Source organism: Strongylocentrotus purpuratus, unplaced genomic scaffold, assembly GCF_000002235.5.
Source record: "Strongylocentrotus purpuratus isolate Spur 01 unplaced genomic scaffold, Spur_5.0 spur5_scaffold_6, whole genome shotgun sequence".
NCBI lineage: Eukaryota > Metazoa > Echinodermata > Echinoidea > Camarodonta > Strongylocentrotidae > Strongylocentrotus > Strongylocentrotus purpuratus.
Genome location: NW_022145612.1, coordinates 29,394,919 through 29,455,866, shown reverse-complemented (window position 1 = coordinate 29,455,866; position 60,948 = coordinate 29,394,919). Strand labels below are relative to the sequence as shown.

General features: G+C 37.5%; 3 protein-coding genes and 1 non-coding gene across 8 annotated transcripts; 3 read left to right on the top strand and 1 right to left on the bottom strand.

The window, feature by feature from the left end:
• Positions 1-6,024: 6,024 nt before the first annotated feature.
• LOC100891837 (delta-like protein A) lies at positions 6,025-22,430 on the top strand. Its single transcript, XM_031000441.1, has 11 exons — positions 6,025-6,248; positions 11,971-12,122; positions 12,696-12,834; positions 13,718-13,875; positions 14,607-14,775; positions 15,869-15,965; positions 16,156-17,152; positions 17,760-17,932; positions 18,615-18,640; positions 19,140-19,234; positions 19,669-22,430. The coding sequence occupies exons 1-11, from the start codon at positions 6,192-6,194 to the stop codon at positions 20,549-20,551; spliced, it is 2,946 nt and encodes a 981-aa protein (XP_030856301.1). The 5' UTR covers positions 6,025-6,191; the 3' UTR covers positions 20,552-22,430.
• Positions 22,431-24,198: 1,768 nt separating this feature from the next.
• On the bottom strand, positions 24,199-24,282 carry TRNAL-CAG. Its single transcript has one exon. It is a non-coding gene; the product is annotated as a tRNA-Leu (tRNA).
• Positions 24,283-24,361: 79 nt separating this feature from the next.
• Positions 24,362-37,288, top strand: LOC583591 (arylsulfatase A). 3 transcript variants are annotated; one of them, XM_783495.5, is made up of 6 exons: positions 24,362-24,707; positions 26,216-26,433; positions 28,745-29,153; positions 31,176-31,428; positions 34,663-34,810; positions 35,441-37,288. In XM_783495.5, the coding sequence occupies exons 1-6, from the start codon at positions 24,445-24,447 to the stop codon at positions 35,758-35,760; spliced, it is 1,611 nt and encodes a 536-aa protein (XP_788588.3). In that variant the 5' UTR covers positions 24,362-24,444; the 3' UTR covers positions 35,761-37,288. The 3 variants fall into 3 exon arrangements, with proteins under 3 accessions (XP_788588.3, XP_011663831.2, XP_030827841.1); XM_011665529.2 differs by having other exon boundaries at positions 24,621-24,727; XM_030971981.1 differs by having other exon boundaries at positions 24,633-24,732.
• A 5,225-nt stretch (positions 37,289-42,513) lies between these two features.
• LOC583611 (arylsulfatase A) lies at positions 42,514-56,193 on the top strand. 3 transcript variants are annotated; one of them, XM_011665530.2, is made up of 7 exons: positions 42,515-42,951; positions 44,765-44,982; positions 47,159-47,567; positions 49,447-49,699; positions 51,811-51,958; positions 52,627-52,668; positions 55,013-55,124. In XM_011665530.2, exons 2-6 carry the CDS (start codon positions 44,793-44,795, stop codon positions 52,665-52,667), a joined length of 1,041 nt encoding a protein of 346 aa, XP_011663832.2. In that variant the 5' UTR covers positions 42,515-42,951; positions 44,765-44,792; the 3' UTR covers position 52,668; positions 55,013-55,124. The 3 variants fall into 3 exon arrangements, with proteins under 3 accessions (XP_030827876.1, XP_011663832.2, XP_788607.3); XM_783514.5 differs by lacking the exon at positions 52,627-52,668 and having other exon boundaries at positions 42,518-42,951; positions 55,013-56,193; XM_030972016.1 differs by lacking the exons at positions 51,811-51,958; positions 52,627-52,668 and having other exon boundaries at positions 42,514-42,951; positions 55,013-55,238.
• Positions 56,194-60,948: the final 4,755 nt, after the last annotated feature.

The window sequence follows — 60,948 nt, the reverse complement described above, 5'->3', positions numbered from 1 at the left end:
ACTGGCTTCACCGAGTATGAGCTACCCTTAGGTTAATTATACTACATCTACATTGAACATCTTCTCTTGAATTAATAATTAGTCTTTCAAAAGTGATTGACAATGTTGCATTGCACCATTTTTAGGCTTTATAGAAAAACAATAACAATGAAGTCCATATATTGTACGCATGCTTATTAGCTCATTAATACTCATTGTGCTATTTCAGACAATTGCATTACTTGGAATCAAAAACTGGTGTCATAAATGAATTCCTCGTCATAGAAAACCCGTGAAAAGGCGTATTATCCATGTTTTCAGGCTGCCTGGATTGAGAGTAGCAACATTATTACATATTGCACATATGCTAATTAGATGATTATGCTAATATGGCTATTAAAAAAGTTGCCCAAGGTTGCCAAGCTGGCAACCAAGCTGAATTTACTTCAATACCCATCTAGAACACAATCAACAAAAAAACCTTGTACTTAACAACTTTTCCGGGTCTGAAAACTTCTACAGGACTACATACATTTACGAGAACAGGTAGGGTATTCTCCCTTGTAATTCCCATCACAGTATCGAAAGTAAAGCACTGCCCTGTTCTGTGAGCCTCAAATTTAGGCCCGACAAAACAAAGTTGGTAGGGTTGAATAGAAAGATGAGGAGGAGACAAAATGTAGATTCAAAAGCATTGTGTATTATGATGACCTTTGTAACAATTGTGTGTTGTTACGGTGATATCATTGATTGTCTGTTTATGAAACTCTAGTTGCCTTCAGGTTGAGATTACAATACGCGAAATGTGAGACGTTAAAAGCATAATTTGTACCAGGGGCAATCGGAGCGTCTTCCTAAGTGTGTGTGTGTGTGGGGGGGGGGGGGGGTCAACAAAAAGGGCAATTTCTGGAAGAAGAAAAAAGAGGCACCTACAAAGGGAAACCTCAAAGTGAACATACACCATTTTAGACATTGGTATATTCCCCTACATCATCACGAGTCTGATTTCACTACCTGGAATGACGTCAATTATTTGTTTCTCTCTTTACGCGGTACAAGATAGTGCAAAAGCATCATATTTTGCACTTAGATGTGGTGTCTGAATAATAATTTTCGAGCGAGCGAAACGATCAAATATTTTAAGATTTGTAAGGTCGCAGTGTAAAAAATTTGATTTTATATATGGTTCAATTATAACAATTCTAAGTGTGGGCAAGCTCTAGGGAAAATTGAAGAAAAATGGGCTCTAAGTCGACTTGAATTGGGGGTACATGTTACATGGTACATGCAGTAAATTCAAGCATCAACATGATTTGGGCATTGACAATAAGAAAGGATTGTTATTATCAATGAACAAAAATGTTGTGAATGGTTTTCATATTTATGCATATAAGACACTATCTTCATGACTACAAATATTGCTTTTTTGGTCAAATATATTCTTTCTCAAGCGTATGTGAGTAGGTAAAATCTAATGTTTGCATACATACTATACGGTCACTGTAGAAGTTGTAAAATTGGTGACAAACTAGAGCATAAAGTCATTATGTTTGAATTGCTTTATTCAAATCAATAAGATGTTTTGTCGAAAACTAGTCACAGTACATTATGTTTCAAAGTACCAACTTATGATTGTATTGCATCAATAGACGGTGGGGAATTTTTCCCCTTGAGCACCTATTCGGATCGCGTAAAAGGTTCATTACCTATTATTACTGATTTGTTTTGACTAACAACAAAACTGAATGTCATAATAATCCGATGCTATTTTGAAGTTGTGGGATTCTAACAAGGATAATGTTCGACAACCTCTGAATCTCTGAAAAATCATTTTCATCATTCACAGTTCATGCTCTCCTCCCTCTTTGCCATTATCTCCCCCCCCCTCTCTCTCTCTCTCTCTCTCTCTCTCTCTCTCTTTGTTTTTCTCTCTATGTCTCTTTCTCTCCCTTTCTCTCTCTCTCTCATGTTCCTCTATCTTTCTCTATCTATATTTCGTTTTCTTTCCACCTACTATACTCAATTTCTTTTGCTTCCTCTGCTAATGGCTTGTCTGAAAAAGACAATTTCAACCAATCGATCTAAAAAGAATTTGTTTATCTTCTATCTGAGAAGAACTTGTTAATGTTATACAGGGGTTTATATTGGTCTCTGCTCATGTTTATTCCGCATGAATCTATCTATCTCTATGGACATTTTTAATTCAACTCATAGCTGTAATGAAGAAAAACAATGGAGACATAAAACTTGGGTGCATGTCGCAGCAAGTGCTTTTTCTAGAATATTCTTGTAATTTAATGACGTGCCTTGAATCTAATTATTGAGTGAAATACACGTAAATAACATGTTTAAAGCTTTGAGCCACTAGATTGATCAATAATATTGAAGAATTGAATCCTCCCCCAAAAAAAATTGAATCCTTGAGAGAAAAAAAAATATTTAGGGATTACCCTCGGCCGAGCTGTCTACATATCGGTTATCATTCGCTTATTTCTTTCTTGCATATCACCTTTTATAAGGATCATCAATATCGTCACCTCGCTGATAAGAGGACATTAAACCTGTGACAGTATAAAGTGATAGTGTCCTTTTGGTAGAAAGCCGACTATTGTGTGTGGGGAAACTCAACTGATAGCAGAAGAAGGGTATCAGGCTCCATATGAGTTTCAGCATTGGAATTGCAAATATACACAGAAAAGTTGTCCCACCTTTCGCACACATTTAACCATTACACATCATTTTGTGTTTTCCATTTGTATGATGTTACGAACGATATTCCGAAAAACATTGTACATATGACACCACCAATAACAATCACCATGGCTTACAATTCGTTCTGGAAAAATTGTTTTCAAATAAAGTAGTGTGTACATGGTTTTAGGTGATCGAGTTTATTGTCAACTTATTCCACCCACGCAACTTTTAGTGATTGTAGCTGTATAATATTCATCATGATTTCTTCTATCGACACTGAGAAAGAAAAAATTATATTATGATACAGGCGTGATTCTTTTCAATACTGTACATCAGTAAACAAAAAAAGCCATAATGGAGAGAGAGAGAGAATGGGACTGTCTTTTATTGTTCTTTTAAAAGGCGCAGGCCACAACATATTACACAATCACCATGATCACCTTTCATAAAAGTATGTTTCAAGTGTGCTAGTAAAATGATCTTATCGCAATGTTATGAAAAATAAGTTGGTATTTCCAGATTCGCTTCGGTCAGAGCACTTTTCCGGATTGATATGATTCTCATCTCTTATCTCTTCATTTCAGGTCGACTTGAATTGTGCGTTTCTCATTGTTTTATCACTCAGAGGTTTCAGTATATTACGCTGTAAAAAGATATACATGTGTGTTACCAAAACCTTTTAATCTTTCTTTTCATCAACCTTGTCCTCCCATAATCACACTTACGATCTCATTAATTTCGAACTTTACAATAAGAACATTTTCTTCTTTATATCTATTGTACATATTCGTAATATCTATAATTTTATACCTGTCTGCTCATATTGCATCTAGAGTGTCATATTAAAAAAAATATTTTAAGGGCAACTCTATTTTGCAGGAGCCTCTTTATTTCACAACCATATATCTGTGACTGCAATGATTTGAGACTAGCCTCATTACTCGAGGATGAGAATGCCTTTCTTGCCATCGATCAGTTTATTTCATCATTTTACGCAGAAAATCCTCTCGAATTTAATTGATATTCTATCTATGGTTTATTTGGCATAACTTGCAATTTGTTTATCAGTTGTGTTAAAGTGTGTCCCTTCAACTAGCCCCTTTTCCCTTCAGTGTTTTTTTCTCTTGCAATATCAATGATTTGAGATATCATTATGGCATCCAAGTTCAAAAATTATAATTCTATTTTGATGATTCGGTTTATGAGATACTATAAATGGTATCTTCGTGACATCCACTGTACTTGTCCATATTCTATTTTCCCACATATTCGCTCACAAGCTGTCGCGATCTACCAAACAACAGGAGACGCGCAGGAATGTATGTCCTTTCAGAAACCTTCAACCATGTATAAACTCATTTTTATGATATTATTTTGGTGCCATTGTGACGTCAGTATTCGTCACCAGCTAAAGTTGTTTAGTGGACCTCGGCAATATAACAATACAACTTCGCTAACAATGACTGCCATGTACGCCCCTTCTATCACAAGCAGAAAGATGATGTAAATAATCTGTTCAGTTTAAAGTACTAAAATAGTATTGTACACGCATTCCATCTATCAAACATTGAACATGTAGATATGGATTACAGAAAATAAATTCATCCAGTTGGGTTTGTATAATGACAATTTGTCCATGATGCTAATGACAAAGAAAAGCTTCGTAGTGTTAGGATGAAACAAAATCAGATTTTTAAAAATGTTTTTTTTTTTAGACATAATTATGTTAGACTGGAAACAACGATATTGAGTAAATTTTAGATATGTAAAATACTATGAATATTAACATGAATTACTTTTGCAACCATGTAACATAATATCAAAATTGGTGTAGAAAATTTTTTGTTATCATGATAATACTGCGTTACTACGAAGTCTACGATCATCACAGTGGAATAGAAAGATTCTAAGATCGAGAAAGGAAAAAAAAAGTTATAAGATAGAGGGAAAAGGGATAGGGTGTGTTTGTTTGTTTTTGTTTTTAAAATATAAAGTGTTCAAGAGATAAATGGGAAAAGTGAGGGTGTGTGTGTTCGTTTGTGACAAGGAAAACTCAATAGTTTTATAGAAGAAATCAAATGACGGATGAGAGAGGAAGAGAAAGGGTGCGACTACGAGAAATACATAGAGGTGGAGGGGAGACTCAGAGAAAGAGGGGTAAAAACGGAACGGTGGAAACAAAATTTGAAGGAGGTTATGACGGAGATTTATGGGCGGTTGCTCGCTATACGACATTCTACGTATGTGACGTCATTGGAATGTTACGCAACAAGTGATCGATAAATGGTAAGCTGATCAAGAGGTGGGGGGCATTGTATCATGGACCTACTAGGTCCATGATTGTATCGTCTTCAAAGTCCAGCGTTCGATGAGTCACATCGCCTACTCACTACAGTGTACTACAATATCAAAATAGCACTAGGCACAATGAAAAGCTGTATTGTCATGGCGATGACAGGGGCAATAACAATAAAAATATCTCGATCTCTATAACCTTTGTTCAGAATATATATTTTGACTGAAAGAAAAGTTCATGTAAATGGTTGCAAATCTTTTCGGTCAAATAAATTTGAATGAAAAGACCGAAATGAATAACAGCTAGGCCATAGAGCTGAACGAAACATCAGTTAACCGCGTTTGGAATAAATTAAACTAAATATAAATTATATAAGTACATGAATACAGTTAGGTGCATGTACGTCGTACCTTTTTTTCCCAGTCTACTCCAAAATTGAAAACAATAACATTTAAGGTTGGTTTTTGTTGTTTTCAATTTCACACTGATTACCAGGCACCATGTCAAATCAAATATTTATCATGATAACCGTAACAAAGAAAAACCACAGCCTTCCACTACATCACAATATACAAACAGAGTTATTTGTAATATATATTTGGTTATAGCAATATTACTACGCTAGTAGACCATGTATGGGCTCGGCATTGGTATCGTGACCTTGATTGTACTTCAAAAGCAACTTTATGCCAGTCATACAATGAGTGTTGTACTACCTCAGTAGGGGCCAGTTTCTCAAAACCGTCATTAACCATTTGCCTACTGGAACCGGATGGCTCCTGTATTAAGCCTATGAGAACGCGAGAATCCAGTTGTCAACTTGAGTTCGCAGACATCCCATAGAAACGCGTGTTAATTCTATAACACACGTTTCAATTTGATATCGAAGAAGTTGGATTTATGACTGTTTCGAGAAACGGCTACCAGTGCCTTTACAGGGTAGACTATCCATGTGTGGAAACGCAAACTAGTGGGCTAATGGCCATTGTTAGGTGTGCACTGATCCAAGTCGATTTCTCTTTTCTTCATGTTTGCGTACCAGTATTCTCTCACCGTTCAGTCCGCTCGTAGAAACACACCCAGCAACTTTTGCCGTATTACTTCATTGCAAGGGAGAGCTTGAGTCGATTAGGTACTTTTACACATACTCTCTCTCTCTCTCTCTCTCTCTCGTGAGATCATAACCTCCAAATGTTACCACACCTGTCTAATTTGCCCTAACATGATGTGGATTTACGCACTAATCAAGAGCGTTATACTTGCTGGATTTGTACTACAGGTAAGAATATTATGTATGCTACTCTCATTTATTTATATCAGTTTGACAAGTTTGAAAGTGGTAATTCGTACAATGTAATAAGAATATATACACATAATACAGTGTTTTCATTCATAAAGATCTACATGTATGAATCCGACAAGTATCTTCAGTTACGCAAAACTTGCCTAATTCAGATAATTGAATTTGCTTCGATTCCAAATTTAACTTTCGACAATGATATCGTCCCCAAAATGTGTTGTGAAATGTTTGTATTATATTTATAGGCCTATATTTATATAGAATTGTCATCTCGTTGTGTTCGTTCGGCGTTTTTGCTTCTCTATTCACTAGTAGTGACTTACAAAATATACATACGATAATATTAACTACAATACTATTCCATCCTCCCCATTCCCCCCTCTCTCTCTCTCTCTCTCTCTCTGTTTTGGTGATTTATTCATCCTGATGTCCGACAAGTTGTGACCTCATCGTGAACTTTTGATTACCATCCTTTACTTGAAATTGCATACGTTCAGAATATGTAATTTGGAATTGTCTTCAACAATTGCCTACACGAAAACGTTAATCAAACTGGTTATTTTTTCTAAGAAGTATGATATAGGAAATATGAGTATTATGATTATGACTATTATTCATGTGATGACAATGCCGTAAATCTAAACTGTTGCGTTCCCAGTTCCTGCATCTACATGTAGTCTTAGCAAAACTATAGGCCTATGTCCTTCGCTATTTAAATCCTGCGATTTCTCACTTCTTGTCGTGACCATGTTGAAAGAGCTAAGCTAAGCTTACAGTTCAAGGTGAAACTATTATGGTAGTTCTTGGCCTGAACAAAATGACATTCCTAACCTGCCCCCGAATATGGTTACAGTTGATTGAATAGTTTCTAATCTTGCATTTCTATCATGTATTATGGCTTGCGTTGAAAGACGGTTTAGAGGTAGTATGTCTAAGCACTATGGTAAAGGTACCCTACTATTCCTACCGCTTACATGTAGGTCTGCGGCTTTCATACAAAAACAGCTCTCGTTCAATACAAGATTACAAGGTTTGAGTTACATCACAGTAAAAAAGAAGGAAGAAAAACAAGACAGAAGGAGATTTAACGGGATTAAAAAAGGGAAAAGAGGAGGAAAATGATGATGATAATAATAATAACAATGATAATTATTAGTATTATTAGTTTTATAGTCAACACCAAAATAATAATAATGATATAATTAGAAGTAATAAAGAATTAAAGAAATAATAAACATGATAACAATAAACATGTAATTACAATATTAATATTAATAATAATAACACTTATTATAACAATAAGACGTGTAAAAAAGATGATAATGATATTAATAATAATATCACCTAAAACAACAACAATATATTCATTGATCAGCTGGGCACGCTTCTCTCTCCCTATCTCTTTCTATATTGCTTTATATCCGTGAGTCCACGGAGGGCATTCAGACATTTTAACGGGTATTTCCAACGCATTGTGTCGCAATTCAACATAATACCAAAGAGCACATTCTGTTGCAAGCCCATAAACATAAAGTGATCAAATACCATTCATACATTTTGTTCATTCGCATGTTATACTCCCGGTGGGGCTAGCCGCTAGCACATTTTAAAGATGTGGGTCGAGGGGAGGGGGTCCCTTCTGACAAATTACTGACCATGACTTTTTTCTATGTTCGATTTTTTAAAAGATAATTTTCATAGAAAACACAAATTCTCATTTCTTTTTACCAGTAGGCGTATACTGTTATCGTTATTGGGAAATGTGAATATGTTCTAACTTCTAGGAATGAAAATGATTTATTATTTGATTTTTTTTTTCACAGATCAAAATGATAGAAGTATGAACGAACAAGAAATTATGACGAATTTACCGATATTCTCCACTTTTTTGTCAAAAAATAGAGTTAATCAAATTCATAACGTGACCTAATAGAGAGTGAATTTCTCGTGTAATTGTTCAAGCCTGTCAACCCGACTCAACCCTTGTGTTTGAATCATGGATTTTTTTCTTTACAGATGAAGACATATTTATCTTGTACTATTTGATGTAGTACTAGTTTATTTGCACACCTTAAATTTGGTTGCCATGTTTTGTCTTTTTTAGTCTTGGCGAATGGTATGATTCTCCAATTACATTTTGCTGCATACTTAGGTTATGGCCGAATGTTTTTTTTTAAAATGTGTAGAGAAAAGACAAGCTGCCACACCTTAAATTTGTGATTATATTTCCAATTTTCCATAATTCCATTGCAATGATAATGGTGGTGAAGTGATGCTGATGGTGGAGAGGAGAAGGAGGAGGAGGAGGAGGAGTTTTTTCTATAAGGCATATCGCCGGTATCTGCCTCTGCTGGGCGCTCATGGCATTAATCTTTGCTTAATAAAAGTTTTTCCAGATTTGTATTTATCAACAAAGCTCTAAGCCAATCTTAAGTTGTTTTTTAGTTCGCTTTTAAAAGCTGTGAATGTGCTTTAAGCATGCTTTGCAGATATGAATATTTACCATTAGACCTAGATGATTATTTTGTCTTAATTATAACTTCCATTACCACTGCCTTGATATTCATGCTCACCGTTTCAAGTATACACCGCAAAGTAAACAATAATTCGCAAATTTTGTTGATCTTTAATATTATGTTTACATTATGTTTACATAATATATGTCACACATCAACAAAGCAAGAAAGAAAATTATCCGGCCCGGTACACTTAGTTTAAAAGTAGCCTTTGACAGTAGGTACATGTAAGTTGTCTATATAGGTAGGTCACCTGGAAGTTGCTAGTGAGGTCAAAACCATCGAATGCCGTGCTAGTTGAGCCAACGTTACTTTCTTCTTATTATGGTATTCGTCGTTGCGGCAGTCGTGAGGTACATGTAGTCCCTTATTGACCAAACTGGACTTTGTTCAGTATCAGCACTGTTCGTCTCTTTTATATGATTTTTAAAATCTTAACAAATATTTGAGTTAGGCCTATTTGGATTCGGTTGATGTGTGTAGTTGGCTGCAACTTCAGGCTAGCCAATGTGTCTGTCAATCTTTCTCAATTTCTTGATGGAAACCTGCTTCAGTTATTATGCAAACATTTGTAAACAGAAAAAAAAGATCAAGGAACTTACTGTGTTACCAGGGAGTTGGAATGAATGTTACCTACTACCATCATTCTTCTCACATCATACCAGTTCTCAGCAAACAAAATTACCCGGTTTGCTCGTCACCATATACCAAGTTGTCATACTGTACTATGAGCTGTACTATTTGGGTGTAATTTTGACTAAAAAGTTATTTATATGTTGATATGAGGTTCGATTTTTACAAAACACTGCATTTGCTTTCCAAGAATTTCCTCACATTGTTGTGTTCTATTCAATAATTTAGATTGTATTCTAAGATGACGAAGGGAATAATAATCTCAATTATAATTTATTCCATTGTTCATCAAACCTGTGCCCCAATATATCCGGTTTTTTTACACCACAGAGTTTACAACATGTATTTCTTTTCATATCCGTAACGTTTTATTTATGACAATAGGACCTACCTGTCAGTGTTCGTCCTGGATTATTGTGAACTTGTTTGGGCATTATGTGCAAATGAGTAACAAGAGAAAGATACGTATAAACAGTGGAGATAACTAATGGATTCTAAACCCCTTTTAAAAGTCTGTATAGCCTTCATAATTATATGGTATTATTGCATGCCTTGTGTGACTTTGTTGGGAGTATGTAATACTTAACAATTCCAAATCGTCCTTAAATAAACAAGGAAGTATACGTGTATAATATATTCGTGTCAATTCATGTTCTCATGAAATGTTATCATGATCCAAACTTCGTTTATAGGCGGACTATGTACGAAGGGGTGTGGGGTTGGATTATTGCTCTTTTAAGTTACTACTCCCATTGAAAAATATTGGATCTGCCTCTGCTTCGTAGGTGTATCCTGTGAACCCCTTAACAAGCTTCTGTCATTAATGAAGAAGGTTTTAATATTTCTAATTAAACTTAAAACCTATATCAACCGTTGAAGTTTGTGGGAGTGGTTTCCCGTAAGCCTGGAAATATATTTCCATATATGGGAATGACTTTATCAACAACGATGGCAGCCAATAGACTCAATAGAGCCTTTTCTATACTTCTATTGTAGAGTTGCAGCGATTCCCACGAATAATTTATTTTGTGGTGCTTGTTTGATTTGTGACATCATCTGCCTGAACGTGATCAGTGAAGCATGGATTCACCCCGGTTTTCAGCAGCAGCATTGCAGTTCTGATTTGCTTTATTCAAAGATTTTCGATAATTTATATTGCTGTTGCTGTTTTTTGTTGGGGGATGGGCATTTAGCGAGACAGAAAAATGTATACATAGCTTTTTCCGTGTTTAGTGATTTTAGTACATGAGCTAATCAATTGCTTTCTTAACTATATATTACTTGATATAATGATGAGTTATGTTCCAATCTTGCGATTGTCAGTAAGGAGTTCATGATAATCGTCTTAGTTGCACGTTGTCTCTGTGTTTTTTTTAGATAAGCAGAAAAGGTAATATAATTCAGTAGCAACATGATCGCAAACTGTTACAGGTCTTTGATACTCGTACTTTTTGTTTGCGTTCTGATTTAAATTACCAGCTGATTTGTGTCATCAAAATTCGATACGCAGGTATTCTATCATTGAATTTGTCGCACAATATCTTTTTTTCATCGAAAAACAGTTGGGAAAATTCAAAAATGGTTGAGAGAAAACTATTAATATCTTTTTGGTTAAATAATTTTTTCGGGAATTTTTGCCTGTTAAAGGGTTGATCCAGTAAAAGGAATATAATAAGTAACATTTCATACAAAAATTACGCAGTTTTTTCATCAACCTTCAACAATATTAACGAGTCACTTTAACAGGCTCGAGTCGACAGAAATGGGAAGAAAGAAAGTAACAACAAAGGAAATGACTTATTGTGTTACAAGAACCACTGCCACACGGTTGTATGTTTTCTTGAGCGAGATATAAGTTCATCAAAAGAAACTTTGATAACCGGATTTAGGGTCATGCAAGAATCAAGTGTTTCGATCCCTGCTTCCAAAGTCTCTTCCGATTTTTCCCGTCGATAATGATTCACTAGTTGCGAGCAGACGATGATAAATAATTCATTGTTGTTCATAGCACTTGGCCTCATATTCTCCAACTGCTTTATACACGTAATTCCTAATTTTTAAACATTTTCCTTAAATGAACAAAATGTTTAGACATTCAGAGGCTGTCGGGCCTGCAAAACCATACAGGCATACTTTTGTCATCGGTGCTGTCGTCTCTTGCCAGAATATTCACTTGTTTTTAAAATTTGCGTGCGAGGAGCAAAAAGGGAATAAGGTGGCTATTTCCCCAAAACGATTCTCGAATATTAATTTGTTTTAATATTTTTAATCGCATTGTTGAAAGGGGCTGCAGCCTCTCTAGGCTTACATGTATATCCCTCGCTAGCCCTCACTCTCGCCTCGTACACACCTATACAAAATAACTCTAAAAGGAAACAATTTTGTCTCCAAAATAGAAAATGAGCAACACGAGCCTGCATGATGAAGCTCGATGAGAGTTGAACGTGTAATGTTATTAACAATTTAGAATTATGTATTGATTCTTTTTTATGTATACAACCGAAGATTTTCACGTGTACAATTGTGTCTTTATCTTTTCTTTCACATCACAGATCCATGGCAGAGTCAAAGTGTCATTCGAACTTGTAGACTTCGAAAACACCGGTCACATAGAACTTGACGGGGGATGTTGCGACGCCACCATTTTCGGATGTGGTAGTAGTTGCGACAACAGATTCAATCTCTGCTTCGATGTCTACAGAGGGTAATAAGATCCATGATGGCATTTGTTTCTGTCTTACAGCTGTCACCACATTTTTCCATTTTCATTGATACACGCTTTTTAATCGAAAGACAATTTTATGTTCATACATATCAAAAAGAAGATATTTTAAAGTGCATCAACATAAACATGAACAGTACCAAACTTCACTTGAAGCAGCCAAGAAACCTTGTTTTTAGCCGATAACTTTTGTTCTTGGTTATATGATAATGATGATGATGATATTGATGAGCGATTAAATTATTATCTCTAATACTCATAAGGCATAAGTTTGAATAGAAGACCCTTTTTTAAGATAGTTTAATTTAAGAATTAAGATATTAATTTGCTTTAGCCAAAAGTCATTCTAATGTCGTCATTTAATAACTGTAATTCAGCTTCTACATTTGAATATGTACATGTATGTACGTTTAACCACTTTATCATGTTCATCGACGAACCCGTATTACAGCTTAAAATGCCATTGCTCTAATTGTATTGATCAAATTGTACCATCTCACTGCATTTTCCTCATATGTTTAGCCTTCATTCCGTTTAATATCTTCCTGTATTCAGGAATAACGATATGACCGATTGTGCTTATGGCAACTTTCGAACGGACCGCCTCTTTGAAAACAACGATGATTTTGACTTCCCGAAATCTCTAGCCAGCAATCTAGTCAACCCAATTGTATTGACAATCAGTTCATGGTCGGTAAGTACATCTTTTTTAAAATTAAAAATAGTAATAAATAATAATAATAATGATAATAATCTGGATTTATAAAGCGCCTAATACGAAATACCGTCTCTAAGCGTTTTACAGATATTATTACCCTGGTCATCGGATTCATTCACGCACAATGTGCACCATCTCCCCTCGCTGGGAAGTATTCCTACCATATGGTCACCATGAGGCCATATGGCAATTACTAACACAAGGGCTTTCATTTTCCTACCAGGTCCCCATTTCTCTTCTGGGTATGGAGTGGTAACTGTAGATTAATGCCTTGCCAAAGGACATTAGTGCCGTTTCAAGGGATCGAACCCTTGATCTTCGCATTTCAAGCCAAGTGCTTAACCATTTGAATAAGACACCTGTCTCTTTTTTTATTTCTTTTTTTTTCCTTCTCTCTCTCTCTCTCTCTCTCTCTCACTTATCTTACCATTTTTTACATCGCTCTTTCTGGATTAGTCTTAGTTTGAAAATTGACACGAAAGTCTACATGTGCATTTATGATAATCTATACAATTTGCACGTATCATTGTGTAGAGGCATTGGCTCACGGGCCATTTTCGCCACGGGAGCTAACCCGAATATATGCTTTCAAGCTTCTAAATTTCGCGAGCGCGCGAAGGCGTGGGTGGAAAGAAAAAGTAATAAACTTTGTTTATATGTTGAGAAAGAGTTAGCCATCTCATGCAATAGATTTGAAATACAAATTACATAGTCAGCCAATCTCGTTGCCCTACTATTCGTGAGGTGGGTACTGCTATTTTTAAAAATAATTTTCGGGGGGGGGGGGAGTCAGGCAGCCGTGTCTGCTTATACATAGTTCTTGTCCATCTTCAATCTATTACTTTTGTATCTTCCATAGTCTGGATTCAGGTCCAAGATTGAAGTTTGGGATTATGATCCATCTAATGCAGACGACAAGATAGATTATTACGGCTACAATTACCCATATAGTCCCGATCGAACATCAGCTTTGGCAACAGAACACACCGTGACACAGAATGGAGCAGGAACATCTCTGTAAGTAAATTCAACTTGTAGTGTCCATCTTCAAATACACTAACTGTATTCGTCTTTAAAATTGTTTGTGGTACTAGGCAATGTTATTGCGCCATTTTCTAGAACTTTCTATTGGAGGCACACAAGGGGAAATATATAAGAGTCTGAATGAGTGCCATATTCTCATGTGGAGCAGTGCTGTAAAAGAAGGTAGGATTTCAACTTGGATTCGGAACTCTCTAATGCTATTATAGTTCTCAACTGCAAAGGTAACTGGGTTCTTGGAATCTGAAGAAAAAGCTGATATGCTGATTTGTTTTTCTACGAAGAGGCGTGCATTGATAGATCGTGAAAATAATAGTATTAATGGTATATTTTGTGGATCACATTAACATATCATAGGTGAAGTCTACAGACTAAGTGCCATTCATCTGCCCATGATCAAATTTGTGTACTAGAAACATCCAAACAGGACTAACGATTAGTTACACATCATCAGTAAAAGTTGTATAAACTTTACGTTTGAGAAAAGGTATATTGGTTATTAGGATAATTCAAAATCCACTCTCTGATAATACGTGATTTGATTTATGATTGTGTTAACGGTATTTGTAATCAGTTTGATCATCTACTATCTCTAGATAATTATATAGAACAAGGCATGCTTCTTCGGAACTGATATTCACAAAAGTAACAGCATTTCCATATAGGAGAATTATAAATATGTGTTCTTTTTTTATTCTGTTTGTTAGAACGAGGGTTGCCGTGAAGGTTTACTGCGATGTGCATTACTACGGAACGTCTTCAGGCTGCAGCACATATTGTTTAGCGAGAGACAATAGTGAAGGCCACTATGATTGTAATGATATTACAGGAGCTAGGGTTTGTCACTCAGGATGGAAAGGATCTTACTGCAGTATAGTAAGCCATGATTTTGAAAATATTCATTTGGATTAGGGTTTGAATGGTTGATGGTGTACGTGTGTAGAGCTAACGCTTTGTCTAGCTGTATCTAGTGTGTACTCACCCTTAACGATACATTCCTCCACACAGCGCCGCATTGGCGACCTGACATGTTTTTGTCTCCTTTTACCAGGGATAAACAATTATCTCATTTCAATTTCAGTTTCGATTTCGATTTTTGTTTAAAGGCCCACTGTACTACTTGTTCCCTCTATATAGAAAACAATGCCTAATCGGTGACCATTGGTCCTCCATGATCCTCTTTTTTTTAAATGTTAATTGGGGGCTGAGTTGATAGGACCTGTCAGTGACCTTGCTGTGTGGTCTAACCCCTCCTAGCCAAACTAGTACAGATGGCCCATTGCCGTTAGAAAAGATTTAGTGACGACAGTATTGACGGTGACTTAAAGAATAAGGCATTAACAACAATACAAACAAAAAGTATGTATGGCTATAGAAAAGATTTAGTGACGACAGTATTGACGGTGACTTAAAGAATAAGGCATTAACAACAATACAAACAAAAATTATGTATGGCTATAGATAATAATATCATAGTAAATACTTGTGTTCTATATTAGGCCCTATATCCCAAGTTGTTCTTCGAGTTCTTTTCCGAGCTAGCTAGGTGTCGAACTCGGCGTTCAAATCAGTCGAATTAAGTGACGTTGCTTTTGATTATCTGGAATGTTTAGTAGTCTGGCCTAATATTCAATCATTTGCCTTTTTCCGCTAGAGAATCTCCGCTCAAGATTTATACATAATATTGATATTTTCTCGACACAATGGTCAGTGGTGGGCAGAAAGTACGTCCTGTAGAATATTACTGTACTTAGCATTTAATCATTCACTCGTTTACATTGACCTGTGCAAATTTGTAAAAGTGTGTGTGTGTGTGGGGGGGGGGGGAGGGTAGTGCTGAAGATGGTGTCATAGCCCCCCCCCCTCTTTCGTCGCCTGTTAGTGTTTACTGAATTTGTATTATGTTTGGTACCAACTACCAAGAAATATTAATCAATTAATTCAATCTTCTTCTTTATTTCATTAACAGGAGATCAACGAATGTGATTCAGATCCTTGTCAGTTCAACGCAGCCTGTACAGATCTCTTGGCTGATTATAGCTGTAACTGCCCAGCTGGTACACAAGGTAACAGCAAATACATCTACAGTTGATCATTTATACACTTTCAGTTAGGGCTTACGTGATTTTTAATTTTAGAATCTTGAGATTTGCAACAAAAAAAGGAGAAGAAAAACAAAACGAAACTATGTAGAGAAAATAATATCAGGTACGATATTCTAACATACTCAAAAAGCTTTCAACATTTATTTTGCAGGTAAGAACTGCAACGACAAAGACGAGTGTTCTTCAGACCCCTGTGAACACGGAGGCACGTGCGAGAATAAACTCAACCAGTACCAATGTAATTGTCCAAGAGAGTATAGCGGTGCCAACTGTGAATTCGAGATCGATTTCTGTGACTCTGACCCCTGTCAAAATGGTGCAACATGCCTGGGTGAAAATGACAATCACGTCCTGGAGTGTATCTGTGATCCAGGTTACTCCGGTGTTTTCTGTGATGTAGATATCGATGAATGTATCGGAGTGGACTGTCTGAATAATGGCACCTGTCAAGATGGCGTTAATGAATTTACCTGTAATTGCACAGAGGGGTATGGAGGAACATACTGTGAGTTAGATATTCGAGATGAGTGTGCATCCAAACCATGTCAGAACAACGCGTCATGCGTAGATATGGTTGGTGGATATGTTTGTGTATGTCGAGCTGGCTTTCAAAGTGAGAACTGTGAGGAGGATGTCAATGAGTGCGATCCCGACCCTTGTTCTTATGGTAACTGCACAGATCAAGTCGGACGATACACCTGCGACTGTTGGCCTGGCTACTCTGGAGAGAACTGTACAGTGAACATAGACGAATGTGTGGATAACACGTGCGAGAATAATTCAACTTGTCAAGACGGTGTGAATAACTACACCTGTAGTTGCATGTCAGGGTATACCGGTGTCTACTGTGACACTGAGATTGATGAGTGCTCAAGCTCTCCATGTCAGAATGGCGGAAGGTGCGAGGACAGTCTTGACAGTTTCACGTGCCAATGTGCGTCGACCGGATACCAAAGTCTACTATGTGAAATCGACATTGATGAATGCCAGGATGAACAAGCGTGTCCATCCAACAAGATCTGTGCCAATGTAAATGGGAGTTACGATTGCAACACCAAACCTCCGGAACCGACTCCCATTCCAGGACTGTGTCGTACCAGTGTGTGCTATAATGAAGGAACGTGTCTGCTCATCAATGGTAGCTACCAGTAAGTCGCTTGGGTCGAGTTAGTGCATAGTGGTAAAGACTGCTGGGGATAAATGTTAATTTACTCTCATTTGCTATTGTAATATCTTTAAAACTACGTCAACCTACCCTCCATGTTTGTTAGCTCTGAAACGCCAAAAGTTAACTTTAACTTGGTGAATTATTCTCCGATTCACTTACCTCATAAAAGATTTCTTTTACAGCTATAAGGGTAATCTAAACAAAGGTAAAGGCAAAAATGGTGTCTCAGAATCAATATTCTGAGACAGTTTATCTAATGACTATGTTCAAGGTGACACAACTAGTTTCTGGTGATCATTTAAGCTATTTTTTCCTCGGTGGTAAAGTCAGATGTTAGGGACTTTTAGATTCGCACGAAGACAATGGGGATTGCTACGATCGACGTCCTTTTAATGCACTGCCTTGAATGGACGTCACACGTATCAGTCCAAGCAAATCTAAAAGTCCCTATTGTCTTCTCTATTTGGTTCGTGGAGCTTTTGTTTTCGTATCCTGATAATGTATGAAGACTGTTTGGACATACATTTTTGCCATCATAATATTGTGATAATATTCCATGTACCATTTATGCGTTGTCTTCTTTCCAGGTGTGTATGTACAGATGACTTTTCAGGCGAGCTTTGTGAGACTCCCACAGAGCTATGTTTTTCTAGCCCATGCCAGAACGATGGAAGATGCCAGGTCTTAACTGAGGTGAATGGTTCCGTCTATTACAATTGCCAATGCCAAGAAAATTATGCAGGAATCAACTGTGAACTATGTGAGTATGGTTAATTGAATTGATCTTCTAATGCTATTGTGGATTAAGACGCAGAGCTTTATACGGCGATAAAATAATCTAAATAATAAGAAAGGTAGAAAATCATTTAATTGAAATGGGGAATGATAGAGGATTGTGGATATGTTATTCCTTGTTTTATTTAATTTAAATCGGCTGTTCATTTACCATCTATATTACACAAAATTAAATTACCCAAAGTTATACCAATGTATGGGACAATAAAAAAAATCAACAACAGATGACCGAGTACATTATGTTTATACCTAAAGGGCAGTCCAACCGATTTCAACTATATTCAATTCAATTTATTCAGCCAATCTTTAAAGACAATTTACAATGATACTGGGACTGGAACAATTATAACATGATGACAGGCTATGGACCCCTGTTCATGTCTAAGAAAGCAGAAAAATAGATAAACAGAATGGCGAAAGTTCGAAAGATTTGGCCACCGTACAATAACAGCAAAGTTATGAATGTTTGAAATATCAGATCACTAAGTCTATGCCAATCCAAAATTGGAAGTAAGTGTAATGTTAGGTTATATGTGAAGTACATCAATCAGATCAGATTATCACTCTTAATTCGGTAGTTTTTTAGATGATAAACATCTTTAAAAAAATGACCTTAAGCAAATTCTTTTTCTAACTTTTTATTGCAGTTTTAGCGGCTCGGACGGGAGATCAGGTAAGATCACGAATTTTCTTATTTCAAACATGTGTATTTTCCTTCTTTTGTTATATCACTCCTATTTAAATCTAATTCGATTCTTTCTTTTTTCTTCTATTTTTTAAATTTCATTCATACTTTATTACAAGAGGTAACTGATTTGCATAGTGTATACAAATGGCATGCATTTACTGCGTTTTGTTACTTGACGATGGCAAGTAGTTGAGATTGAAAATCTTGAATATGTTTAATCACGTTGATGTGCACCGGTATATGTATGACCATTTTTGTTGTTGTCATAATGCAATTAACCCCATTCTTTAAGAAGAAAACCAAATCCAAAAGAAGAAAATTGGCAAAGGGATATGCAATGACGATAACACATTTTCACATAATATTATGATTACTTCTACAAATTATTTTTAGCGTCATCTTTTATTTATGCTTAATGATGTATTGTACTAATGTTATTGTCGCTGGTCAATTTAAGTCAATTGATTATTCAATTTTCTTTCAGGGAGGAGGCTTCGCTTACTGGTACTTTGTGCTGATCGGAATAATTATCATCATAGTTATCTTGTCAGCAGGCATGTGTTTCTACAAAGTTCGTAGGTATGTTCAATTCATAATCCATATATATCCAAGTATATTTGCGTAGTTTGTGATTATGTCATACCTTTGTTGAAATGCCTGAATTATGTGACCACAAAAAAAAAAAAATTTGGAAGTGTGTTTTTTCTTAATTTTTCTTAATCCCGGTGCCGTGCAAACATGGCACTGGAGTAATTCATTCCATAATTCAAGCCGTGTCATGTTAAACTATATTGATCACCGTTTCCGACTATGTGCAGTGTTTAAATCATGGGCGGTGAATACATAAACAGAAGAGATGAAGATCTTTTTTGTTGGGGGGGGGGGATGGAAGACGATCCATTTTTAGGAGACACTGCCTTCACCTGTTGATTTGTGGACATCTGATTTACTTTATTTTACTCGGAAATTATGTGAATAAACCAGTTTGTAATGTTTTGTGTGATTGTTTTTAGGGATAGGAGAGAGAAATTTGAGGATTATGAACCGACAGTGTTCGCCAATCCACACACGGATAGTATCAGCATACCGACGACACTCGGTGCTACAGCAGGCCCACCCCTTCCACCAAAGGGTAAGTTAGACGATCCCAACATGTCCATGACCTTCACAAACAACATTTACTCTGACATCGATGGAACTGAGGTTCGTGGTGCCTGTGCGATATCCCCTAATCCTAAAGACACGAAGGATGACTTCGAGAAGGAGAACCCTTACGCTACAGGAGGCTATCTTCATAATAATGGTCAAGTAGCGCAACACGAGAACCCCTATGAATTCGCGAGAGATCCTGATGTAACGGATGCCCGTCCTGTAAAGGAAAACGACTACTCTTCGGACCCAACGAGTGTTAAAAGTGCTCGGAATCCATTAAATTTAGATAGCTCTTACTCAACTGCAATCTTTCCGGACAAGGAGCCGCCTCGCCCAATATCGACCAGCATCCCACCACCACTTCCACATCGAGATAACTCAACGAGGGCTGTCCCATCCGAGTACGATGTACCAGTCCCTCAAGGGGATGATTCGACGAGGAAGGTCCCGTCTGAATATGATGTACCTCGTACGACGTCCTCAACGGTTAGTCCTAGTCCAACTGGTGCTGAGCCACCATATTCCTTTAACATATATACTCAGGATGAAGACGTGTCGACTCCTAACGAAGCATCATCACCAACCAATTCCAAGAATCCTTTCTCTCAGTCTGCTGTAGCAACATCTAACGGAGGAGAGGAACAACATCCTATACCCACCAGCGGACCACCCACACCATCTAGTCCTAATAATCCATACTCGACTTCTATTTTTAATGAAGGAAGCTCTCAATCCAATGCATGAGATAATTTTTTCAATTATGACCATAAGAAGGAATGTCATGCGTGATTTTTATCCTGTCGGTGACACAAAATACTTAAGAATTATAACCGAAAAGCTAAATGATTTTTTATTTAATTTCAAATTCGTCGCTGGCGATGGACCAAAAGAATTAATGGTAATAAATTTGACCTTAGATATGTGGTAATGTGGAGGATAGATATTGCAATTATAAAACTTGGGTTGAGTGAAAGACGTTAAATTTGAAGGCATATGCATATACAGTAGTTCTTAACCAAGGTAATTGCACACGTTTTCCTGTCGACTGTCAATGATGCATTTTGTAAATATGACATGCATTTTGATGGAAATAGTTCTTAGAGCGCTTACAATCACCTGATTCTGTGATATAAAAACTTTTATGCTTGCTTGTATTAGAGAATTATGTTTACGAATTGGATTTTGGTTCAGAATCTGATCTTGGGAGTCTAGGGGAGGCCAAAATATATTTGTATAGATATCAATATTGTAATGGTAAACTATGTACAGTACTATATATATATATATATATATATTTTTTAATCGTAAACAATATTTTTTTAATGCAATTTTTTAGGTGGAGTCCAGTTTGACACGCCCTTTTTTCATAAGGGGTCAGAATAAAAATGTACATGAATTACAAATTCAAACTCAGTCTGTAGATTGATAACAAATTACCAGCGTCATGCAATCAGGCCTAAAAAAAAATGTTGTATTGCCCGTTAGGTGCCAAAACATGGGTCGGTCGGTCAAAAAAAAAAATTTTGTTTAAATACTTTTTTTTCTTTCTTTTTCTCTCCCTTTTCGGGCTGATATTTCTCAGTTTTGATTGCGGTCTCTAAAAGACGGTCGCAAAGGGCAATAAAACTTTTTTTTTTAAGGCCTCATCCTTATCATAGTCCCTGTACATGGTGATCGTAACGTTTTTGTCATTCCAACATGCAACTGTAACAATTAAATAACTGGAATCATTCTATGTATTATAATGCCACTATTTAAAGGCATCAAAGAACATACTTTAATACAGCTTGCTTACATAACATGGCTATTAATCCTCGATTATGAAAATGTCTTTTTTTTTTTCTTGCTTGCATGGTTTGCAGAATATTTCTCATTATATACAAATGTTACTTTCATTTTTCTTTGTCTCAAATCGAAACATTCTTCATTTACAGGTACCCTGTAATTTTAAGTTCTGGTAATGATGAAGTTAAAACGTTAAAGAATTAATTATCTTGGGTTCTATTTTTCGTAATGTTAGAAATTTCGATATAAATGCTCTTAGCCGATGTTATAGAATATGAATTCAGCATGCGTATTAAAAAGAAGATTAAGTCTTTTATGTGGTATATATCGCAATATGAATACTATTACCTTAGTTGCACTATTTTGGCCCTTAGGGCCTTTGTGAGAAAGATAGATGAACTTTAAGCAATCACGAAAAATGATGTCATCAATCTTTAACTAATAAAACATAGTTTAAAACAGAAGGAAGGTTAGTATCATCTCCTTTGGCAATACAGTTTGTATTGTAACAGCAAACGCCAAACAAACTTTATTTCGAGGGATGTCTTTGATTATATATACGAGAACACAATTTTTTAATACTTTGTATAGTATATTTCCTTAGTAAATATTGCAGACACAGTTGGAAAATACAGTAATCTTTGTTCACGAACTGAACGATATAAGTTCATAAATAAAAGTTTTAGATTTTTAACAACAGCAATGAAGACCGATTGTTGAATTTTTGACTTGTTATTAAAACAACTAAAATGTGTTTGGGGAATGCAAACGTTTTGAGAAATTCAGATTTTATAGAATGTATATCTAATAAATATTGTATAGAAATTATTGTCCAGCATTACAACTTCTAACAAGTCAGACTTGTGCTGTATCATTTTTAAGACGTCCAGTCTTATTATAGTAAGCATAGTAAGAGAGAGATAGGGGGCTGAGCGAGTTAAAGGAAAAAGACTCTTAGACAGAGAGAGAGAGAGAGAAAGGTAGATTGGTAGATATATAGAAACAGAGAGAGAGCGGGAGGGAGAAGCGAGGAGGGGGATCCATACATGTATATTAGAGATCAGGTGGAGTAGGAAATATTGCCAATTCATATGGAATTCGATATGTATTCAATTTTTTAATTGTGGTAATGGATGACACAAAAAAGCTGACCTTACCCCCCCCCCCCCCCCCCCCCCAACGAAACAAAATATCGATCGGCCAAATTTTCAAATTTTGGGACACAAAAGAAAAATGAAAAAATGTGCTCTTATATGTGCAGAAGGGGTGTGCATGGAAGAAGAGGCCAGATTTCCATACTACTACTACATGTGGTGGTGGTTGTTTAACTGCTAAGAAAGCATATATGATTATAAGTAAGCAACCAGACGGGCGACGGCTTTAGGTCCTCTCCGAATGACCTGGTAATGAGGATAGGGGCATTTATAAGAAGTAGAAAGGGGCATTTATGAAAAGGAGATAGGTAACTAATTAAAAAAGGAAATGGGGCACGTATCATTGTTAGAAGGGAAATTTCCAGAGGTGGAAAGGGGTACTTATCGCACCTGAAAAGGGGCACTTAAAATGTGCATTAGTGGAAAGTAAAGGGGCACCGATCAGATTTTAATAGGGGCAGTTATCAGAGGAGTTATCTGAATTGAAAAGGAGCAACTTCTCGTAACTGAAAAAGAGGCATTTATAAGCAGGGGAAGGGGCTCTTTTTTAATGGGGGCACTTATCATTTGGAAAATGGGCACTTATTAGAAAGGAAAAATGGCACATGTGAAAAAGTAAGGTGCGCTTATCCGATGTAAAAGGGGGGTAGTTATCAAAACAGGAAGGGGCGCTTCTCACAAAGAAAATTGGGCACTTGTAAAAGTAAAAGGAGCATCTTTCATATTTGAATAGGGCAATTATCAGAGGTTAAAGGGACATTTATCAAAAGTAAAAAAGGGCAATACTCGTACCTAAAACACATAACGCCACGTCACCGGGACGACAGCACCACGATTACAGAATATTATTCACACACACGTACACACACTTAACAAATTACAGTATGTTACAGATAAATAAATCAATCAATTTAATCTTACTAATGCTAAAGATGACTTATTTCATATTAATTGATAGTAGTATGACGTCTATTTATTTATTTATTTTGACATGTTTATAGAAAACAGATTTTCATAATATGGATTTGAACAAATTGGCATTTATAACATAACTCCGAAAGTGTGTAGAGCATTTTGGATGGAGGGCATATACGGGCATCTTTTAAAAGACTATTAGCTGGTATATAGGCGGGGCGTGGACTAAAATCACGATGGCTAGATTTCTAAAGAGAGGTATATAATTATTTTTAATGTCAATATTATTACTTTTTAGAAATTATCATCATTTTTTTCATGAATGTCCCTAATTGGCATTCTCTTTACCTACGTGAATTAAATGCGTACAGACAGAAATTCCTTGAACTTGTCCCCCACGTTTGTTATTATTTAGATATGCTGTAAATTCAATTTTATTATAAAAACAAAGTTGGAGCAATATGATTTTATGTGCAAAATGGTAAAGATTACAAAATCTAAAATATATAAAACGCACACGAAAAAAATAAAAACTTTTGTCAGAAGTGGGATTCGAACCCACGCCTACAAATGTAGACTGCGACCTGAACGCAGCGCCTTAGACCGCTCGGCCATCCTGACTTGATGGCTAATGTATGCTCTATAATATATAAATTCCTCATACCGCGTACCGCCTACGTACATATTGCAGCTAGCTATGTAGCTAGCTAGCTACATGTGCAATCTCAGAATGGTGTCCAGAATCGCTTAGTCCTTAGAGTTAGAAGCACTAGCTAGCTACTCATGATCATGCAGTGTTTTCAATGGAGTATTTTGATGCTTGTACTATCTAGCTTCTTGTTTGTGTCGTTGATAATAAACTGCTTTACAACGGGGCGAGCAAAACGTCCTAATATCATAATATTTTATGCCGATGATTTGGGCTATGGCGATCTGGAGCCGTACGGACACCCCACTTCTTCCACGCCAAACCTTGGGCGGCTAGCAGCAGGTGGAATAGTGCTAACACAATTTTACTCCTCCTCACCAGTGTGCAGCCCTTCAAGGTAGTCTGAGCAAGAAGTTGGTAAAGTTGGTATTCTGAACTAGTTTGGTACGCTTTTAATTGTGCTTATTAGTAATAAAATGGTGCTTAATCCTCATTTGCATATGCGCACGAGAGATAGACAAGATAATTGGTATTCTGAAAATTGTTGAATCTTTTAATCTATCTAGTCTATCTCATCTTGATGTTGATCTTGCATGGTATTTACAACAATATTTACAACAGCTTGACAGGTAGGGGTTGTATCTTTCGTGGTGATATAATGGCGGGAATATTTCTTGCCCAGAACCAACTTCGTGCCTTAGAAGGATATGACGATTTTAATGCTCTCATCTTAACCAATAATAAATATAGTGAAAGCGTGATTTGTCTTCATCATGATCCACATGCCACAGCGCATATGATAGACTCGCGTAATAAGTGCTCAAATAACTAATTACGCCCAAGATTAGTATGCGCTAGGCGCATCTTCAGATATGGCATAAAGTATTCCTATTGGTTGACCTACTTATCATGCTTAGACCTATATAAAACAGATTTTGATTGGTAGGTTCCATACAAATGGGCGTGCCAACAGTGGTCAAAGATAATAATAATAATAATAATAATGAACGTTATTTGTATAGCGCATATGACTCACATAAAGAAAGTCGCTATGCGCTTAGAAAAGAAGGAAAAGGGCGGAATAGAAATGAACATTTATACCTGATACACGAAAATAATTGATTGAAAACAAAAATAATGATACACAATTCCTACATAGCTTACATGTAATACATTGTAAATTCAGGTAATACAAAGTTAAACATGAAAAAACATGAAAATTAAATGAAAAATAAATTAAATATTAAATATGTACATGATACTATAACCAAAGAAATCACTAAACAGCTGGAACAAAATTAACAATTTACAAAAAGATGGGTCTTCAAAAGAGTTTTAAATGATTCTGTTGTGCTTGCCTGTTTGACAGTATCAGGCAAGCTGTTCCACAATTCGGCCGAAGAATTTCAAGATAAGATAGAGGCGGTCCTTCAAGAGATAACACAGGGATAAAATGATGTTCAGAATACCAACCTACAACAATATTAGCGCTGTGCTATCTCTGGAAGACACAACAAAAGAAAACACAAAACTTACAACAATGTTCAGAATACCACCCTGAGAGGTATTCTGTAAACTCTGATAACATTGAACTAGGGTCTACCGTCTAGGTCTATAGGCCTAGATAAAGTCAGATGTAAATAGCCTAGCCCTAGTACAATGTACATGTATAGATCTAGATCTAGAAATCTATGTAGACTTGTGAGTTGTGTGTACGTGTACCGGTAGTAATATTGTGGTCAAGAAAATTACAATTTTAACCAATAATTGAAATTGAAATTCAGTGATTTACTGTTCTATAACTTTTAGACTAGACTAGATCTAGGCCTAGAATAATTTTTTTTATAAAGTCTAGAGATTCTGAGCTTTCAAATACCTGTACATATTTTTCTCTACCTCCTGCAGAGCTGCATTGCTGACTGGCCGATACCAGATGCGATCTGGAGTTTACCCGCGTGTCTTCAATGTTGAAATGTCTGGAGGTCTTCCTCTCAATGAGACTCTTATATCCAAAATGTTGAAGCCAGAAGGCTACAGATCAGCAGCGGTGGGGAAGTGGCATCTAGGACTAGGCAACAATTCAGTTTATCTACCCCACAACCATGGATTTGATGAGTTCTTAGGTATTGTATAATTGTACTTTGATGATAAAGGCTATAGATAAGGCAGTCTTAAAATTAGCAGATTTGTAAGTAGTAAAATGATCTGATCGTGGCAGTAGAATTTAAGTACAGAAATGAATGTTGAGTCGGCAATTCTGATCCGTAACCATTAAAAGTTCAACCAAAGGCACTCATATTAGACCCGTAACCCAAATTTTACCCCAGGGGGGGGGGGGATCCTTATTTAGGACCTTATTTAGGGATGGGTGTCCCTCCTTTCAGAGTAGGCTGGAAACGTTAGCATTTTTCTATCTCAAAATCAACATTTAGTTGCATTCCTGGTGGTCTCATGATCACGATCTTGCAGTTATGTACAACATGTATTTGGTACGCGGTACTATGCTTAGTATGATATGTGTGCAAGGCATAGAATACTGCATTGGTGTATGTGCCTCCAAATCACATGCTGCATGCCATAGAACAGATACTGAACAGTAATGTACCAAGTACTGTACCATACCATACCACTGCAGTGCATTATGCATTTAAAGCTGTTTTCATCTTCTCATCAGAAGTAGATAACAGGCACGGACCAGAGTTACGTACATGTATTGGGTATTCCTATTTTACTTCGGTCGGTTGACTTGGTCCAACTACAATGTCAAAGCAGGCACAAAGCCAGAGTTTTTCAAGATTGCGCCCCAGCATTGTATACATTCTTTTTCCCGTCAACATACTCTAGTTATGGGCCTGCATATTGTTTTTTAAATTCTAGTACTGTAATCTAAATCCATTACAATTATTTTGACTATTTATCAGGTTTATATCTATTTAACTATACTAAATATTTGAAAATATTTTTTCGATCTCAGTATAGCTTTTTTTTCTTCAAGTGTTCAAGCATCATATCCAAGTCAGAAGAAAGACTACCAGGTTTGTCAGAGAGCAATAGTGATGTGTGTGGTACTTTATTGAGGAATGATGGACATATATGAGTTACATTTATTGGCTATAACAAGGAGGTCCTATTACTTCCTGGCCTGGCTTACCTTACCTTAATCGTATGTGTGTTGCCAACCTAGTCTGGCTTGCTTGTTAATCAAGACACGTTAACATCTCCTCCCTTCTTAAGACTGAAACAGTGAAATTCTATCTGAAATCTTTGATGTTTCCATTTCCATCAAAATATAGCATTTCTGGTCTTTATAACAGTTCCAACTAGTCAGTAAGTTTTCCTTTAACACTTTCATGGCTATCACCATGTTTGTGGCTGCATCGAGGTCGACAACAAATCAAAGTCTAAACAAAGGCTTCTAGGGGAATTTGTAGCTCTTTAATTGGAGTAATTATTTAGTTCCAATTCATTCCGTACCAGTACATTCCATATTTCATGTACTTGTTTAAACAATTAACTAAACAATTATAAATTCCAAAATCTGTACTTAGTGCTTCAGCACTCTCATAATATATCTTCAAATTAATCAACAACATCTTTACTGTTATCATTAACCTTAATATAAAGTCAAATGTACATATATCATAACAGCATGGGCTTGCATGTCTTACATTAAATACTAACATCAACATCTCTCAGTAAGAAGTTCAAAACATACACATGAATTTCCACTTTATGTTTCAACAATTCATAGAAATACATTAAATATACAACAAAACTAACCTCTTTGCCTGACATAATGACAACCTTATGACTGATATCTCCTTGATGTATCTGACTTTGGTTTGTAGTTGTGAATCAATATTCCTTTGGTCACCGTCATACCATCTCAAATTTCTAACATGTCAGAATTTATTTGAAAAAATTTCTTTTACAAGTTTGCACATTTGTAGTCTTTAAGCACCAAGCACATTTCTACTTTATTGAAATGTTGGATATCTTAACATAATCTTCACATAACAACTTACATGTATATGAGCGAGCTGTTATGCTTATAATAACTTGAAATCTCAACAAAAAAAATACAATTCAGTCTTTATAACTGCAAAAGATTTTTTGTTTTTATTGAATAAACCATATTTCAAATTAAATCATATCAAATATTGATTGTAATTTCTAAATATTACAATATAAATATTGGCACTCAGTGGAGCAAGCATTTCAAACTGTCAAAGTTTATTTTGTATCTAACATTTCTTCTTGAAATTCTACAGTGGGTGTATCACGGTAAACAATGGACAGGACATTATGATTACAAACTTTTCTCCCAGTTATTTACATTTTTATACATGTTTGTTACATTTCTGATACCATAGATTTTAAGTTTACTAAGTTTTATTCTTGTTCTTCCTTGTTTTTGATGTTGAATCATATTAGGCTTGCCAGCATCTCCCTCCCAGTGCCGTTGCAGTGTCTGCTTCTATCCTAATGTAACCTGTCATCGTGCTCCTTGTAGTCCTGAATATAGCCCTTGTGCGCTCTTTAACGGTACCACAATCATCGAACAACCAGCTGATCTCCTGACGTTAGATGACAAATACGCGATGCAGAGCAGACGTTTCATCAGAACCAATGTTGAAACTGGGACACCCTTTTTCCTGTACTATGCCTCGCATCATACGCATCACCCTCAGTATGCTGGGAAGGAAACATCGGGTACATCGATAAGAGGACGATTTGGAGACTCACTGGCGGCCTTGGACTGGGAGGTGGGACAGATATATGAAGAGCTGAAGGAAAACGGAATTCTTGAGGATACATTCTTCTTCTTTTCATCAGACAATGGGTAGGTGGTAGAGATGTTGGTCAAAGAGAACATGACTGGTTTGTATTTCTCGCTATCTCCATTACCTCCAAATGCTGGAATGTGCACCTGTACACATATTTTGATATTTTGCATGCTCAATATACGTATCCGAACACCTAATTCTAGATTCGTCGGCTGCTACTGACTTCCTTGGATTTTTTGAGAAGAAATACTCAGGGAATCCCACTGCATGTCCATCAATTTTGTATTTGTCATTGTTTTTTTTTGGTCAAAACTCTGCGAGTTGAGTCAAGATTGAAGCAACTTTTCTCAGGTCACACGCTGTGTTGGATTCGTTGGGAATTTTATCCAAGTCATATCTCATTGAGGGATATCTCCAAAGATTTTTTTTTGTTTTTCTTGCGACCAGCACACAGCAGATGCACAGTATCGCACTATGATATTCCAACTGACAATTCAATTTGTAAAAAATAGAAAATTACTTATGGTATAGTATCAAAAAAGCTGAAGACTAAGTGAAAAGTACCACCAGTGGCTTAATGGGCAAAAACTGGGGGAGGGGGGGGGGGGGGGGGGGGGGGAGGGACTGTGTAGAGAGGCGGCGGAGCGACTTCCAAATAGAGGCATGCACCAGGAATGTAAAGAAAATGGGCATTTGTCGAAGGAAAAGAGGCAGCCATCAGATTTTGATAGGGGCATTTATAAGAAGTGAAAAGGGGCATTTATGTAAAAGTTATAGGTTCCTTATTGGAAAGGAAAAGGGGGCATATATCATTGTTAAAAGGGTAATTATCAGAGGTGAAAAGGGGCACTTAGCGCATCTAAAAAAGGGCACTGACCATAGTTGAAAAGAGGCACTTACATGTACAAGAATGAAAAAGTGGCTCTCATTAAAAAGAAAAAGAGGCCCATGTTAAAATAAACGGGGCACTTATCAATGATGAAAAGGGGTGATTTTTAGAAGGGGAAGGGGCACTTATAAGAAGGAAAAAGAGAAATTCATTAGGAAGGAAAAGGGGGACATGCAAAATAAAAGGGGCATTTGTAAGAGATGAAAAGAGCACTTATCAGGAGGGGAAGGGGCACTTGTCAAAGTTTAACGATTATCTCTCAGAATTGAATAGGGTCATTTACAAGAGATGAAAATGGGCACTTATGAGAATGAAAAACCCCTAATTTCATATATGAAAAGGGGCATTTCTGAGAAGGGAAAGGGGCTCTTTTGAAATGCGGGCACTTATCATAAGGAAAAAGGGCACATTTGAAAATACAAGGTGTGGTTATCCAAGTTAAAAAGGGGTAGTTATTAAAAGGGAAAGGGGCACTCTTTCAGATAAAAAGGGGAACTGGTCAAAGCAAAAAGTGAACCTCTTATATTTGAATAGGGCAATTATCAGAGGTGAAGGGGGCGCTTCTCGTACCTGAAAAAGGTAACTTACTAGAGATTAAAAAGGACACTTATGGGAATGAAAAATGGACACTTATTGCAAAGGAAAATGGGAACTTGTCAAAAGAAAAGGGTACGTGTCAAAATAAATAGGGCACTTATCAGAGGTGGAAAAGGGAAGGGGCACTTTTAAAGATTAATAGAGGCACTTGTTGCAGGAAAAGGGCACCTTTTCTATGCAAAAAGGGGCACTTTCAAGGTGCTTCAAAAAGTGGGAAGGCACTGTGCCTGCCCCCCCCCCCCCACCCCCGCCTCTGTATGTGTATAAATATTAAAAGAATTGATTTGGGCAAATGTGTTTTTAAAAGAACCAACATAATTTTGTCGAGACAGCTTCCTGCATATTAAGAAATGATTCTGTAAACATATAGATGGCAGAAAATAAATATTATGGAAAGTATCAAGAGAACAATTTATGAATTGCACCTTGTACTATCACAAACTTAAAATACAACATGATTGGATAGGAAAGAAAAAGGGGAACACAGAAAAAAAAAGCAGGATCGAAGAAGGGAACCTGATACATACACTCAGTGAGAGCCTCATTATCTCATTTTTGTACTTTCTATCCCGTGTACTATGAACCTCCACAGACCAAGTCTTTCCCTTGAGAACTTTGGAGGAAATGCAGGACTGATGAAGTGTGGAAAGGCAACAACGTACGAGGGCGGTATCAGGGTGCCTGCCATCGTACACTGGCCAGGACAAATCACCCCAGGCAGGTCAATGGAACTCTCAAGTACCCTGGACGTACTGCCAACTATTGCTTCCATAACCAATGCTAAGCTACCCAACGTTACACTTGATGGCTACGACATGTCACCATTCCTTTTTCAAGGCATGCCTGTAAGTAAACCAAATGATTTACTCTGTCGTACTGTACATTGAGGTATGATTTTCTTCAGCTATGTTATAGATTAGAAGCTACATCTTACATGTAAGTAACAGAGGCTGTAGCATACCCAATTTCAGGGGAAATATTTTCTGGCAACATTTTGTTTAATTTGAATTCATATCTACATTCTTTTTCTGTAATTCTGTAAGGGAAGGTTAGAAGCTGCGGTTTCAAGCCGACCAGGCTCCCTTCACGGTTTTGGGGCTGTGAAGGGATCTCCCTGTTTATTTTTGTACTTTTGGAAGAGCCCCCGTGGACAAAAAATTAATTTGAGCCCTGGTTAGATTTCATGTAAGAAAGGCCTCAAAATGGACTGATCACATGTAATGATTGCATGCTTCTCAAATGTAAGGGTTATATCCGCACTATTAAATCGGGAGTCGGTTGAAAATCCTCTCGCTACATTTTGCCCTCATATCTTCTTCTTCTCTGAAATGTTTCCAAACAGTAAGATTGATGACGATCTATTTGCAGAACCTGGGGGGTGTTTCATAAAGCTGTTCGTAAAGTTACACATGACTTTACAAACGACTTGTATATGAAAAGTCAAATGGGATGCTCAATCATTATTGATTATTATTTATTAAGTTGAGCTGTGCAGATGTAGATAAAGATTCTTATTATAACAAACATTTTGAATGCAAAGTATATTTTTTGCCATAATTTAATTGAGGTTATTGCAAATATCAGAAAAAACTTTGGGCACAAGGGAACTCTAGATCCTCTACATCGATGCCAAACCAGACTATCAGCTCACCATTCGCCAATCTCAATAGCAATTTGCTCACCATCTTGAAGAAAAACTCAAATATGCCAACAGCAAACAGTGCTGGAATCTATGTCCCTCTTTTGAAAACCGATGATGGTCAAGTTTTAAATGCAGCAAAAAGGGAGAAGGCCAAGCTTCTGAACAACACGTTTTCCATCAATGCTTACTGCAAGGTTCCACCTGCAATACAACCAAGAATCTAGAAGGTTTATATCTTCTATAAAGTTTTGGCCCAAGATTGTTATCAAGAAACTTTGTAAGCTTGATACATCCAAGGCAAGTGGTGCAGATGATATCTCAGCCAAAGCTTTGGAGAACTGCAACACAGTCCCTGCAGTGGAAAAAAAAGCTCTTGTAAAAGCTGTGCCCATTAAGGGTAAATGAGCAAGACCCCTTCAAAAACAGGCCCATGTCTCTTCTACCAAACATTGTGGGGGTTATGGAAAGTATCATCGGTGACACTACATCCGGAAACACCTTGACAAACATCACCTTGTCAGTGACACTCAGTAAAGATTCCGAGAGAAGAGTTTGGCTGTAGACATGCTTTCCTACATTACTCGACAAGAAGTGAGGGTTACTGCTCTGGATATCAATAAATTGTTTGAATGTGTGCGCACTGCAAACTGCTAACCAAACTCACTTCATTCAGCATCTGTGGTAATACACGCAGCTGGATATCATCATTTTAGCTTACTGTCAGCAGGCTGTAGTACAGTACTAGATGGATTTATCTCCAAACCCAAAGCCCTAACTACTGGGGTGCCACAAGGATGCGTCCTAGGGCCCTTGCTATTTCTTATGTTTAAAGATGATCTTGCTTCTCATCATGACAACCTTTTTGCTGATTACTCTATACTCTATGCCTTCATCAAAATCCCTGAATGCCCAACAATTTGCACAGAAAGTCTGCATGTAATCAAGAAGTAGGCGTTTGATTTGTGCATTACTCTCAACACCAGCAAGACGGAGTCCCTACATCACCAGTCTTGCCAGGAAGAGAGCAAAGGGGCTCTACATCCTAAGCCAGTCAAGAGACCTTCTTCCATTCAAGGCCATAGTCACCATCTACAAATCCTACATAAGACCCCTCATGGAGTATGCATCTCTCATTTGTGGTGGAGTGGGCAGCACTGCTCCAGATCTCCTTGACAGACTGCACCAGAGCCTTATGCATTCTGCGAATCGGCAACTCAATACACACTAGGTGTTGGGATCGACCCGCTGGAGCACAGAAGGAAAGTAGCAGCTGTTTACTGGCACTTTTCTTCTCAAGCCTTCCCTGGAGCTGGGTAGTATCCTTACCCCAGTGTTATCCATTACAAGTCCTTCTGTGACTGCACATACGTACCCCAGGTCTCCAACGGAGCTTCATCAATCTGCTTACATACCAAGGGCATTCTGATTCTGGAAATCCCTCCAAGCTTATATCTTTCCCCCTACACCAAACATAGACAGATCAAAAAGATATGTCAATAAGTATTTAATTTCTAAATTGTATTCTTCTAATTCTATAATTTTGTCCATTTAATTCACATTTTCTTCTTTAATTACACTGAAATGAAATGTAACTTTGATATTATTTAAACATATTTGTGGCTTACACCCAGTAAATAAGATCGTTTGATCGATCTGTATTGAAAAACAAGTCAGAAAAAATCTTGGAACCAGCGGGACTTGAACCTGCATCTACTGCTTGAAATTTCTCCCAGGAAGCATTACATTTATAACTTTGAAATTTCTCCTAGGAAGCATTACATATTTAACTTTGATATTGTCCACAGGCTACTTTTCATCAGCTTTGATGGCAACAGCAGGTCCTGCAACATATTGTTAAATAAAATATATATATACATCTATATATTTGGGCACCCCTCACATTTCTTGATCTGCTAGTCACTGCATCAAAATGGAGAATGTTCAAATGCCACCATCCTTTTTTCTCAAATTTTTCACCTGTTCAACTGTAAAGTGTGAAGTTTGCATCGGAACAATGTTAGTGTGCTGGATATTTCATGAAATACTCTGTATGAATGCAAATAATGCTACATGTTCAGAAGTTAGATGACTGCACCTATTTAACCCATCGACTACCAACTCTGTTGTTTCCATAGGCTTTAATGCAGGAGCCACCTAGTTCCAGTAGTGTATAGGTTGATAATGTGTTATGTTAAATATCCAGTTAGACATGATGTAGCCTTTGTTTGATTAAATACATAATCTTAATTTGAGGGACAACTTTCTTTATAATGTATATATGCTTGATAAAATGGGCAGTTGTTACATACAGACTTCATCATTGAAAATGTCATTAGCTCCTATATCTTCTGCCTGAAAGTTTTTGTATTTGCTTCATCAATTTTTTGTTTATCTCTATCTTTAGCATCTCATAAGTTGTCACATGTGTCTCTTACAGAGTCTCAGAGAATCCTTCTTCTATTATCCTTCAAAAGTTGATACCGAACACAAGTCATATGCGGTACGATATAAGCAGTACAAGGCCGTTTTCTACACTGAAGGCAGTGCTCTCTCCAACAATAAGAACAAAGATGTTGATTGTCGAGGTAATGTATTCTTTGTTCAAAACCTTTAAAAGAAATAGTAAAAGGATCACTGATAAACAAAGAGATCAATTATAACTCATGTATTAGGCTTTCACACCTTTTTTTCATTAGATCATAATTTTTTCTTACCACATGTTATTAGTTTCATTTCTCTCTGTTTATTATGGTGGTGAAAGAATCATGTTTGGGGTGTATTATCTGGCTCTATATCCATGAATATTGTGTTAATTTAGTTATATTATAGGATCACAACCATACTTGGGCCAACTGCATTGAGGTATAGAAAGAAGGTGTTAGGTGTTAGGATTCTGACGTCCAAAGGTCATTTTGCTGAAAATAACCTACAATCCTAACTTGCATGTATGTCTGCTCGACAGATTTTAAGATGCTTATACATATGAGCAGCTGCTAAGACTTTGTATTCAATGATAGCTCTTACATCTAATGCAATAACTTAAGGGCTAAAGGGGACATTCAACGAAGCATGCCCCAGTATTAAAAGTGGACTAACAAAACAGAGACGTCAAATATCTGAGCTTTTGCCGATGCATATTGTAATTTAGCTATTGTAGTAATCTTTTGTGTACTGCATTTAAGTTTGAATTTTTAAACACTGTCTCATTTTTATAGGTACATCGCTGCGTACGTATCATGACCCTCCTATGCTGTTTGACCTTGAGCAAGACCCTTCAGAGCAGTACAATATCTCTATCAACCATTCTCCTGAAAGAGATATCATCCTAAAGCTCACAAAGATGAGGGCCGACTTTGATGCCAAAATGGTATTTGCACCATCTGAAATGAATAAGCCAAGGGACAAGAATCTGATGCCGTGTTGCAATCGAGGATGTAGCCCCTACCCGTCCTGTTGTCACTGTATCAGCAGCGCTCCGCGAGCTAACAATGATCCGTTGGCGCTCTACAAAAAACCTATGGAAAAAATTATCTAATACGCGATAGTAGATGGAAATTGTCTTATGTCTACCATTGAGATAAAGAAGTTACCTAGCTATGAGGCTGAAGAAAAAAAAGGATTCCATTTAAATGTTAAAGGTATGTTTCAATGCCTGGGCAGCAAGAATGTCTTAAGCAATTGTAATCATGTAGATCTTTAAAGACGATCCAAACTTTGATCTTCATTGTGCAAACAATTGATATATGAAATGAAATAAATTTGAATCGATCAATCAATATTAAATTGGATGGCCTTCCATCTAAATTTTAAAGATATGTTTCAGTGCATGGGCAGCAAAAATGTCTATAGAACACATCGCCATCTTTGTCACTATAGTACTAGTAATTATGTCATATTAGATGGCCTTTCATCTAAATGTTAAAGATATGTTTTAATTAGTGCATGGGCAGCAAAAATGTCTTAAGAACACATCGCCATCTTTGTCACTTTTGTACTAGTAATTATGTCATATTAGATGGCCTTTCATCTAAATGTTAAAGATATGTTTTAATTAGTGCATGGGCAGCAAAAATGTCTTAAGAACACATCGCCATCTTTGTCACTATAGTACTAGTAATTATGTTATATTGGATGGCCTTTCATCTAAATCTTAAAGATATGCTTTAGTGCATGGGCAGCAAAAATGTCTTAAGAACACATCGCCATCTTTGTCACTATAGTACTAGTAATTATGTTATATTCATCTAAATGTTAAAGATATGTTTTAGTGCATGGGCAGCAAAAATGTCTAAAGAAAACATTGCCATCTTTGTCACTATAGTACTTGTAATTATGTTTTATTGGATGAGCTTTCATCTAAATGTTAACGATATGTTTTAATTAGTGCATGGGCAGCAAAAATGTCTTAACTCTTTGCCCGCTTCGTTCGGCTTCGGAACGCATTTAATTCTATTGTACGCACACACACACAATAGTAACGCGTGCTTCGCATTGTATACACATCACACTTCATTGCACCGCTTTCGCAGACATTGTTTACATTGACATTTTCCGAGAAAAATTGAGTTTTTGAAACTACTTTTGCAAATATTCTGATGAGCTAGGATGGCCCCTATTAGGAGGAGACGGGACTTCTTCACTGCTGACCAGGTACGAGAACTTGTGATGGACCCTGTTCCAACATTTTGACAAGCAATGCATACAGTGAAAATGTTAGGTTTTTGTTATTCTTTGAATACATAACTGTCATGACTGTGTCAAGTTTAATTTACATAATGGTCCATTATCTAAGCTATGATAAATAATGATAATGCAGTTATTTTGTTATGTGTTCTGATTTGTATACATTCATGATGTAATTTTTTGGTATGCTTTCACCAGGAAGCTGAACTAAATGTTGGGGTTGTGTGGAATAACAATGTACAATTTGATCTGCAATAGATGAATGCCTTATTTTCGGGTTGTGTGGAATAACAATATAGTTACAATTTGATATGCAATATATGAATGCCTTATTTTCGGGTTGTGTGGAATAACAATATAGTTACAATTTGATTTGCAAATTTGATTGTCTTGTGTCGTTTATTATTTTCAAAAAAGTGACTGTTTTTTTTTATGGGAGTTCTTATTCAACACTTTTTAGAGTGTGGTTGAGTTGTGGGATGAGATGAGATGCATGTAGAGAAGTTGAGTGACTAACAAGGAAAGTGTGGATGATAGAGAATTAAATAGAGTGAAAGCGTTTTGTAGCATTGAGGGAATAATTCAACATAAAGTACCCTAGCTCTCTCTCTTCGCCTGTCTCTATTTCTCTATACCTGACTTTCTCTGTCTCCGTCCCTTTTCCTTCTATCTCTCTCTTTCTATCTATCCGCCTCTCTGTCTGCCTGTCTCTTTCGCAATCTGATTGTCTCTTTTCTCTCTCTCTCTCTCTCTCATTTCTCTCCCTATCTGCCTGTCTCTTTCTTCTTCCCCTCTCCCTGCCTATATCTTCTTTTCACTCTCACTTTCTCTATCTGCCGCTATCTCTCTCTCTCTCTCTCTCTCTCCTTGTTTCTTATTTCTCTCTGCCCCTCTGTATCTTCTCATCCTCACTTTCTCTTTCTGCCTTTCTTTCTCTGTCTGCCTATCTGTCTTTCTCTCTCCGTGTCTCTTCTTATTTATATCCCTATCTGCCTGTCTCTTTCTTCTTCCCCTCCCCCTCTATCTCTATCTTCTCACTCTCACTTTCTGTATCTGCTTATCTCTTTCTCTCTCTCTCTCTCTCTCTCTCTCTCTATCTCTCCCTGTCTCTTGTTATTTCTCTCCCTATCTGCCTGTCTCTTTCTTCCTCCCCTCTCTCTGCCTCTCTCTATCTTGTTCTCACTCTCATTATCTCAACCTGCCTCTGTCTTTCTCTGTCTGCCTATCTGTCTTTCTCTCTCCGTGTCTCTTCTTATTTATATCCCTATCTGCCTGTCTCTTTCTTCTTCCCCTCCCCCTCTATCTCTATCTTCTCACTCTCATTTTCTGTATCTGCTTATATCTCTTTCTTTCTCTCTCTCTCTCTATCTCTCCCTGTCTCTTCTTATTTCTTTCCCAATCTGCCTGTCTCTTCGTTCTTATTCTCTTTCTTTCTCTCTCCCTCTCTCTGTCTACCTCTTGTTATAATGAACATGTCAATATGAGACTACATATGTAGACGAATATATTTTATTCTTATTTATTATACATCAGCTTTCTACAATTCATAACTTAGTACATGTTTCAAGCATACATTATGTTCATGGCTTGCCTTATTAGTGTAGAAAATCAATAAGTTCTTCTATTCATTTCTTTCAATTCTAATAGCTTGCACAGCCTTGCAAGTAATAATAGAATGTTACACCATCTTACCTACAGACACAATAAAGGTCATCAAAGTACAATCAAGAGACAGGAAGTCTATTCAAAAGTACCCAGGGTCAATTTCAATAGGAGATTAGTTCATTGTCGGCTTACTCTTTATTCAATCCTAAATTACCAGGCTCATTGTGACCTTCAACACATGAATTTGGTATGTAGTGAAAGCTCATGAATACATCTTTTCAATGAACTAACTCAGGACATAAACCTCCATAGCAAAGTATTAGATATAAGAGGTATAGAATACCCTTCTAAACGAAAACTTGGATACAAAATGTATAGTTGATAATCTCAAAATTTATGATAATATACATTACAAAAATGATACCATTGGCAAGACTATTAATTTCTATACAATATTGCTACACAAAGTTTTTCATTACAGTACACCAATCAAAAGTTATTGCGAGTTGAATAAGCATAGTCCATGCAGAACCCCTCCTAAGGTGGCACCCTAAAAACAATGTGGCACAGGGGGGATTGTGTACGTGGCGGGCAAAGAGTTAAGAACACATCGCCATCTTGTCACAATTGTACTAGTAATTATGTTATATTGGATGGCCTTTCATCTAAATGTTAAAGATATGCTTTAGTGCATGGGCAGCAAAAATGTCTTAAGAACACATCGCCATCTTTATCACTATAGTACTTGTAATTATGTTATATTGGATGGCCTTTCATCTAAATGTTAAAGATATGTTTTAGTGCATGGGCAGCAAAAATGTCTTAAGAACACATCGCCATCTTTGTCACTATAGTACTTGTAATTATGTTTTATTGTATGGCCTTTCATCTAAATGTTAAAGATATGTTTTAGTGCATGGGCAGCAAAAATGTCTTAAGAACACATCGCCATCTTTGTCACTATAGTACTTGTAATTATGTTTTATTGTATGGCCTTTCATCTAAATGTTAAAGATATGTTTTAGTGCATGGGCAGCAAAAATGTCTATAGAATACATCGCCATCTTTGTCACTATAGTACTAGTAATTATGTTTTATTGTATGGCCTTGAGGTCAAGAAAAGGATATATTTAACTAGATATGCAAAAATATCGGACGAGTCGAAGATAAGTTTTGAGTTCATGCATATCAAGTTCAATATTTACCAGAAAAGCTGAATTATGACATCCACTATTGATATTATTATTCCTAGATTTTTTGTATTTAGCAATTACATACATGTACTTGAATGAATTAATTAGTCTTTTCAAATGTGGTGGTCGATCCATTCTTTTTCATGTTTTGCAAAAACTTATATCATGTTCACGAATTTAAAGAAAATCGAAAGCTTAATCTATGATAGGCTATTGATGGGTGAGTCAAAAACTTGGTTATTTGGGACACACCCTTGTTCTATTTTTTACCAAAAAAAATATTAAGAGAAAATATCATTCCATTTTGTCAACTAACAAAAAATGTAACACTCGTATATAGATAAACATATATATATATATATATATATTTATAATATACCCATGGATATATCCATGTATATCCATTATCTTGCCTTGCAGGTTTGAGGGCTTCGTCATTGTTTATATGAACATGCTCAGTATTTCAAATACACTGTATTAGACATTAAGGGATGATTATTTCTCAGGTTCAACAAACTTTTTGAAGTGGGTCATGGTCAACAAATTGTCTAGACCCAATAATATTGACATACTTGTTTATAAATCGCTTTTTGTTCAAACTCTCATTGACCTGTTCCTCTCAATGTTCTCCTTTTGTTAAAACCCACTTAAAATCAGGGTAGACTTCCCCTTTAATTGGCATGTGTGTCAGAAGGTCGTAAATCATGCAAAATATGTATTTATCTTCCACCCTATAGGCTTTTGCATGTACACGCTTTTTTATACATATTTTTATACATATTACAGTTAGTGATAATATCACATTTGTTTTGGTAATAATGACTTGGTTCTCTCTAGATTCATATAGGGGACACTAGTCCAGTACTATTTCTTGGTTGTATGTAGTTGTCATTAATACGTGTCATACACTTCCAATATGAGTACTAATGGTGGGGGTGGTGGTGGTGGTGGTGGTTATTTTACCTGACCTTAAGTAAATAATTATTGTAAGACGGTGTTACTGCTGCAATCACTGATGAAGCAAACTTGGTTTCAAACAAAAATTAATGTATTACATTTACTAAACTCAACTAAATTGAATGATGTTAGCAAGGACTGTTTTTGCAAACCATTATAATAATAATAATAATAATAGGTCTTGTTTACCCAGGGTAGCCTCATCAGTATTCATACTGTTCTCCCTGAGGGCCCTGCCATCATATTAGGAGGCACTCCAATATTTTTGTGAATATTTAAGTTGGTGTCCCGTAACGTATTTCTGGGGTTGTGAGCCACGCCTATTTCGAAATGGTAAAAAACAATTCCTCGTTTGATTTGAAAGTTGATTGGCTTTCTCGGAGACGCGTAGGTCTTGATTTTACTGCTCACAGACGAGACGTGACACGTGATAAGGTTTAGAAGTTTCTTTGACCTCTAGGAAGAACAGACCCATCAAATTAATGGCTCTGAACAGAACGATCCGTTATTTGTTATGTCATATGTGTGTATTTATGCTTTTCTTAACGGAAATAAAACCGAATCAAACCATAAAGATTGCGGCTGATTGTTGATTGAGATTTATAAAAAAAAAAATCGGAAAGGCACATTCAGTCGTACGTTTTGTTTTGTTTCACTATTAACCCAGTTCAGCTTGCAATATTGTAATTTCGTCATCATGATTATGTATATGTATCAATAAATATCTTATATCATTATTTTAATTATTCTCGTTTCGGACTTTGAATTATGTCGTAGAGAGATTGAGATTGTTTGATTTATTTTCTATGAGATTTTGATAGAGATCCTGAAGTCGACAGAGAATTTGATGCTGATTTAAAGGACGTACAGAAACGATTGGTGTTGAGTTCTGATGAGAAGAGCGAATGTGATCGAGAGGAGGAGTTGGGCTTAAGTTTGGATCCGGACTTTGATTAAATTTGAAACAGATGAATTTCAACGAGAGATTGAGATGTTTTATTTTCTATGAGAGGATGATAGAGATCATGCTGTCGATTTGATGCTGATTTAGAAGAGAGGTGAACGGAGTTGAATTCTGATGGGAACAGAGAGGTGGAGTTAGGCTGAAGCTGGGATCCCAAATTGAGAGAGAAAGGAGGAGATGGGTTGAAGTTGGGATCCGAACCTGAGAGAGGGGGGGGGGGGGGGGGGGGGGGGGGCTGAAGTTAGCTGAGAGAGAGGGAAGATCGGCTGAAGTTGGGATCCGAAGCTGAGAGAGACAAGTCGCAGGGTTTTCCAAATGCAGTAACAAAATTGTTTTCCCATGCAGATCAGAAAGTGAAGTTTTAGCATGACGAAAGTCGTTCCGTTTCATAAAACTTGTTATCAATAACAAGTTACAAGCTACTGTTATAAGCTACTGAAATCATGGTATCTGATTGGCTGAGAGCAAATTTGTCATAGAAATTTTGCATTTGTTATTGAAAACAAGTTTTATGAAACGGGCCCTGATCTTTCATGAGTTGCAAGCGCTGTTCTGATCAGGTCTATTTTCACTGCGCGCGAGCGGAATTAGGGTGGGTCAGGGCGGAAATAAGCAAGAAAAATGCTTCACGCACACGACGCACTACGGATAGCCTATAATCTAGGCGGAGTGCCGAGCTTTTTTCTTTGCTGCTAGACTAACCCTAAGCAGAACGTCTGATACGGCGAGACTACGAACCGTGAGTCGCGGAGCCGCTTCACGACTCACGGCTCGTAGTCTCGCCGTATCAGACGTTCTGCTTTGGGTTAGTCTAGCAGCAAAGAAAAAAGCTCGGCACTCCGCCTAGATTATAGGCTACACTAGTATTGCTAGTATTACGGCTACAAATCGATATACATTAGCGCTAGCGCCTGTATAATTCATTTTCAGAGAAGTTATCTGAGAAAAACTGCCTATCGGGCGGATACCCCGGGCAGGGTACGGTATACAATAACAGACTTTTTCTTCAGGAAGTAATTTGTAAACAATTATTCTTCACTAAAGTTCATACGAACCAGACTAATCATGATCATGCAATCTTTGGAACGGGGTATTTTGATGATTGTAGTATCTAGCTTCTTGTTTGTGTTGAGAATAAACTGTGTTACAAGGAGCGAGCAAAGCGTCCTAATATCATCATTTTTTATGCCGATGATTTGGGCTATGGCGATCTGGAGCCGTACGGACACCCCACTTCTTCCACGCCAAACCTTGGGCGGCTAGCAGCAGGTGGAATAGTGCTAACACAATTTTACTCCTCCTCACCAGTGTGCAGCCCTTCAAGGTAAATCGAGTCTGAGGTTTAATAGCTACGTAACGGGTAACTCCGCGAAGCTACAACACCGGCATCGGCGTCGGAGCTTCCCGGAGTTACATACATTGTAGCTGGGAGCCCCGCCCCGTGGCGGTGGTGGCAGTTAATGCTGGTGGTGACCAACGTTTTGTTTCCTTCCAATTCTAGGGATATATCATGGATATAATCATATAGATCTAGGTCTAGGGGCATGCAGGGCCGGGGCAGTATTGTGAAAAATGTGATAAAATAAACAAAGACTGATTTAACTTTATTTTCTCTCAATCGGTATTCTGGAAAATAGTATAGGGTCTAGGGCAGATAGGGTCTAGTCTAGAGATACATCCCAAGTCGAAATTCCAATAGGATCCGATATAGCCTTTTGGACCATCAGATTCCATTAGAGCTATTGGTTTCAATAGGGAAAGTGAATTATTGGACCCACAGAAACCAATAGAAAATATAAAGTATTGGACCAACACTAACGCACAGAAAAAAATGCTGATGGACCAATTAACAGTTGGACCAACATCCACCCATTCTGTTGGTCCATTAGATATTTCCTTCTATGATGTGTTTCTGTTGGTCCATTAGATATTTTCTATGGGTTCCTGTTGGTCCATTAGATCTTTCTATGGGTTAATGGTCCCATATTCTGAATTCCCTATTGAAACTAATAATAGGCCTATTGGTTGTTAATGGTCAATAGTCCATTGGCTTCTATTGGTAAACCAATAATGATAAATCAAAAATTGATTTTAGCAACTGTCCACCAAAAAGGTATATTCTAATCTCAATTGCATAATTAACTACATCACAAAGATCACTTGGAGTGATTTTAAGAATATCCTTTATTTAACTTAAGGGTTGTACTATTCTACATAATAAACGTACACAAACGCGTACGCAGCAGGGGGTTTTGGGGGGTCAAACCCCCCCCCCCCCTCCCCCTCAATTTTTTTTTTTTAGTGTGTATTTTGGAGGAAATCCGGCCCCCCCCCCCCTCATTTATTTTTTTAATTAAAAAAATTGTGCCAATGGGTGACCAAAAAAGGTGACCTTACCTCCTACTTAAGTATGTAGACTTGTGACCATGCATCATGTGTAATAAACGAGTAATATTGTGGTCAAGAAAATGACAGCTTTAACTTTTACCGGTAACTAAAATTGAAATTCAGTGATTTGCTGTTTCTGTTTTTTTTTTATAAAGCCAAGAGAAAAAGTATAGCCTATAGGTAGATTACAGTATTGCTTGAAATAAAGTAGACACATTACCACCAAGTCACACCAAAGTCTATGGAATAATACATGCAGTCACACGTGACACAGTGTGAGTGTTTATTCCAAGCAATACAGCAACTGTATGTACCGTTTCATCTAGACCAAAAATTCTGTCTCTTTCGTTCGTTAGCCTCTGATTTGGGTATATAATGGTCGGCTCTTATAGAATTCATCAAATAGAATAGCTGACTCTATACCCAAATCAGAGGCTAACAAACGAAAGAGACAGAATTTTTGGTCTACGTTTCATCTAACTTTCACTGGAAGGTCAGGTTTCTTTAATTTTTCTGCTTTATATCAAATAAAGAACTGTCAGGGTGGATTTTATAGAGTCACACTTTGTCCCAATTGAACTATATTAAAATGTAAATGTATACGGTACATATGTAGACTTGTGTGTTGTATTGTGGTCAAGAAAATGATGATTTTAACTAATTCATTAATTTGCTGTTTCTGTGTTTTTTTTTTCAAGGAGAGTCTGAGCTTTCAAATACCTGTACATATTTTTCTCTACCTTCTGCAGAGCTGCATTGCTGACTGGCCGATACCAGATGCGATCTGGAGTTTACCCGCATGTCTTCAATGTTGAAATGTCTGGAGGTCTTCCTCTCAATGAGACTCTTATATCCAAAATGTTGAAGCCAGAAGGCTACAGATCAGCAGCGGTGGGGAAGTGGCATCTAGGACTAGGCAACAATTCAGTTTATCTGCCCAACAACCATGGATTTGATGAGTTCTTAGGTATTGAACTTTATATGGCAGTTTTAAAATTAGCAGATTTGTAAGTTGTAAAATAATCTGATTGTGGTAGTAGAATTGAGTATTTTTCAACAAATTATTTCAGGCATTTTGCCTGGGGTCTCAGTCATATAGAAATAATGTAAGCATGCGTGACCAAAGTTTTTCCAGACATCCCATAAACAAGGATTTCTTGTGAAGCCAAAATACACCCTAAATGAGGATTTTACGTGTTTTTTTCTCCAGAATTCACATCCTATCCTAAACGGGTATTTCAAAAAAGTGTACTCCTAAACAAGTATTGTAAAATTGTAACCCCTTGAGCATTTTGAAGTGCGATAGGGATTTAATTTGTTGACAATGTAAGATAAATCAAATTGTAAAAAATTATTTCAATAGAGAAGCAATAACATCAACCAGAACACTTCCAAATGGGTCTAATGCACAACCATCACAAGTCCTTTCTTTGAAGAAAAAAAAAAAATTATATTTCAAATTTTATCTAGCTATTACATATAAAGTACATCTTGTGTTTACTAAAAGAAAACAAGAACCGGTAACCAGAATTTTACCAGGAGGGAGGGGGAGCTAGACTTCACCGTCAGACATTATTGAGTGACTGACTGGCTTTTTTTTCTTCTTTGGTTAAAACATACATACACAAAATGAGCTGTAAAGGGTACATGAGCATTTGTCTACATCAATAACCCACTTCTTGTAATGGCCAAAATTAAACTGATTGAATCTTTGCGCAGCATAAAACGTAAGACCATGCAGTACAATGGTCTGAAAATCAGACTATTACTTACTGGCTCTTTAGCCCTTAAGTCAATTCGACAACTAATAGTTGTTATTTTCACACTTAAAGACATTTTCGAGCCCCCCCCCCCCTTTTTTTTTTAAGGGAAGTTCATCTTTCAAATGCTGTTGGAATTTAACCTTTTCATTTTTTGGCCTGCAAATGGGTACCTTTAAGGTGTGTGGTACTTATTGAGGCAGGGCATCCAACTGACTGTTCGGCCCGCATCTACGGTTTATATTGGTATCAACAATGGAATGATTGACATATACCTTTACTAGCTAACAAGGTGGTCCTCTTACTTCCTGGCCTGGCATACCTTATCTTTTTATTATGTGTGTCATTAGCCAACCTAACTGCTTTGGTCCCCAACCTAGTCTGGCTTGCTTGTCAATCAAGACACTACACTTGGTTATTATATTAAAAACACACAATTCAGTCTTTTGAACTGCAATATTTTTGTTTGTATTGAATAAACCATGTCAGAATATATCAAATATTAATTGTAATTTCCAAATATTACAATATAAATTATAGCCAGTACTCCTTAGCCCTCTCAGTGTAGCAAGCATTTCAAACTGTCAAAGTTTTATATTGTATCTATGCCCCCTGTTACACATGCGTTGGCTTTTAAAGCTCGCCCCGGAGGTGTCATTTTTTTCTGCGGCACAGATTGGGGCTTTTTTTAAAAAAAAAGGTCTTGATTTAACCCTAATCCTAACCCTAAACTTCCCCATAGGCTCAACAAGCACCTAACCCCAATCTGTGCCGCAGAAAAAAATAACGCGCCCTGGAGGCGGCTTCATGCCTGCAATTTGAAGCCGCCTCGAGATCATCAAACCCCTGTTACACATATCTCGGGTACGCAATTTTGCATCTACACATAGGCCGGCCTCACATCGCCTTTTCACGAGCTGATGTTATACGGCGCACTCCAGATGGCAAAGCGCATGTTATGTTGATATATGATGACGGGTCTCGTTGCTTCTGCTTATAAGCCGGCGACGAGACCTTTTTGGTGTTACAACTACTGATTGCGGGACCGTTGAGTCTGGACTCGGGCCAGCTTCAAACCATATCCAGAGGTGGACTGGATGGAGGCGGCCTCAGTCCGGCCTCAGCCCGGCTTTTAAAAAAAGTTGATGTTACACATACGTCGAGCCGCCTCTGGAGGCGACCTCGGTCCACTTTCAGAGCTATGTGTAACAGGGGTCAGGGGTCTAACATTTTGGCCGTGGGAATCCTGTCTTTCTTCTTGAAAATTATGATTAAAAACTTTGCTCCCAATTTACATGTTTGTTACATTTCTGATACCATAGATTTCAAGTTTACTAAGTTTTATTCTTGTTCTTCCTTGTTTTTGATGTTGAATCATATTAGGCTTGCCAGCATCTCCCTCCCAGTGCCGTTGCAGTGTCTGCTTCTATCCTAATGTTACCTGTCATCGTGCTCCTTGTAGTCCTGAATATAGCCCTTGTGCGCTCTTTAACGGTACCACAATCATCGAACAACCAGTTGATCTCCTGACATTAGATGACAAATACGTGATGCAGAGCAGACATTTCATCAGAACCAATGTTGGAACTGGGACACCCTTTTTCCTGTACTATGCCTCGCAGCATACGCACCACCCTCAGTATGCTGGGAAGGAAACATCGGGTACATCGATAAGGGGACGATTTGGAGACTCACTGGCGGCCTTGGACTGGGAGGTGGGACAGATATATGAAGAGCTGAAGGAAAACGGAATTCTTGAGGATACATTCTTCTTGTTTTCAGCAGACAATGGGTAGGTGGTAGAGATGTTGGCCCAAAAGAACATTGACTGGTTTGTAATTCTCGCTATGGCCAATACCTCCAAATGCCATAATGTGCACCTGGTACACATATTTTGCATGCTCAACTTTAATAATATTTGAAAACCTGATTCTAGATCCCTCTCTCGTTAGCTGCTACTGACTTACTTGGATTTGTTATAAGTTCACGATTGTTCGAGAAGAAATACTTAGGGTATATCACTGCATCCCACAATTTGTAATTGTTTTTTGTCAAAATGCCGTGAACGGAGTTGCGATCGTGCAGTGATTTCACACTTTTCTTGCCTTCAGAGCAACTTTTCCCAGGTCACACGCTATGTTGGATTCGTTGGGAATTTTACCCAAGTCACATATCTCATTGAAGGATATCTCTGAACATTTTCATGCCTTGGTTATGAAGTAGCCGGAGGCATTATGTTTTCGGGTTGTCCGTACGTCCGTCTGTATGTACGGCCTGTTCTCGTGATCGCGTTATCTGAAGAACCGATTGATGGATTCCTGTCAAACTTTGGTCATGTATGTATCTTGCAGAGCTGATGAACTGATTAGATTTGGGGGTCACAAGGTCAAAGGTCAAAGGTCACTGGGCTTATTGTATGCAAAAAACGGCTCATGATCGCATTATCATTAGAACAGATTGATGGATTCCTGCATAACTTAGATCATGTACTGTATGTATCTTGCAGAGCCGATGAACTGAGTAGATTCTTGGGTCATGAGGTCAAAGATCATGGGCTCATTATGTATGCAAATATAGCTTGTGAACGCATTCTCATTAGAACTGACCGATGGATTACTATCAACTCAGGACATCTTGCAGAGCCAATGAACTGAGTAGATTTTAGGGTTATGAGGTCAAAGATCAAAGGGTCATATCTGTATATGAGAAATTGCTTGTAACCACAATATTCTGAGAACCTGTTAATGGATTACAATTGAACTTGAATTTGAAAAATTTCTTCTGTTTTGGTTTGTAAAATTGCTCTATGACCAAGGGATCATTTTCGACTGCGTGCAGTCGAAGTTCCATCTAGTTTTGTTTATTTTCTTGCGACCAGCACACAGCAGATTCACAGTATCGCACCATATTCCAACTTGGGTGCCCCAAGCATCCCCCATCAGTATGCCAGTAGGTACCACAATCCAACTATTGCAATGCTGGCCGAGACCGCATAATTTGCTCACACTTTTGATTTTGCTTCCTGATCCCTTTCATTAAATATTTTTTACCAATTCCAAGCTTGGTAAGGTGAACAAGTAAGTTGCAGAGAATGAACATTAAATTTGTTTGTTTAATTGAAAAGCCTGCCAAATCAGATTTCATGATTCAAGTGAGCATTATATATCATTGTGTGGAATGTTGAGATGCCCTTCTGCCAATGAATGTGTGTGGGTTATTATTTTGCTTTCCGTTCAATCAGTAATTCAATTTAATTAATTCAATCAATTCATTTCCATCTTTGTTTAAAAAAAAGCTGTACAATAAATTGAATAAAAACATGCGCTTCCATATGAATAAATACATGTACATGTGTATAGATAGTGATAGAATTGGTTTGGGCACAGCTGTGAAAAGAACCAACAAGTGTTTTGTTGAGACAGCTTCCCGGGTAATATATGATTTGGTAAACATAGATGGCAAAAAAAAATATTATTGTAGGTATCATGCGAATAATTTATGAACTGCACCTTGTTACTTTCACAAACCTAAAATACAACATGATTGGATAGGAAAGAAAAAGGGGAACAAATAAGAAAAGGAGAAGGAAGGGAACCTGATACATACACTCAGTTAGAGCCACATTATCTAATTTTGTACTTTCTATCCCGCGTACTATGAACCTTTCACAGACCAAGTCTTTCCTTTGAGAACTTCGGAGGAAATGCAGGACTAATGAAGTGTGGAAAGGCAACAACGTACGAGGGCGGTATGAGGGTGCCTGCCATCGTACACTGGCCAGGACAAATCACCCCAGGCAGGTCAATGGAACTCTCAAGTACCCTGGACGTTCTGCCGACTATTGCTTCCATAACCAATGCTAAGCTACCCAACGTTACACTTGATGGCTACGACATGTCACCGTTCCTTTTTCAAGGCATGCCTGTAAGTAAACCAAATGATTTACTCTGTCGCACTGCACATTGCGGTATGATTTTCCTCAGCTATGGTATAGATTAGAAGCTACATCTTACATGTAAGTAACAGAGGCTGTACCATACCCAATATCAGGGGAAATATTTATGGGACAACATTTTGTTTAATTTGAATTCATATTTACATTCTTTTTCTGTAATTCTGTAAGGGAAGGTTAGAAGCTGCAGTTTCAAGCCGACCAGGCCCCCTTTAGGGATGACAAACCTAGCTTTTGTCTTTTGTGGCAGTGAAGGGATCTCCCTGTTTTAGTCCTAGGAGTAAGTTGCCGCAAAGCACAGGGCATATTCGCATTGGTTGACGGCCCATTCCTTCTACTTTTCTATTGTTAGATTTCATGTAAGAAAGGCCTCAAAATGCATACCTGCCAACCACCCTGATTTAGGCGGAGTTTCTCCGCATTTTTCATACCAACTCCGAATTCCGAGTGCATGCCTCAAAACTCCCGATTTTTTTTTGATTTTTTTTTTTTTTTTTTTTTTTTTTTTTTTTAAATTAATATTTTGTTTGTGCGTCCGCCATTTTCAATGGCAAAATGTCCATTCTGTCCTGTAAAGTATCCTACAAGCATCTCACATCAGCAATTTGGGGATGTTTATTCATACCTGCGTATAGCCCACGTGTATTTATATTACATGTGCAGTTGATACGCCGTGCATAAACACTGTATACATTGGCGTGTTTTCTTCAATGCTTGTGCGATGACTGCGATCGTGGAAGCTTGTTATTTACCGGACTTCCTCGGATTTATTTTGGATTACTACTACTATATACCTTTGCAAAATAGGGCTCCTAACTGAGGTGGGTAGTGAAACATGTAGTTTTGTGAGTGTTCACATTTCAAAAATTGTTTATGTGTGGGGCGAAAAGGTTGAAGGAAAAGGCCCATTTGCACCATTAAAATGAAGAGAAAAAAAAATAGACCCTAAAGTCCTGTGTACCCCCCCCCCCCCCCCCCCCCCCCCAATCTACGGGCTACTACCCCAATCCTTCGGTGGTTCGCGACCTCGTAGTCCATCCAGAAAAATTTACTCCTAATTTCTCTTGTCTCAGGTTGGCAGGTATGAAAATGGTCTGATCGCATGTAATGTTTTCTTGGATGAATGACTTCGATTTTGATCTTCTTACCCTTCGTGAAATTATGTTATTTATTCTGTTATGTTGCGGCGATGTTCACCCGAGGAGTTTTAATAGCTGGAGACCCAACTGGCAACAAATTATTCCAAACAGCTGCCGTTTTCTATGGTTGTACAATAGAATCTACTGGTGTGCTGTTACCTTTGAGGTTCGAAGCCACCAAAATCATTGGAAAGCTTGAGTAGTGATTTTTTTCACAAAGAAATGTCCTTGATATTTCACTTTTTATTTGAACTAACAAGTCCTAATTTTGTCCATTTAATTCACTTTTTCTTTTTTAATGACACTGAAATAAAATGTAACTTTGATATTGTTAACAGGATCCCTTTCTCAGCTTTGATGGCATCAACAGATCCTGCAACCTATTGTAAACATATATATATATATATATATATATATATATATATATATATATATATTATATACATCTATTTATTTGGGTACCCCTCACATTTCTTGGATCTGCTAGTCACTGCATCAAAATGGAAAATGCTCAATTTCTCAAATTTTTCACCTGAAGTTTGCATGGTAAAGATGTTAGTGTGCTAAATATTTCATGAGATACTCTGTATTAATGCAAATAAGGCTTCAGAAGTTAGATGACTGCACTCATTTAACCCATCGACTACTGAATTCTATCATTTCCACTGACAGGCTTTAATGCAAGATTAACCCGGTTCCAGTAATCTATCTGTTGATAATGTTTTATGTTACATAGCAAGTTAGACATGATGTAGCCTATGTTTTATTGAATACATAATCTTAATTTGATGAACTTTTTCTTTATATTGTAGATATGCTTGATAAAATGGGCATTTGTTACAGAAGCTCCTACCTTCTGCCTGAAAGTTTTTTATTTACTTTACCAATCTTTGTTTATTTCTATCTTTAGCATCTCATAAGTTGTCACATAATGTCTCTTACAGAGTCTCAGAGAATCCTTCTTCTATTATCCTGCGGATGTTGATACCGAACACAAGTCATATGCGGTACGATATAAGCAGTACAAGGCTGTTTTCTATACTGCAGGCAGTGTTCTCTCCAACAATAAGAACAAAGATATTGATTGTCGAGGTAATGTATTCTTAGTTAAAAACCTTTACAAGAAATAGTAAAAGGATCACTGCTAAACAAAGAGATCAATTATAACTCATGTATTAGGCTTTCACGCCTTTTTTTCATTAGATCATAATTTTTTCTTACCACATGTTATTAGTATCATATCTTTCTGTTTATTATGGTGGTGAAAGAATCATGTTTGGGGGTGTATTACCTGGCTCTATATGTGGTTATATCATAGGATCACAAGCTCACAACCTCACAACCATACTTGGGCCAAGAGAACTTCAGGTTTAGGATTCTGAGTTCCAAAGGTCATATCGGTCAAAAACCTACTGTCCTAACTTGCGTGTATGTCTGCTCGACGGATTTTAGGATGCTTATACATATGAGCTGCTTGTTTTGTTATGTTGTGTCTTCTGTTAAATACTGTAACCTATAACTACATTACAGAATCACAACAACCAATATCGGAGGCTTACAATCTTGAGTTACTTCGGGTTCAGCCATTTAATCTGGATCCATCTTGTGCACTCCACTGTGCTTCGCCACCTTGTACCATGTATTTGTCTCTTCCGAAAGGTCCGCTAGGAACTATTACTGAAAGTATAACTTGGCGTGACGAGAGTATAAATTTGTGTATTTTAGGGGTTATGCTATTTCGTTTAATTTTTGGGTTGCAGATTCGAAGACTGTGCTGGATTTGATGTCCACGTTTGGTTGAGGTAGGTCATTCCAGAGTTTTACATCTTCAGGGAAGAAGGATTCTGCGAATTGTGTTGATGAGCACTGAAAGACGGTCAACTGTTTATCATGTGTCCGCCTACTTCTTGATATAATCTGGAGATAATCTTCCAGTGGGATATCTAGTTCTGTATTAATCATCTTGTGGAGTGTAGTTAGCCTTTGGATTAGGCGTCTTCTCTCTACGTTGTCCCATTTCAGTGTTGTCAGCATTTTGGTTACACTGGACCGGGGAGTGAAGTCGCCCAACACGAACCTTGCTGCCCTTCGCTGCACTTTTTGCAGCAAATCCCTGTTTTTCTTGGTTCCGGGGTTCCATGCCGAGCTGGCGTATTCTAAATGGGGTTGGACTATTGTCTTGTAGAGATTCTCTTTCACAGTTCTTGAGCAGGAGGAGAAACTCCTTTTAAGGAAATTAAGCATCTTTGTTGCTTTAGTTGCAGCATTGCTGGACTGCCTGTCCCATTTTAAGTTATTTTGGATGATGACTCCCAAGTACTTATTCTCTTTGACCTCTTCAAGGGGGTTATCTATCATCTGGTAGTCAGTCTTCCTGGGATTTCGTTTTCTGGAGACCCTCATTACTTTGCACTTTGATGAGTTGAATTTCATACCCCACTTGCTTGACCATTCTAGCAAATTGTTAAGGTCAGTCTGGAAGGAAACTTCAGGTTTAAGGATAGGCCTGTAGATAATACAGTCGTCTGCAAATAGCCTTGGGGTTAATGTGACACACTGTATTGTGTCGTTAATCATCATCATCAGCGTTTAAAGTCCATTTGTCCCACTTTGTAGGGTTGGACATTTCATTTTCTTAATGGCTGCTTTCCAAGCCTTCCTGTCTGTGGGATCCATATGACTGATACCCGATGTTTTGGCATCTTCTTCCATGGTTTCCCTCCAAGTTTTCCAGGGTCTCCCGCGGGGCCTTCTTCCGGTGACCGGAAAGTGAAGAGCCCTCTGGAGCCAGTGTGTTGCCTCTCTTCTTGCCACATGTCCAAACCATCCAAGTCTATTCATCCTCATAACCTGCGCCACCCCCATCAATCCCATTAATTGAAGGAGGACTTTGTTCTTCTTTCTCTCGTGAAGTGATACCCTGCGCATCCACCTCACCATCCTCATCTCAGCTTTCTCCATTCGCTGTACACTGAATGATTTCATTGCCCATATTTCGCTCCCGTACGTCATGCATTTTCTAACGCAGGCATCATACACCTTCCCTTTCACTCTTAACGGGGTCGCCCTTGAGGTGAGGAAAGGAGAGAGTTCCCAAAACTTTTTCCAAGCACTTTGGATTCTTGCAGTCACAGCTGCTGTCTCTCCTCCTCTGACAGCCAACATGTCTCCCAGGTAGCAGAACTTATCCACCTTGTCATACGTCGTTCCATGGAGATCCAGACCTGTCACATTGTCACTGGTACACTTCTGTGAGATTGTACCCAAGCATCTCTTACAGATGAATGTCTTACTTGCTGCTTGCAGGCTACCACATATCCACTGTATCTGCGATGGACCCAGCTCCTGCATTTGGTACATCTGATTCCCATGATCGGTATGCAGTCTTTCTCCAAGACTATAAACTCAATTTTATACTTCTTTCCATTCTTTGGATTTCTCATCTTTATTTTCGCTTTCCCAAGAGGCACCTCTATTGTTTTCTTGTACATCAACAGCACTAGATGTTTACTGTCATCCACTTCCTTAGCATGCACCTTGGGAATTATGTTGCATGTGGCTCCACAATCCACTTGGAATTTCACTTTCTTCCCTTCCAGGATCATGGCTGCAAAGAATTTCTTTGGGAATTTACTTGTCTCAACTCTGTGCACATGCTCTGATTCCACTTCAACTGGTTGCAGTTCCATCACATGGATTTCATCATAGTACTCTATGAAACCAGTATCTTCAAACTTATGACACCATGTTTTATTATGTTGTGTCTTCTGTTAAATACTGTAACTTATAACTACATTACAGAATCACAACAACCAATATCGGAGGCTTACAATCTTGAGTTACTTTGGGTCCAGCCATTTAATCTGGATCCATCTTGTGCACTCCACTGTGCCTCGTCACAGAGGTTGCTATCCCATTACACTGCTATGACTTTGTATTCAATGGTAGCTCTTACATCTAATGCAATAACTTGCAGGCTAAAGGAGATATTCTACAAAGCATGCCCCAGTATTAAAAGTGAACTAAAAAAACAGAGACGTCAATTATCTGAGCTTTTGCCGATGCAGATTGTAATGTAGCTATTGTAGTAATCTTTTGTGTACTGCATTTTAGTTTGAATTTTAAAACACTCTCTTATTTTTATAGGTACATCGCTGCGTACGTATCATGACCCTCCTATGCTGTTTGATCTTGAGCAAGACCCTTCAGAGCAGTACAATCTCTCTATCAACCATTCTCCTGAAAAAGACATCGTCCTAAAGCTCACGAAGATGAGGGCCGACTTTGATGCCAAAATGGTATATGCACCATCTGAAATGAATAAGCCAAGGGACAAGAATCTGATGCCGTGTTGCAATCGAGGATGTAGCCCCTACCCGTCCTGTTGTCACTGTATCAGCAGCGCTCCGCGAGCTAACAATGATCCGTTGGCGCTCTACAAAAACCTATGGAAAAAATAACCTAGTATGCGATGGTAGATGGAAATTGTCTAATGTTTACCATTGAGATAAGAAGTTACCTAGCTATGAGGCTGAAGGAAAGAAAGGATTCCATTTAAATGTTAAAGATATGTTTTAGTGCCTGGGCAGCAAGAATGTCTTACAAAATTGTTATCATGTAGATCTTTAAAGACGATCCAAACTTTGATCTTCAACTATGTTCTTCATTGTGCAAACAATTGATATATGAAATGGATGAAATTCAAATCAATCAATTATTACAGTACTTAAAATTATGATATATTGGATGGCCTTCTATCTAAATGTTAAAGATATGTTTTAGTGCATGGACAGAAACTGTATCATGTAGATCTTAAAAGACGATCCAAACTTTGTAATAAGTTTATTTGTGTGGAAAAATAAAATAAGAGTACCAGAATAGTAAAAGCTTGAAAGAAATCGGACAATTGATAAGAAAGTTATAAATGTTGACACTTGAGATCACAAAGTGTATGCTAGTCTAAGGTGGGCTATGTGGTCAGTGGATTGTGACACATTCTCAGTCAAATCCTGTTTGAGGTATACTAAAAATGCTACTCGAAAATATGAAAAGCATATTACTTAGTATTGTATGTCCTCCAATAACAAAACAAAAAATCATTCTAAGTAATGCATTTTGGAAAATTTACATTCTAGTCGTTTTGTGTACATCACAGTGACATAATCAGCCATTTTGAAATTCATGTATGTATTGTGATTACTACTTACAAAACTTTACATCTTTCCTATTGTTTGTTCAATTTTATTCAAACTTACTAATCTTCTTCTCTGATTTTTATGCCTCCGCCACCGAAGGTGGTGCCGGAGGCATCATGTTTTCGGGTTGTCCGTCGGTACGTCCGTACGTCCGTCCCGTTTGACCGTTATCACAATATCTCAAGAACCATTTAAGATTTAAACTTAAGACTTGGGAATAGTATTTATCACCATAGGAAGACGATCTGATTAGATTTTGGAGTACGTAGGTCAAAGGTCACAGGTCACAGAGGTCAACATATGAAATTCCTTGTATTGAGTTTGTTAGCGCGATATCTCAAGAACCATTTGAGATTTAAACTTCAAACTTAAGGATAGTATGTATCACCATAGGAAGACGATCTGATTAGATTTTGGAGCACGTATGTCAAAGGTCAAGGGTCACAGAGGTCAACTTATGAAATTCCATACATTGAGATTGTTATCATGATATCTCAAGAACCACTGGAGATTTAAACTTCAAACTTAGTGATAGTGTGTATCACTATAGGAAAAGAATCTGATTACATTTTGGAGCACGTAGGTCAAAGGTCAAGGGTCATAGAGGTCAACTTATGAAATTCCATACATTGAGATTGTTATCATGATATCTCAAGAACCACTGGAGATGTAAAAACTTCAAACTTAAGGATAGTATGTATCACCATAGGAAGACGATCTGATTAGATTTTGGAGCACGTAGGTCAAAGGTCAAGGGTCACAGAGGTCAACTTATGAAATTCCATACATTGAGATTGTTATCATAATATCTCAAGAACCACTGGAGATTTAAACTTCAAACTTAATGATAGTGTGTATCACCATAGGAAGACAATCTGATTAGATTTTGGAGCATGTAGGTCAAAGGTCAAGGGTCACAGAGGTCAACTTATGAAATTCCATACATTGAGATCGTTATCGCGATATCTCAAGAACCACTGGAGAATTTTCACTTCAAACTTAATGATAGTATGTATCACCATATCATAATATCTCAAGAACCACTGGAGATTTAAACTTCAAACTTAATGATAGTGTGTATCACCATAGGAAGACAATCTGATTAGATTTTGGAGCACGTAGGTCAAAGGTCAAGGGTCACAGAGGTCAACTTATGAAATTCCATACATTGAGATTGTTATCATGATATCTCAAGAACCACTGGAGATTTAAACTCCAAACTTGTTTAAATTGCTCTATGGCGGAGGCATCATTTTCGACTGCACGCAGTCAAAATTCCATCTAGTTTTGTAATGCTTTCTTTTAGAGCAACCTCGATGTTAAGGCTGGATTCCCGATCAGTCACTTCATGTTTTTGTGATATTGGGGAGGCAGGCACATGGTGTTTGTTGCATGTGTGTAATATGTACACATCTTTTGTGTAAATGTAGTTATGTAGGAATTGTGTCTAAAAAATTGGTGCAAAGTAGTACTGTACTGTTGTTGAGTTCAGTCCAATTTTACTATTATCACCAAAAAATTTTTTAGTATGAACTTTAATTAAAATAATTCACCTCTCTCTCTTTTATCATCATCTTTGTGTGTGACAGTGTGTGTGTCCCTGTACCTTTGTCAGGGTTTTATAATTATTATATCATGCCAGGTTTCCAAATTCCGTCCATTCTTTTTCGGCACCATCCTGACAAACATGCTCTTATGATACAAGGGTTTCTTGGCATTGTCTAGACCCAAATTATACTGAAATCCTTTCTTATTCATAATCGCTTTTTGTTCAAACTCTCACTGACCTGTATCTCTCAATTTTCTCCTTTTGTTAAAACCCACTTAAAATCAGGGTGGACTTGGCATGTGTGTCAGAACGTTGTAAATCATGCAAAATATGTATTTATCTTCCACCCTATAGGCCTTTTGCATGTACACGCTTTTTTATACATATTTTTATACATATTACAGTTAGAGAGAATATTACATTTCAGTGTTTCGGTAATGACTTGGTTCTCTCTAGATTCATAGGGGGCGCTAGTCCAGTACAATTTTTTGGTTGTATGTAGTTGTCATTAATACATGTCATACACTTCCAATATGAGTACTAATGGTGGTGGTGGTGGTGGTGGTTATTTTACCTGACCTTAAGTAAACAATTATTGTAAGACGGTGTTACTGTTGCAATCACTGATGAAGCAAACTTGGTTTTCAAACAAAAATGAATGTAAATTGAATGATGTTAGCAAGGACTGTTTTTGCAAACCATTCATAATTAGGAGGCACTCCAATATTTTTGTGAATACACATATTTTTCCTACGAGTCCTTATGGATCGCCAACTCGTAGTCAATCGCAAGCATCCGTAAATAACTCGCTGGTATCCGTAAACAAATTGTCACAACTCGCAACATGTCGTAGACACTCTTAAGGATCCGTGAAAGGAGAGGCAATTTTTTTGGAATGTCAAAAATCTTCTTACGATTGTCCACGGATTGAATTGTCCGTAAATAGCTCGTAAATAGCTTGTAACAATCCGTAATCATCCGTAAACCGGTCGCAACAACACGTGATCATTCGTAAACTGCTCGCAAGAATCCGTAAATGACTCGTAACAGATTTTTGTAACGATTCGTTACGGTTAGTTTACAAATTGTTTACGGATTACTGCGAGCAGTTTACGGATGGTTACATGTGCTTACGTGTTGTTTACGATTTTATTAAGGTCATTTTATGATGGCTTTACAGGTTGATACAGGTTATTACGAGCATTTTAGGTGTAGTTACGAGTACTTTAAGAATAGATATGTACACTTTACGTATATATGTATATGAACTGTTTACAAATTGGGGAAAGGTATCAAAGCTGCAAATTCGAACACCTCATTTTCAGTTATTTTTTGGCTAAAAATCGTAAGTACTCCTAAATACTTGTAACTTACTCGTAACTATTCCTAACAGCATGTAAACAGGGCGTAACTAACACGTCAGTTGCTCGTAGATTTCCGTGACAACTCGTAACAAATTGTGGACTGTTCTGTAAATACATTGTAATAACTCGTAATAATCCGTAATAATCCGTAATAAACTGCCAAAAGCTTGTAATAACTCTTAAACCGGTCTTAAAGTGGCCAAATTGTAAGGATCAGTGAATTCGTGCGATCCAAAAGGACTCGTAAGAAAAATCTGTGTATGTGAAAGGGGTTTTAGTTGGTGTCCCGTAACGTATTTCTAGGGTTGTAAGCCATGTCTATTTAGAAAGGGTAAAAAACAATTCCTTGTTTGATTTGAAAGTTGATTAACTTTCTCGGAGACGCGTAGGTCTTGATTTACTGCTCACAGACGAGACGAGACACGTGATAAGGTTTAGAAGTTTTTTTTACCTCTAGGAAGAACAGACCCATCAAAATAATGACCCTTAATGAAGCAATCCATTATTTGTTATGTTCATATGTGTGTATTTATGCTTTTCTTAATGGAAATAAAACCGAATCAAACCAAAAAGATTGCGGCTGATTGTTGATTGAGATTTATAAAAAAAAACATTCAGTCCTACGTTTTGTTTCACCATTAACCCAGTTCAGCTTTCAATATTGTAATTTCGTAATCGTGATTCTGTATATGTACTAATAAATATCTTATATCATTATTTTAATTATTCTCGTTTCGGACTTTGAATTATGTCGTAGAGAGATTGATAGAGATTTTGAAGTCGACGGAGAATTTGGTGCTGATTTAATTTCTAAAGGACAGAGACAATTGGTGTTGAGTTCTGATGAAAAGAGCGAATGTGAGATGAGGAGATGGGCTAAAGTTGGGATCCAAAGGAGAGAGAGAGGAGGAGATGGCCCGAAGTTAAGATTCGAAGGTAAGAGAGGAGGAGATTAGCTGAAGTTGGGATCCGAAGCTGATCGAGAGAGGAGATAAGCTGAAGTTGGGATTCGAAGGTGAGAGGAGATGGGCTGAAGTTGGGATCCGAAGCTAAGAGAGAGGAGGATATGGGCTGAAGTTTAAATCCGAAGCTGATCGATAGAGAGAGAGGGGAGATAAGCTGAAGTTGGGATCCGAAGCTGGGAGAGAAAAGGAGATAAGCTGAAGTTGGGATACGGAGCTGAGAGAGAAGAGGATATGGGCTGAAGTTTGGATCCGAAGCTGATAGAGAGAGAGAGAGAGAGAGAGAGAGGAGATGGGCTGAATTTGGAATCCAAAGCTGAGAGAGAGGAGTAAGTTGAAGTTGGGATCCGAAGCTGGGAGAGAGGAGGAGATGAGCTGAAGTTGGGATCCCAAGCTAAGAGAGAGGAGGATATGGGCTGAAGTTTGAATCCGAAACTGATCGAGAGAGAGAGAGAGAGAGAGAGAGAGAGAGAGAGAGAGGAGGAGGAGATAAGCTGAAGTTGGGATTCGAAGCTGAGAGAGAGGAGTAAGCTGAAGTTGGGATCCAAAGCTGGGAGAGAAAAGGAGATAAGCTGAAGTTGGGATATACGGAGCTGAGAGAGAGGAGGAGATAAGCTGAAGTTGGAATCCAAAGCTGAGAGAGAGAGGAGATGAGCTGAAGTTGGGATCCGAAGCTAAGAGAGAGGAGGATATGGGCTGAAGTTTGGATCCGAAGCTGATCGAGAGAGAGAGTGAGAGAGAGAGAGAGAGAGAGAGAGGAGATGGGCTGAATTTGGAATCCAAAGCTGAGAGAGAGGAGTAAGCTGAAGTTGGGACCGAAGCTGGGAGAGAAAAGGAGATAAGCTGAAGTTGGGATATGGAGCTGAGAGAGAGAGGAGATGGGCTGAAGTTGGGATCCGAAGCTAAGAGAGAGGAGGATATGGGCTGAAGTTTGGATCCGAAGCTGATCGAGAGAGAGAGAGAGAGAGCGAGAGAGAGGAGGAGATGGGCTGGATTTGGAATCCAAAGCTGA

Bases quoted from the DNA above. Each gene is read 5' to 3' on its own strand.
- LOC100891837 (XM_031000441.1), top strand. From the start codon at position 6,192: ATGATGTGGATTTACGCACTAATCAAGAGCGTTATACTTGCTGGATTT. The intron at 13,876-14,606 runs GTAAGTAAATTC...TCTGTTTGTTAG, and splicing joins AATGGAGCAGGAACATCTCT to AACGAGGGTTGCCGTGAAGG. The intron at 17,153-17,759 runs GTAAGTCGCTTG...TCTTCTTTCCAG, and splicing joins CTCATCAATGGTAGCTACCA to GTGTGTATGTACAGATGACT.
- LOC583591 (XM_783495.5), top strand. From the start codon at position 24,445: ATGATCATGCAGTGTTTTCAATGGAGTATTTTGATGCTTGTACTATCT. The intron at 31,429-34,662 runs GTAAGTAAACCA...TGTCTCTTACAG, and splicing joins TCCTTTTTCAAGGCATGCCT to AGTCTCAGAGAATCCTTCTT. The intron at 34,811-35,440 runs GTAATGTATTCT...TCATTTTTATAG, and splicing joins CAAAGATGTTGATTGTCGAG to GTACATCGCTGCGTACGTAT.
- LOC583611 (XM_783514.5), top strand. From the start codon at position 44,793: ATGCGATCTGGAGTTTACCCGCATGTCTTCAATGTTGAAATGTCTGGA. The intron at 44,983-47,158 runs GTATTGAACTTT...GAATCATATTAG, and splicing joins TGGATTTGATGAGTTCTTAG to GCTTGCCAGCATCTCCCTCC. The intron at 49,700-51,810 runs GTAAGTAAACCA...TGTCTCTTACAG, and splicing joins TCCTTTTTCAAGGCATGCCT to AGTCTCAGAGAATCCTTCTT.